The sequence below is a fragment of the Citrus sinensis genome, chromosome 9 (genome assembly GCF_022201045.2).
Source record: "Citrus sinensis cultivar Valencia sweet orange chromosome 9, DVS_A1.0, whole genome shotgun sequence".
Taxonomy (NCBI): domain Eukaryota; kingdom Viridiplantae; phylum Streptophyta; class Magnoliopsida; order Sapindales; family Rutaceae; genus Citrus; species Citrus sinensis.
Window position 1 is genome coordinate 8,581,802 of NC_068564.1, and position 72,089 is coordinate 8,653,890.

General features: G+C 31.8%; 3 protein-coding genes and 3 long non-coding RNA genes across 8 annotated transcripts in view; 4 read left to right on the forward strand and 2 right to left on the reverse strand.

Moving 5' to 3' along the window:
- The first annotated feature begins 6,610 nt into the window (after positions 1 to 6,610).
- On the forward strand, positions 6,611 to 14,334 carry LOC102626278 (thioredoxin reductase NTRC). The gene is made up of 10 exons (XM_006492871.4): positions 6,611 to 6,963; positions 8,127 to 8,334; positions 8,461 to 8,566; positions 9,155 to 9,420; positions 10,896 to 11,175; positions 12,074 to 12,181; positions 12,906 to 12,992; positions 13,153 to 13,257; positions 13,342 to 13,472; positions 13,918 to 14,334. Exons 1-10 carry the CDS (start codon positions 6,693 to 6,695, stop codon positions 13,976 to 13,978), a joined length of 1,623 nt encoding a protein of 540 aa, XP_006492934.2. The 5' UTR covers positions 6,611 to 6,692; the 3' UTR covers positions 13,979 to 14,334.
- A 370-nt stretch (positions 14,335 to 14,704) lies between these two features.
- LOC102626767 (ABC transporter G family member 15-like) lies at positions 14,705 to 23,681 on the reverse strand. Of its 2 annotated transcripts, none has more exons than XM_006492873.4 (9): positions 23,371 to 23,679; positions 23,097 to 23,176; positions 16,956 to 17,417; positions 16,740 to 16,862; positions 16,514 to 16,645; positions 16,159 to 16,440; positions 15,800 to 16,072; positions 15,584 to 15,691; positions 14,705 to 15,104 (listed from the first exon to the last, which is right to left on the reverse strand). In XM_006492873.4, the coding sequence occupies exons 1-9, from the start codon at positions 23,621 to 23,623 to the stop codon at positions 14,811 to 14,813; spliced, it is 2,007 nt and encodes a 668-aa protein (XP_006492936.2). In that variant the 5' UTR covers positions 23,624 to 23,679; the 3' UTR covers positions 14,705 to 14,810. The 2 variants fall into 2 exon arrangements, with proteins under 2 accessions (XP_006492936.2, XP_006492937.2); XM_006492874.4 differs by having other exon boundaries at positions 14,995 to 15,141; positions 23,371 to 23,681.
- Positions 23,682 to 23,947: 266 nt separating this feature from the next.
- On the reverse strand, positions 23,948 to 24,953 carry LOC127899990 (uncharacterized). Of its 2 annotated transcripts, none has more exons than XR_008051866.1 (2): positions 24,640 to 24,953; positions 23,948 to 24,405 (listed from the first exon to the last, which is right to left on the reverse strand). It is a non-coding gene; the product is annotated as an uncharacterized LOC127899990 (long non-coding RNA). The 2 variants fall into 2 exon arrangements; XR_008051867.1 differs by having other exon boundaries at positions 24,571 to 24,953.
- An 11,165-nt stretch (positions 24,954 to 36,118) lies between these two features.
- On the forward strand, positions 36,119 to 37,621 carry LOC102627241 (uncharacterized). The gene is made up of 2 exons (XR_008051553.1): positions 36,119 to 36,430; positions 36,955 to 37,621. It is a non-coding gene; the product is annotated as an uncharacterized LOC102627241 (long non-coding RNA).
- Positions 37,622 to 59,210: 21,589 nt separating this feature from the next.
- Positions 59,211 to 60,638, forward strand: LOC127899839 (uncharacterized). The gene has a single exon (XM_052433973.1). The coding sequence runs from the start codon at positions 59,211 to 59,213 to the stop codon at positions 60,636 to 60,638; it is 1,428 nt and encodes a 475-aa protein (XP_052289933.1).
- Positions 60,639 to 71,550: 10,912 nt separating this feature from the next.
- The window catches only part of LOC127900073 (uncharacterized), an 872-nt gene continuing 333 nt past the window's right edge, over positions 71,551 to 72,089 (forward strand). The window contains exons 1-2 of the long non-coding RNA XR_008052101.1: positions 71,551 to 71,969; positions 72,064 to 72,089. The exon at positions 72,064 to 72,089 is cut by the window's right edge and continues 333 nt beyond it. This is a non-coding gene — a long non-coding RNA (uncharacterized LOC127900073). The remainder of the gene's footprint in view (positions 71,970 to 72,063) is intronic.

The following is a 72,089-nucleotide window of genomic DNA, read 5'->3' on the forward strand; positions in this document are numbered from 1 at the left end:
TATGAAATTGAACTAGTTAGGGTTGTGGATCCAGTCTTAGTAGTAAATAAAATTTAATAAATTCTTTTTGCCTTTTTTTATAGATTTATTGCCCAAAAGATTAATTATATAAATTATTATTATTTTTCCTTTAATTTTATGATTGATTAAGTATTTATTGTGCCAAAATTTAATTTGTCTACAATAAGTCAAAATCCCATTTTACCATACCTTATATTAGATATTAAGAATTTATTGTGTCAAATTCATTTGTTTCTCTACAATAAATCAAAATTTCAAAATATAAAATATTTATAAAATTAAATAGAAAATAATTTAATTTATAAAATTAAAAATAGAATTTGATTAAATCATATTTATTTCCTAAGAGTTTCACCTTCCCCTAACTAATATTATTTAGTTGAGCATAATTGAAGTAAAAAGAAATATTAAAATTGAATTACTTATAATTAAAAGTAATAAAAACAACTAAAATTGAAAATAAAACTAATTTTATTTATAAAAATAATTATACAAAATATTAAAAACACACCTGAAAATCAAGATTACAGGGAGATTAAAAGAATTTGAGAAGAAAAGAGTTGTAGAGAGATGATTAAAAACATAAAATGAGGCTCTATTTATAGAAAAATAAATTCATAATCCAGTGTGTTGCAGTCCATCATAAGCTTCATGCATGTGCTCCTCACAACCTTTAGATCAAGATCCAATGGTTGGTCAAACATCCAAAGTCAACATCACACGTGGCATCGTTTGACTCGTCCGATTTGCCCAAAAAACGGTTGAGATTTGGCAGGTTAATGGGTGGATCGGGTCGACCCAAATACAAAGATTCGGATCCTACAACTTGCTTCATCAACCATTGCCATGTGGCACAATTATGGCCATTGAATCATGAACGGTTGAGATTTAGTCAAAATTGCCAGCTATTCCATGCACTCATATCTATTGTAAGCTTATTTCATCATCCAATCAGTGCTAAGTCAATAAGAAAAGTCAACTCTTTTTACACAAGCCTAATTTTAAGTCGATCTTGACTGATCTTAAGGTTTTCGGACCTCCAGAATCTAAATTTGACCTCCGTTTATCTGTTTGGAGCCTCGAATTACGTGAAATTAATATTTTACCTAATAAACACATAAAAATACACAAAATTAGATATATTTAAAACATAATTAATAGTTCCTAATATATTGCATAAACACAAAATAAGATTATTATCGCTTGATAATTAAGCAATTTTTAATACTAATCAATTTGCACTTAATCTCCTCAAGCATTAACAACAAATGCATGTCCTTATAAGGCAAAATCAACTGTTGAAGCACTCGGATGCATTCCTGTCAGTTCTCTTTACTTTGCAGTTTCTGTGAAATGCATGCATAAACCAAGTGCACCCTTACAATTCTCTTTCCAGCCAATTATAAGATTCTATATTTTCTTCTTTGTTCAATGCCATTGCCTCATCAAAATCTTGCCTCTTACTACTCATAGTTGTCCGCCAAAAAAGATTCTACAACTTGGCACCGGTATGGTCCTTGACAAAGTTAGCATACACATGCTTACATCATGCCCTATAATAGATAGAAGACCATGTGTTTGGGATTGCATTCAATAGCCCCTTTTGCCTATCGTTAATAAATGTGACATGCCTTCCATCATCTAAATAGTTGTGTAAAAGTTCAAGAAACCATGTCCATGTTTCAGTATTCTCAATCTTGCACACACGCAATGCCAATGAGACAATCCCTTTATTAGTATCTGCAGCAACAACAGCCAATAGTAATCCCTCATATTTTCCCTTCAAGTGGCAACCATCAATTCCAATGAAGGATTTGCAACTATGAAGGAAAGCATTTCTTTGTGCAGGAAATGCAACAAAGAATCTCAGAAATAAACATTTCCTAGGATAACTGACTACATCACATAGTACCTTGCAAATGGCTCCTAGATCTGCCTGATGAATGGCTGGCACATATTGAAATAGTTTCTCGCAACCTTTAGAATGATCACTATACACAAAAACCTTTGCTTTTTCTCTAGTTCTATACATTGTTAGCGTCTTAATTTCAATATAAAATTTTCATGCATATAAGTCATGAGGAGAGATATCTTCACATTAGGATCAATAACAATATGTCCTTTTATCATTTTAGCAATCCATGTAGAAGTCACCTTCCCAGATTTCTTAATAAGCCTGCACTCATGCTTTTTGTGGCATCCTCGCAACCAAAAATCATTTCTGTCATTCAGCCTTGCACCATTAACAAACTATGGACAACCAGACTCTTTACAAGTTGAATAATATCTCTTTGGTTCGCTTTATTTTATATTAATATTAAACCATTTTCTAGCCAGCATCTCATGCAATGCTTCGCTAAAATGACCCACATCCTTGAACACATCACCCACTTTGAGTCTATGTACCCCATCAACATTTATTAGGATATTTAATGTAACCTTGATGCTCTTGCAAGGATGGTTGATGACTGACGGCATTAAAGATGCTTACATAAAGATGAGATCCTTTTGTTTTGTGTTTATCTTGTAGGGTAATTTTCAGGGAGCTCCCCTGAGGTTTGATGTATTAACACTTACATAGAATGTATTGATGTAATTACATATACCTCCCCTACCATTAGTTATTAGTTAAGTTGACCGTTAGTGGAATGTCTAAATTACTAAAATACCCTTCCCGCTAAAACAATAAATTATTAAGGAAAACTTTGAGAATCCATGAGCAATAAGATTAGTTGGAATCACAAAATATTTAAAAAACTAAAATACCCCTGATATAAAGTAATTGACATTGCATATTAAAAAAAAATTCCTAAAACACATTTATTTCATATAAGAGAATTTCAAAATAACAAATCAAAATTCATTAAAGAACCAACAAGGCAATTTTGAAATCATATTTCATTTTCATTTTCTAAAATAATGAACATGCCCATCACTTAGATCAAATCCAAATTTCAAGTACATTCAAACAAACCCTAAAAACCCACCCAAAACGAAAATAATAAAAATAAAAATAAAAACATCTTTGTCTAGTAAAATTAAAAGCCTAAACGACTAACTAAGCAAATTCCAAAACATCCAAATCCATCAATCGGTGCAACAAACTTCATTCAAGAAGTAAACTTAGTAACAGCCTTGGTACCCTCAGAAATAGTGTGCTTAGCTAGCTCACCAGGAAGCACAAGTCTCCCAACGGTCTGAATTTCCTAAGATGTAATCGTCGGCTTCTTCTTGTACCTCGCAAACTCCTCAAAAATATCGTGCCTTGCTCGAGATTCCAATATCATGATGGACTTGCTTTAGAACTTTGAAGATGTAGATCTTGTACGTTTTGATGCTTTTTTTGGCACACTTCTTCTCCTTGTCGCTAGAGGCGCTTTCTTCGGAAGTTTCTTCCTGACCTTTGGCTTCTTTTCCATTGTGCTTTTGTGGAAGACTTAAGCCAACACCAAAATGTAAAGCTAAAAAAATTTCTAATCTTGATTTCTTCACAACTTCAGAAAAAAGATGAAAATGGTGCTGCGTTTTTGCTTGTTTGAGCGAGAAAGGTAAGTGGGTGTTTTATTTATTGGATATTTTAGTTTTCTTTTGTCCACTAGTAATTGCCAAGCTTTGGTTTTTGTCCACTAGTCATTGTCAAGCTTTGGTTAATAGGGTGTAGCAGTCAAAATTTCTCACATATCTCGAGCTTCATTTCAAATTATTTTAAAATTTAAATATGTTTTTACATATTTACCCTTTGTACTAACGTTATACGTATTTTTATACTAACGGTAGGGGAGATGTCTGTAATTACATCAATATATTTTATCTAAGTGTTAATACGCCAAATCTCAGGGGAGGTCCCTGAAAATTACCCTTATCTAGGATTTGTTAACCAAAGTTCTTAGGAATCTATGATATTCTTTCGACATGTGTTTCAAATGAAACAATAAGACATCTTGAAATGCTTTGAATTAAGTCTCAAGTACAAGGAGACATGGAAAAGACCAAATACATATTGAAATTTTCAATATTAATTGTGGTCATTGTTAAATAACTTTTAATATTTTATATTTCTATTAAGTATAATATTATTATTTATTTCTAATATATAGATTTTTTTCTATTAATTATTAGATAATTATATTACCCTTAATAGAATTCTATTAAATTGATTTGAATTATCTAATCGTAAGATGTATATGATGGTTTTATTAGCAATCTAGTGTCATTCTGTTAAAAATATGATATTACAATGCTTAATATGAGTGTTTGTATTGCATGAAAGATACTAAGTGTTGATACCAAAATTTAGATCGTACAACCATGAAGCTTTGGTTGATATTCACAATTTATATTATCTTGAGGAAATCCATTAAAATACATAGAAAGATTTATTACAACTAAAATTATGCATTACATTCATAATATAAATGTTTTACTAAGAGAAACACATAATAAAAGAGAGCAAAGAAAGAGATGATTGGAGTGTTCACCAGATGTCAAGTCCGCCTTAGAATAAAGTGATAATGCTTACAAAATAAACACGGTCAGAGTCGCCAGTGGACGTTTTGATGCTCAAGTAAGAAAAATGAGAGAACATATGAGAGAGAAATTTGGCAAGGAAAAAGAGAGAAAATTGTTCATCTATTTACCTTTAACTTCTCCTCTATTCATAATGAGCGGAGAGCACAGAGTCTTACTCGTTTAGTACATACATTATGTAGGTATTAGTCTCATCTTCCTCGTACATGCGTCATCTCAGCATTAAATGTTTGTCTACTTAGATGACTATGTAGACTTGCTCCTGAGTGGCACATTGACTTGTCACTTTATTCTCGTTCCAAGACCTCGACCTCGCACCAACTAACGTTGCACTTTATCGCTAAATATTGACTTTAGATCTAGCAAATTGCATCTAGCTTTGGGATTAATATTGATAAGCAATTAATGTAGGATGTGATTGATGTTATCTTATCAAAATGTTCGCTTAGTCACATGTCGAGATGACATCTCACATTGTAATGATGAAGTGATTTCGAGATGATACCATTTTGGCAACGAGGCAGCATCAATAAGACGAGTTGCCCTTAATATGTGGTGCTGATACGACACTTTCATGGCAATGAGGCAGCGTTGATAAAACATATTGTTCCTAATGAGTGGTGTCAAGGTGACACCTTTGCGGCAGACGAGGCAGGTTGCTCCTCACTTGTGGTGTTGAGAATAATACTTTTGTGGTAATGAAATGACGACAATAACGCAAGTCGCTCTTCACGTGTGGATGGTGCGAAGGCGACAACCTTTGCGATAACAAGGCAGTGCCAATAAAGTATATATGTTCCTAAGGCAGCGGTGCCGAGATAGCATTGTTGGCACCAAAATGACACCTCAATTAATAGCTCGTTTGGGAGTGTGGTGAGGTAGCTGGACTGCCAAAACCCAGCTACTAAGATGTTTGGTATCACTTATAACTAGATTTTGGCAGTTTAGCAATTTTTTTTACCCAATTTCTACTCCACAATTATAGCTTTTACTTTACAGTAGTTGCATCTTAAAAGGTACAACACCTCACTTCCAAACACACCCTAAGTATTGCACAACGTTCCTCTTTCTTGACATTGATATGATCACATTATATTATCTACTTGGTAAATTAACAAGGAATCACATTTATTTATCGCCACTTTGATATGTTTTGTTGAATGCATGGCACGTAAACATTTATTATAGTTGCCACATTTTTTTTTCTTAATCCATTTATTATAGTTGCTATATGTTTGTCGTCAATGGATAATTTGCAGTTTAACATATTTAATGTAATAATAGAGATTTTCAATACGAATTACAAAGTCAAAAATTAAAGACTAACAAAAATTGATTGATCAGTCATGAATCAATTTAAATATATTATATGAATCAATTAGCCCCATTTTACACCGAGGGACTAATTTTAATTTTAAAATTTATATAAATTTTATTTTTAAAAATGTTTGCAATTTTTAATTGATATTTTCAGTTTGTATTCTTTTGAATTTTTTTTTATTTTTCCAAACTCAGTGTAAGAAAAACATAATAGATTTTTTTTCTAGTTTAAATTGATGACTGAATTAAAAAATTAAAGAATTTTAGATTAATTATTAGAACATATATAAATAAAAATGATTGGGAATTAAACCTTAGTAAAACCCTAACAAAAAGTTTTTAGGCAAATTTTAAAAAGAAAAACCGAACTCACCCAAAATGACATTATTTTGAGTGTGTATTTATCATAGTTTTGTTGGGGTTTAGTTCCCATATCGATGCTTAGTGTATAAATAGCACAATACGATATATGGAATACTACAAGGACAGTGAAACCTAATTATTATTAAATCAAAATATTTGATGAATTTAGTTTATTTAAAATCCATCATTTTAACAACCAAAATTTTGTTTATATTTTTTAAAAACTAATTATTTGAGAGAGAGTAGCTTATTATCCCTACTCGAGCGGCTAACGATAACTGTGTCGCGCGTGTGCCACAGTGACATATGAAACAAACAAAGAAAGTAACAAACAAGCAAACTAATAAACAATTGAAAAAAAAAAAAAAAAAAGCAAAGGCCGCATTTAAACTGCTGAAGCCTGAATGAAAGGCAGGCTGGAAGCAGAGAGCTTATAATAATAATAATAAAAAAAAAATTGTATGGTCTCAAACCAAATGGCTGCGTCTACGAAGATAGGCATAGGAACCGGAATCGGGACCGGGACCGCCCCGACTCATCACCACCGAGTCGCCATGTCCACTCTCTCTCCACTTCATCCTCCTCTCTCTCACTCTAACTCTATCTTCCTCTTCAACTCTACCTTATCCACTCGCCACCGCTCTCTCCGAGTCAACTCAACGAGTGGTCCTCATCATCTTCCCGCCCTCCGAGTCAGAGCTGCTTCCTCCGTGGACGCGCTTTCCTCTGCAGGTCACTCTCAGTTCCTTATTCCGCCTTCCTTTGCTTATCTGAGTAATGTAGTTTTGTCGATGTAAAACAACTATAGTGTAATCATCAAGTTAGTTTAATTGTTAAATATTGTTTATTTATTTATTTTGTTGAGTAATGTGTTAGGTTTCGTAGAAGCAGAAATTTCTTTGTAATGCGCAAGATTTGATAACAAATTTTTAGCCAAGTTAAAGTGCTCCTGTTTCAATGGTTCTTATATGGCAGTTCATGAATACTTCATAGAGTAGGATATACTGTTTAAGGTATTACTATGCAAATTGCAAAATCTGCATATAGTAGAGATTGTACTTTGCGTCACTTGAAAGTCATTGCAGGCATGTTATGGCTTTTATGTGGTTAACAAGTGGTTTTTCTGGTTTCTGATTGAAGATTTTGCTTGCCTGGTTGTATACCGGATCACTGGTTATAAGAATTACCTCGTTATGGAAAATCTGTTAATCGTTGAAATTTCTAGTTCAATAAACTGTCTCTGATGATATTTGCACCCCAATCTCAATTGTGTTAACCATATCGGTTGTGATGTATATGCCATTTTCCTTTTTTGGGACTCAAACATTGATCAAACTCCTACGATGGGGGTTACAAGCTTATGTAATTGTACTATCTTCAATATGATGAAGATAATTCCATATTCAAGAAGTATGAGATATGGCAAATATCTTAATTCAATATAAGGACTTAAAAACCACAAGAAATACCAATGCCCACCTTTTTGGGCGTTTGCAGGTTTGATACCTTCGTTCTTTTCATTTTGTCATGATAATTGAACAAATTGAGTTAGTGGCCACTTGATGATGAGTTCTTTTATCTTACAGCATCTGTCCTTTTATTTTGCACATAATGTCAACTTAGTTGCCTAGTTCTAACTATGTGTTGTTACTTAAGTCTGTGTTCCTCTTGCCTTTAGCTAGGTTGGAATTTCAATTGTCTCTTTCTTCAGAAAGGATTGAACAATTGAATTGATTTCTGTTTGATTTTATTTGCTTCTTCATGCTGCAGGTGTGAGGACTAGAATTAGTTTTCCTTATACTTTTAGGATTATTCCATTCTTGCTAATTGTAATAACTTTGAAGCTATATGGATCGTTGAAAATGTGCTTATGTATCTTGTTTTACTTCTTGCAGAAAAAAGTGTTGAAAATGTAGTAATTATAGGCTCAGGTCCTGCTGGATATACTGCAGCAATATATGCAGCTCGTGCCAACTTGAAGCCTGTAGTGTTTGAAGGATATCAAGCAGGTGGTGTTCCCGGTGGGCAATTGATGACTACCACTGAAGTGGAGAACTTTCCAGGTTTTCCAGATGGAATAACTGGTCCAGATTTGATGGACAGGTGTTGCAAAACTGAGCTATTTGCTTACTCTGCCATTTTTTGTGAATGTAAATTATATTTGTATCTGACAATATGCTACCGGTGATTGTTGAATAGCATGATGACATTTTTTTTTTCCACCTGTAGGATGCGGCGTCAAGCTGAACGTTGGGGTGCAGAACTTCATCAAGAAGATGTTGAGTTTATTGATGTCAAGAGCAATCCTTTTACTGTGAAGAGTGGAGAACGTAAGGTGATATACTGTTTTGCAGCACATTTTTATAAAGGCGTTGAAGTGTTTCTATCAAAATGATATAAAGACATTGTATATACATTTGTTCATAAATAACCAAAGCTTCCAAGACTCCAAATTTGAACTGAACACTTAGTGATAGTTCGGACACTCCATCATTGATTGGTCTATAAATGAAATTGGACCCTAGGGATTATACTCTCCATGCAAAAAGCATGGTGGAGTCTGATAGTGGTTGTGGAACCTATGAATGTATGGATGTGCGATGGACAACTGTCATTTGAGTTAAATGCTACATCGCTTTATATTACAGAAAAAATTCTCAATTTCTTTAATTCATTATGTCTTACTGTATGTTTGTTTCACTTAGAAATTAAGATATGACAAGCAAAACTTGCTGCCTTAATCTTCCTCTATATGGTTACACATATTCTGTGGTCATAATCTCTGTGTGTGTGACACAAGTTGCAAGTCACATTACCGTTCTATTCTGGTGGCATAGGATATTCATTGTTCGTAGATCTATTCTTTTAAAACTTTCTTGTTGGTTATAGGCTCTTAAAATTTCTTTCTCATGCTTAACTTCAGGTTAAGTGCCACAGCATTGTTTTTGCTACAGGAGCAACTGCAAAAAGGCTCAATTTACCTCGTGAAGATGAGTTTTGGAGCAGAGGAATCAGTGCTTGTGCAATATGTGATGGAGCATCTCCCCTGTTTAAAGGGCAAGTTCTTGCCGTGGTTGGAGGAGGTGATACAGCTACAGAGGAAGCAATATACTTAACGAAATTTGCTCGCCATGTTCATTTACTTGTTCGTAGGGAACAACTAAGGGCATCCAGAGCAATGCAAGATAGGTGAGAATGGGTGAAACCTCAACCTTGTCTCGTATTTTGTCATGTTCTTTGGAAGTTGTTATGGCTTATTCTTTATGCTATGGTTGTTTGGCCTCACTGTGTATTACTCATATACGTATGTAGAAGTTGAATTTTCTACAGGAGTATTTATGCATTTATGTCTAATCTGATTTCTTTTTCCCCCTTCTTATGGTTTTCTTTCATTCCTAATAGATTTTTTAGTGGATGATTTTTTCTGGTGCTTTCTTTTCGATGTATATTAATATAGATAAAGAGGTATTTTTGCAAGCATGTTGATGATATAGGGGTGGCAGAAATCCCCACGGGGATGGGGCCCTAAGGCAATTTCCTCATTCGGGGAGGGTTCAGGGACAAATATTTACCCAAATTCTTATTCGGGGAAGGGATTGGGACAATTTACTCCCCATCCCCTCCCCGTTTCTATTTTTAATTTTTATTTGATTTTTTATCTCTTCAAAAAATTTTAGAAAATACAATTAAAATTTAAATTATAACAATATGGATGTAAATAGCAAATATCATAATATTTATAAAATAATATAAATAACAATTAATATAAGCACTTGAAGATTGACAAAAATAATTTTGTTGATGATTTATACATGTGACTTTTATGGATGTGTTCAACTTTGAAAAAGCTTTGCTTTTACTTAATTTCGTAGACTATCTTGTAATTTTGATGACTTTAACTTAGTTTGATGGAAATGATTTTCATTGCTTTAGTTTGTTTTGAAGTTTTGTGTTAGTAATATGGTTTTATACTTTTATTTTAATATGATTAAATCAAGTTCGAAAAATAAAAGTATCAGGGATGGGGATGGGTACGGGGATGTCGATCCGCTTCCTTCCCCTCCCCATTGCCATCCCTAGATATATTAGGTTGTTTTAAAATAAATGATATTTTTAAACACTCAAAAAGAATATTTGTTGTGGGATCAGAAGTTCCATTATAATTTTTTTTGCAAGCATTATCCATTTTATTAGGTAAAGATTCTATGGGTTGTCTGATGTATCTGTTGTAATATGGCCTGCATATAACATAATATTTTTATGCATGTTATAGTTGGTTATACGAGTATTAAGGGGAGCAGATTCTTTTTTTTATTAGCATATTTTATATGATCTTTCTGCCAAGTTGTGGTTGAATTTTTACTAATTGTGACTCCAAAGTGCTTCAGTGTTCCTTTTCTGTGATAGCAGCTTATGGTTTCACAGTACTAGGCTACTAGGTGGATTGCTTATCTAACAGTTGAAGCGTCATGTTGTTTTTCATATATTTTTTCATTGATTACTCTTGTTATGGCATTTCTTGTTGCTTTATGGTGTGTAAATTCTCCTTTTTGTTTCTAGTTGGCTGCCTTGACGATGAATTATGTACTAATGAAAAATTTTTATGTTGAGTTTTCAACTCCCTGAATGTTTGTTTAACAGGTTGGTTATCGCGAATGTTTCAGAGTGTTCAACAACCCAAATATCACTGTGCACTTCAATACGGAGACAGTTGACGTTGTCAGCAATACAAAAGGCCAAATGTCTGGCATTTTACTCAGAAAAGTTGACACTGGTGAGGAATCTGTGCTAGAGGCAAAAGGCTTATTTTATGGTATAGGTCATTCACCGAATAGCCAGTTGCTGCAAGGCCAAGTTGAACTTGACAGCTCAGGTTACGTGATTGTTGAGGAGGGTACTGCAAAAACTTCTGTTGAAGGTGTATTTGCAGCTGGAGATGTGCAGGTACTCCGGTCAAAGCCTTTAAATTTGAAATCTCATTCAGTTTTCATCAAGGGCTTGTCAAGATTAATTATCTGTCCCAACTATCCTTCTCAGGACTGCAGTCCTGTCATCGACATGATTGTAGTAGTGGTCATAATTGATAAAGTGGTAGTTAGAATTATAGGTTGTTAGAATCAAGCAACGATAGTCTCTCGAAGAATTACTTGTTTGCTAATCGCTCGAGGAAATTCTTTAAACTGATTTGGGAAAGTGTCTCTTAATGCTTGGTTGGAAGTGTGATGCTTTTAAAAATTGTAGAAGTTGTCATTCTTGTTTTAGAATTTGACAAGCAATGTGGAAAAAATTTACACATTTAGATCATTATGAGCTACTTGCATAAAATTTAAATTGTATGTGAGCCAATAGAGTTGCTATGCTTGACTAGAAGTTTGTTATGTTTTAAGTTCTTACTAATTTTTCTTTTCCAGGATAAAAGTTTTGCATAGTTTTTAATTTGGTTGGATTGGTTAGATTACTTCAACCATTGTAGAGATGAATGTTTCTCCAATCAATATGTTGTATCTTTCTGGGTATAGATTTGATTTTCTGCATATGTCCAATATGAGATGAATTTATGTAGTAAACTTTGAGGTATATGTTTCAATGCATATATAAACCGTTCGAATCCATTGGCCAAAATCAATTAGGGGAGGGGTGTCTTTCTTTTAATGTTCAATTTCATATATGAGACATTATAATGTGTGAATTCTTTTGAGGTTCAGTGAAGAATTGGTTGTTTGCCGCCTGGTTCCTTCTACAGTTCTTATGTTTTCGTTTTTTTTTTTTGTTTTTTTGGTTGCTTGGGTGGCCTGTGACTGTTTTGGACCGTCTAATAATTAGGTTCCTGTTTACTGAATAGGACCACGAGTGGAGACAAGCAGTAACTGCTGCTGGATCAGGATGCATTGCTGCTTTGTCAGTGGAGAGATACCTTGTGAACAATAATCTCCTTATTGAGTTTCATCAGGTAATTATCTTCCTAATACTATTCAGCTTAATTTATTCTACTTGTTTCTTGTTATATATTAACTTCTCAATGCATGATATGATTTTGCTTTTATGAAGTTATTGATGAACTCCTTTGGAAACTTGCTGCTTTTTCACATTGATGATCTGGTTGCACAAAATTTATTTGACAATTTATTGCATGTATGTTGACAAAAACCAATGATAGTGCATATACATAATGAGGACATAATTCTTGATATAATATTATAACTAAAAATTTTCCTGGGAAGCTTTTCTCACTTTTTTTTAACTGCAAATTGCTTACAAAACAATATCATATACTTTCTTGATCGTAATGCTTCTGTAACCTTAGATAAGTCTTTTGCTGCATCATAGATGCAGGAATATCTGGTGAGCTAAGCTTTTTGCATTTTACTTTTGCACTCTTATGGGAAGGTTCCTTACACGAATCAAAAAGAAAAAAAAAATTTCTGTATCAGCTGGACTGAGTAATTTTGGTTAATTTGATTTCTCTGGCTATGAACTTGTTCCTGAAGTTTGAAATGTAAAATCACAAATATTGATAATTAAGAAAGGCTTTCAATTTTGGCTTCCTGTACGGTCATATCTACTTTTGGGGTATCGATTCATGGATTTTATGTTATTTAATAGCTATATTAAATTTTCTGGGTCTGTAACATAGTATAAAACTTAAATCATTTCCATCTTCTTTCATTTGACAGCCTCAAGCTGAAGAGCCTAAGAAGGACCTTACAGATAGAGATGTTCAAGAAGGGTTTGACATCACACGTACAAATCACAAGGGCCAGGTACTTGTTCATTTCTCTCAATATGCTACCTTTAACAGGACGAACAATTCAATGTTTCTTCACCTCTTACGGAGCGTCTTCTTTCTAATTTTAGGATTTAATGAAGCATTTTAGTTCAAAGCTTATGCCTGTACTTATCTTTTGTTTTCCTTTTCCTCAGTATGCTCTACGAAAGTTGTACCATGAAAGTCCAAGGCTTATATGTGTACTATATACTTCACCAACTTGTGGTCCCTGTAGGACTTTAAAGCCAATACTTGGCAAGGTATGCGAGGACAGTCATTACACCTATCTTTGTAAATGACTAATCAGTAATTTGCTAAACTTTTGCTGCTTTCACAAATGGCAGGTGATAGATGAATTTGATGAGAATGTACATTTTGTTGAAATCGATATAGAGGAAGATCCAGAAATAGCAGAAGCTGCTGGAATTATGGGTACACCGTGTGTGCAGTTCTTCAAGAACAAGGAGATGATCAGGTCGGCTAAATTTTGATCTTTCATCCATGTTTCTTTTCCTCTTTGCAAGCATATTATAATAATTTTTTATTTGCTCCCAAGCTTGTGTGCACCCCACCCCAAATTAAATGATTCTCCTTGGATGTATTCCACAGCAAGAGACCAACTAATAGGTAGTCTATCCTTTGGAGATAACATTTTTGACATAAGAAGAGCGTGTGAACCTTTTACTTGAGTATCACTTTGTTGACTTGGACTCAATTCAGGCAATGGTTAGCATAATCATTTCTTTTCAAGTTTCAAGAATCTTTTCTTTATGCTTCGTACTTGATTATAGGGTATTGACGGTATCAGTATCTCAGTAATCTCTTTACTCATGAGGAATATGTAATGAAACAATTTGAGTATTTCACCCCTACTTTTGTGCATGGTAACTAGTCCAACCATTCCATTTTGGTTCATGCAGGACTGTACCAGGGGTCAAAATGAAGAAAGAGTACAGAGAATTCATTGAAGCAAATAAATGAGTATTTTACGTACCTTTTTGGCTAATGCTGTCATTTTATTATTCAATTTTGTTCCTTGCAAACTGATTGCTGAATAATGCTTCAATTTTTACAATGATTTCTTGTATTGATATGTTACATGTAGATTATACCTGCAGAGTTACCAATGAATTGTTATCGATTTTCGATTCTCCAATCTTGTATTTTTGTCAACCTGTAAATTTGGAGATCAGCTTTGGAATTTGGTTCACATTTTGAGTATGTTCTCCTGACTGAAGTAAGAAATTTACTTGCATTTCTAATTAAAATCCCTTGTAGTGTGGAACTTTTCGGCTAACTTGTAAATTTGAAGCAAAGAGAACATATTTCATCTTTGATTCTTTTGTACAGTCTGCGTCACTGCAGAATCTTATTGCCTTATGTTGAATTCAAGGAACAAAAATAATCATCATATCTGATTTTATAAGTTATGATTGGAAAAATAGTTGCCATGAGTTAGCTATCATCTTTGCGGACCTGTCTAGTAGTGTTCTTACATCTTTCGTTTCTAAACTTAAATTTGGACAAATACATCTCCCAGTAACTGTCATACCATTTGAGATCTTAACTTTGTGTCTTATTATTAATAACTTGACTTCACTTAATCTGATTTCTCTGCACAGGTAATTATCTTGTACAAAAAGATGCCTGTTTGTTGGCCTAGATGTTACAAACACACACAACTTTTCAGAGGATCATAACTGAATCTGTTAACAAAATCAAGTAAAAATTCTTCTCATTATGTCATGCATAAGAATACACTATTGATAATTCAAAAACATCATTTATAAATAATCTCTTGATAACATTTTATTTATGGCACAACAGAGATATTGTTGACATCATCTTTTTGAGGTGTTTGTCGGAAAATACTTCTGGCGAAAACTCTGTTTAACAGCTTTGATGCTTTGTCTTTATATTTCAATGTGGCAAATAAGACAATCTTGTAGCATGTCAGTATGCAGAAGAGAGCTGCCAAATCCCACCATTTGCAGTAATTCAGCTGAACCCCATAAAGTTTCAGTAGAATTTCCTCACCCTTAAGCTTTGGGTCACCAGGAACCGCAGGATCAAACTCGAGCCCTATCATGTCATTCTTGAACTGGCCCTATGTTACAAGTTCAGAAGATATCCTCCATTATAGGCTAAATAAGAAGCCAAATAAGAAGTCAAATTAGGTCTGTTTTGATATTAAGATGTTGTGACTTATAAGTTACAACTGTTATGAGAAAAAAATTGCGACTTTTGAAATAAAAGTTATTAATGCATTATAAATATAACTTTTAAATAAAAATTTTGATAAAAATAATATAGATATTATCGGTTTTTTATCATATAAGTGTTAGATTAAAATCAATTTAGTTTTTAAATTATGGGGTGTTAATATTTTATTGCTGTAATTTTTAAGATGTAATTGCCCAACCACACTACTACACGGGGCCTTTGTATGGACCATTTGAAATTAGTCTAGTCAACAATGCTCTGATAGTTAAAATAAATGCCTACAGCATACACATTGATTTATAAGCCTTTAAGCCTACAAGTATGTTCAGATATGTAATTGAAGAAAATGCCCATAGATTATACCTCTATTGCCCATGCAGCAAAAGTGATGTAGGACATTGGATACTGCCAGAAGAACTTGGGAAGATCAGAAACACCTCTAAAAACTGGAGACACCATCATCATAAGTACCTACATCCATGAGTAGTTACAGAATATATATGATGGATGATAGCATCTATCAAGCAAATATATGTGCATAATATGACTAGGGAGATTTGAGTTCAGAGTTTTGCTTACTATTAGAGCAGTTCCAACTCCCATTCCCATCAAAACATTAGGTACCAACAATGCAACAACCATCATGCAAGTCTCCACGATTGAAACGCAGCAGAAAAGACTGAGACAGAAATGGCAGTAGTGGGAAAATCCTGGATGAAATTGCACCATATAGTGCAATATTGTTCCTGAAGATATGGACAATATCACCAGGAAAGGGAACGATGAGAGGAAGTTTGACAGTACAAACACAGCCTCTCCATAATGGCAGCTGATTCTTTCGCGGTATGAAGCCTGCATTTCCCATGAAGAAATTACAGCAGAAAGTTTAGCTAGAGAAATCAAATGATCTTTAGAAACTAAGGATTAATTTCCTTTACCTTGTGTTCTTCAATGAAAGATGGTAAGCCTCCTACTGACAAGCAAATCAAGAAACCATAAATGAACGCTACGCACTTTGGCCTCCCGTAGATTGCAGGGTTGGATAATCCAACATTGAGATACAGAATGCCAACAGTTATTGACACTAGAACGTAGAAGACTATCCTTAACCAGTAGTATCCCATATCTCTTAACATGTTTAGGAACGACCGATGACTCAATATGCAGAGCTGCTTCCACCAGCTTGCCCTGTCCTTGCTCAATACAGTCTCCTCTTGTTCCTGAAACATTCAGTCGTAAATGGTATTATTGATGTTCTTAGATTATAGAAAATAAAAATATCATACATAGTACATTATGTGCAAGCTCTCGAACTCTTTGTCTTATATCCATTGAAATTTCAGAATTCCTGTATTCCTCCACAAGCTTTGCTTTGATCTTTTCTGTAGACAAATACATTTGGGAATTTGATGACATTGGAATCTCCTGTAGCCAAGCAAGAAAGAAACACAAGCCATAAGACATAATACAGATTCTGAAATTGATTTCAATAGGAAGCAAGCTTGTTTTCTGTACATACAGTTGGTGCTTGAGATTTCAGTGAGCTTCCAGCAACCTTGTCAAAATCAGAATTAATACATCGAAGGAAATGGTCCGAAGGGTTTCTTCTTGATGGACAAGGAAACCCGGCTTCCGCAAAGAACTGCATGGCAATTTTTTAAATCAGACTTCATTAAGTTAAGAACATTCAGTCAATTTTATATCGAATATACATATATATTCGATTATGACTTACCTTAACAGCCATTTTTGCATCCCCGAAATAGATTGTTTCTCCATTAGACAGGAGGAGCAAATCATCAAACAAATAAAAAAGGTGGCTGCTGGGCTGGTGAATAGAGCAGACGACAATCCTTCCATCAAGTGCTATACATTTCAGAACTTGAATCACAAAGAAAGCTGAAGCACTATCAAGGCCACTAGTGGGTTCATCAAGTAATAAGACAGTGGGTTGTGTTAAAATCTCAATGCTAATGCTAAGCCTTTTCTTTTCCCCACTGCTGATACCCCTCAAATGCCAATTTCCTATCTTGGTTTCAGCACAAGCTTGGAGACCCATTTTGATGATTGTTTCCTCTACTATGTCATTTATCTCATCATTGGTCATTTTAGTTGGAAACCTCAAGTGAGCTGAGAAAGTAAGCGTTTCTCTTACAGAGAGTGTCCCCAAGAAATACTCGTCTTGAGCGACGTAACACTGAAAAAAAAAAGTGATTATCTGAAATTGAAAAATCAAAGTAGACTACATCTAATACGTATTTTCAAATTGGAAAATAAATAAAAATAAATAGGTCGTCTGATAGATCTTCTTCTTCTTCTTCTTCTTCTTCTGTTTTAAATACTACAAATTATATGGTACACTATAAAGCTACAACTAATTGTATCAGAAGTCTACGAAACCAGTCTATCTGAAAATATTCAATCTTGATGTATGATAGCTAAAGTCAAATTGAAAATATCAAATCCCAAAATGGAGGACATAATTGTCTCATAACACATGGGGAGATTCAAGTGATATCAAATATTGAGAAGCTAAGAAGCTCGGTCTTGACCTCTAGGCTCGGCAATTAGCTAGTTGGTAAAAGCTCTTCCCTCCCTCCTGAGGGAATGAGTTGGAGTACCTCTATTGGGGACTCATCTAGAGGTGATCCCAAGATTTTTATGAGGCGTAAAAATGATTTCATCATTTTGTACTTCAATAATAGAGTAGGTGAAATACTAAAAATACTTTTGAGACTAAAATATATCACAAGTCTGATTGCGAAGGAAATAAACTACAAAAAGGTTATTACTCTATATACAAAGGTGGCGCCATATGGTGTGCAGCCCTTACGGACTTCAAAAATAAATTTAAATTTCTTTTGTTTAAGTAATTCATTTATGAAATATCCTAAAAGCCCCTTCTGATTTCATGTAATTTTAGTATACGAAAGTTATCTCCCCTTAGCTCCTTCCTTCACTCATTTCTTCTCTAAAAAAATCGGGATTTAGGATTTATGTATTAAAATAATTTCCCTTATCTTCCTCTTATTTGTTAATTTCATTATCAAATTTAAGAAAATTAATGAGAGTTTCTTTCTTTTATCTTTCTTTTAATTATAAAAGAATTTATTTCCATGATTGACTCCATCAACAAACTACATCTACAAGCTTGAACGAATTACGAGATTTATTTTTTTTTTTATTTTTTCAAAAATTATACTTCAACTATTCATTTACAAGAAATCTCTACTGCAAAAAAGATACATAAAATGATTCACTATAGTAATTTGTATCCCATACCAAAAGAAAAAAAATGTTGTAAAAGAATATAATATCTATTTTTTTTAAAGACTGACCCAGGGAATAAAATAAGAATGAATAAAAGTCAATTTTTTTTAAAAATTCAATCAATACATATAGAAACTAAGTGGGCTCACAATTCATTAAGCACTCAATTGAGAGAATTATGAAAGAAAAGAATCATAAAGTTTCTCATTGGTAAAAATATTGAATTAAATCATAATATGCAATTGGAATTGAACAAGAGATGATTATTTTGTTGAATCAGATTCTTTAATTTCAGGAAGAAAAAAAAATTCATGCATTTAATATGGTGTTTTTTTTAAATTAAAATTGGAGGATGAAGAGTGAGAGAGGCTTAGATGAGAGAAAGAAATTGAGGTTGAGATGAATAAATAACAATGTATAAAGAAAGATGAGATGTTAGTAAATTTAATGAAAATACCAATAATAACGTTACGAATAAATGTATTTAATTAGAACGACTTGTTTGAAACTTTATTAAAATTTTAGACGGGCGGTGCTACCTTAACGTATGACTAAGTATCGCTATTAATAGTAGCAAGTATTATAAAATTTAAATTATATCATATGTTGAATGAAATTTAAAAATTTCAATACTTGTTTTTTAAAAAAAAAAAATTAAATCTTGGTGTGGTATAACTTAACCCCTCTTATATTGAATTCCTGATAGTGCCACTGTCTATGTACATATATTGTGATCATTCTACAGCTTCCAATGCTAATGACAATGTCGTAATATATTGACATGTTTTCCTTTAAACCATACTCTGCCTCTCTTTATATTCTGCTGTTCGGTCAGAAGCATAAAAACATTCTTCATCAGTCAACTCCCACGGTGCTAACGGTGGTGGTATAGGAGGGGCATTTGATGGTTCATCAGGGGTGGGACTGTCCATGAGTGTCTTGACTGATTTGTGTGGGGGTTGATTGGTGATAAGATGCCAGTTTGTGGTTCAAGTTGACTGTTATTTTGGCAATAATGGTGGTACTTCATCAAAAGTCAAAAAGTCCATCTCTAACCTAATACATCAAATATTTCTCCTAGGAGTAGTGCTAGAGAGAGAGAAGCACGAGAGAAAGACGAGAATTTTGCTCTCTCTCTCTCTACCATTTTCTTCATTATTTCTCTCGTGTTTCTCTCGTGTTTCTCTACACCAAGCATTTTCCTTCTTGTAGTTGTAGGGTTTGGTTTAAAATTTCCAAGTATTCAATCTAAAAAATTATTATATTGAGTAGAGGAGAGCCTCTATGTTACATTGAATGTACCATACACAACCAACAAGAACCACATAAATTGTGGGACCCACATAATTGTGTGGTTCTTGTTAGTTGTGTATGATACATTCAATGTAACATAGCAAAATCCTTGAGTAGATTAAACTCTAATTTTTTGGTCTCATACACATGAGTTATTCCACCATCACATTCTAAAGTGGCTACTAAGGTTGTAGTTATCAGGATTTGACTCTGATACCACTTGTTGGAAGAGGACATGACCTAAAATTTTTAAATATCTAACTTAAAATACTAATCCTACTTATAAATCCAAATAACTCATTTTTACTAATTAATATGAGACATAACTCAAAACTCCCCAAACCATGGCCAAAAAGTTGAGCCAATCCATCATGAAATGGAAAATTTCATGAGTTCTCTATCACGACGTGAATGTGAAGAAACATCCTTTTATTTTCTTTATCATTTTTTTCCCCTTCTAATAGCAATGTTAAAAATGTATCAATCAAATTTGATTTATTTTTTTTAATTTGACAATTTTACCTTTAATTAATTTGGGTAATTCAAATAAGTGAGGGAATAAAAAACTTAACAATTTTACACATTGAAAACTTCAACTTAATATTTATATAAATAATTGTTACTTAATTATTATTTTATTTCAATTTATATGTTTTGTATGCATTTCCAACAGTAAATTCTGATTAAGGAATAAATATTTAAAATATTTTCTTATTTAACTTTGAAAATTGAATAATTAAAGTAATATTTTTAATAAAAAATTAGTTTCTGTTAGTATTTAAATAGTTTCCCTTATAGAAAATACGTTTTACATGATTAATAATTATACAGTAAATTTGAATAATAGTGAAAAATAATTTTATTAATTATTAATAATGTCCTTATTTAAATAATTCATAATGATTTATGTCATTTATTTAAGTTATACAATTTTATCGGGTTAAAACTATTAATTACTTGAGCAAAAAATTGGGAGAGAGGGATGTCATGGAAAAATCCGGATCCGTATTATATTCTAAGATTCGGATCTGCATCTGGATAAAAAAAAAATGCAGATCCAGATATAGATAATATCCGTACAGATTGTTGACGGATTTTTTGGATGTCCAGATCCGCATAATAAATTCAAATAATAATTTAAAATTCAACAAATTTACCTAAAAAAATCAAATAAAATCCAATCATAATTCAGCCATCAATAATTCAACACCTAGAATAATATACAACAACACCATAAATCCACAAACAGAAAATACACCATCAATCCAAAAATAAAAATACTGCAATATAAGTCAAGCATAAAAAATAATATAATCCAAGCCTAACACCACCACAAATCCACAAATAAAAACATCATAAATCCATATAGATTCCATTTAAAACCATCACAAATAAAGACACCACCACAAATTCACATAAGTTTGATTTTTTCATTTATCTTACATATTTTTTAATTTACTTTTGACTTAACAAATGAATTAATTAAAAATAATATGGATTTGGATATCTTTTTTTTTTTTTATGCACTTGCATCTGGATTCGGATCTGAATCCTTATGGGTCTTCAATTTTATGCGAATCCGGATCTTCTAGATCTTTGCAGATCCGGGCTAGACCTGAATTTTTTCGTCATCTCTAGATGTGTTGACACATTTTATAACTTATGTGGATTGTAATAGGGTATTAAAGCTAAGCTATAGGGATGTAAAAGGGCATTTATCATGATTTAAACTTTAACATATCATGCTTCCAATGATTCTTTTGTCCTTATTTTTACTATTATTTATGTTAACTTTTAATTGTTGGGATGAAATGAGTAACAAAAAATTTAGTAGAGATGTAAGTTGTAAAAAAAAAAAAAAAGTTTATTAAGTATAAACTATCATTATTCCTTCATAATAAATTAAAGCAATATTAATACTTTAGCCCCTAAAAATTTTCATTTTCTTTAGGAGAAAGAATACATATACCAGGAATGTTTGGGTAAATGGTCACGCAAATACCCATTTTTTCAATAATGGACATCAAGATCCTTTTTTTTTTTTTTATCATAATGCCCTCTGAATCTATAAATTCTAAAAAATTAAGCCCATTATTTTTTAATAAATAGAAATATAACAATAAAATGATAAATGTAATAATATATACATTTTAAATAATTTTAATATTTAAAAAATATTTTAATATTTTACAATCTATTAGACATATTTTATTATATTAAAGTAATTTTTAATAATAATAAATAAATAGTATTAAAATAAATAAATATGAGTTTAAATTTGAATTATTTTGAATATTATATAAAAAATAATTTTAATATTATTAATAGTGAGATATTTTGTTAATCGTAAAATCCATTTAACCCAACGATTTATCTAAAATCTTTATAATAAATATAAATATATTACTAAAATGAATATAATAATTCGAAATTTAATATTATTTAAAATATTTAAAATAATTTAATATTATTAGTCTACTAGATAAATTGTTTATATTATATTTTTATTAATTAAAAAACTTTTAAATTTAATTTTCTAGTTTACTGCATTCAAACAGTATTATGATAAAATATAAAAAATCTTAACGTCTCCTTTTTAAAAATTTAGGGATCAGTATGATTATTTTCTTAAATTTTGAGGATGTATTTGTTTAGAAAATAAGTCTCTAACTACCTTCAATTTGACATAAATATCCCAATCTAGACACTATGATGGCCTTAATATTATACATAAATTTAGCACATGTTGAAAAGAAAACAATAATTGACGAGTTTGTAAATTTTTTTTATAATGAAATTGTAAAATAAATAATAGTAATGGATAATGATAAAAATGTCATTTTGAAGAAGAATCATAAATTAATAGGTCATTTCATAATGATTCTTCCAGTTATCAGACGAGCTTGAGGATTCTAATGCCTCTCCCGGAGTTCCACCTCGTAGTCTTGATAGCTCCCTATGAATATTATGTATGGATCAATTCAAAAGAATTGTAAGGGACTCTTTGTTTTGTACTTTTTATTGGATTATTGAAGTGGACTACTCAGTCCACGACAAAAAGGAGGGCGAAGAGAAGAAGAAATCAGGATGCTTGATTTAATTTTATCAAGCGCTTTTATATTTTTAAGTACAGCCATCAATATTATTACATCTAAGCTAAATTTTTGACAATAATAATAGAAAAATAATAGCATAAAAGAAAAGGGAGTAGTAATAATGGTGTTAGAACTTACTAGATGATCAGAAATTCAGAGGGCTTTCCCTCTATGGCACTTTTCATTTTCCTTTTTTTTTTTATTAAATTAATACTTACAATATCTCTTCTGTTTGTGCCTCCCTTCTTCCGATTGAGTTGAACACTCCCAGTCATGATAACATTTTTGGAGAGTCTTCCTGTTAGATATATATAAAAAAAAAAGGAGCACAGGAACAGTAACAACATTAATTACTTAAATTAAAGTATTAAATTTTAATCTGCATGTGTATTTAACTTGTTTTAAACAGAGCTGGTATATATGTGTGTGTGTGTGTGTGTGTGTAATAATATATAATATGTAATAATATATAAAATGTGTATATAAAGATACCAGCCAAAGCATCGAGAAAGGTTGATTTTCCAGAACCAGAAGGACCCATAATGGCCATAATTCGATCAGGCTGTGCGTAACCACTCAGGCTATTTATCAACTTCTTTTTTGCACCATTTCTCAAGTTTTTTGCTTCAACTTTTACCTCTTCCCACACCAAATGCGCAAGTACTGCTGGTGTGTTATCATTTTCTCTGTCGCCGGAGTAAGCATGCCGGTGTCGGATACTCTCAGTAGTATGATTAGTCTCCATATTCAGTTTGCAAGAAATCAATCTTCTTATAAGGGCACAGCTTAGCTGAACCACATTTATGTCATGATAATGAGAGTGTGTGATATATATATATGACGGTACCACCTCTCATAATAATTTCTTTTTATTAAAAAAAAAAGGAGTGGATAAAATTTAAATTAATTTTTTATTCGTAACCGAATTCAATGGCTATCCAAAATAAAATTATGCTTAGTATTTTTTTTAAGGGTTATTTTTCGCCACCCCATATGAATCGGCAAATATTATTACGCACCCTAATATTTCAACAATTATCACTGCACACTACCCTCTATCCAAATTGAATTGACTGGGAGTACTAAATAACCCATACATTTATAAAGAAATTACAGGAATATATTATTTGGCAGTTGCCAATTTATTTTCTTGAAAAGATAATTATAAAATGTAAAACAAAAATGATGAAATACAGACCGAAAATAATTACAATAAATTAAGCTTTTTTTAAAGAAATTAAACTAAAACTAAAATTAATTGGAATTATCAGTTCTAGAACCAAAGCCCAGAGTCCAACTCTTCTGCTCCAACATCGTCACATTTCCCACTTCCCTTTCACGAGCCGATGCAGAGAAATCAAGCAAGTCATTCGTTATTACCAAGATTTAAGTGAGACCCAATTGATCACAATTAGAGATCTTCTCAGAGTCATGCTTACTCTCAAATCCCAAGCTCCTGCGCAGAGGAAATCAATCATGGCTACTACTCTTTCTTTCTTCTTCTATTTCTTCAAAACTTTCACCGCTCTGCAAAACAAGCATCTTGTGAGAAAAAGATCTTTGAAGTAAAATAAAAAAAATTCACTATATCCCGAATATTTACTTTGAAAGCACCACAGACAACATAAATTTCCAATTTCTACGCACAATCAAAATAATTTATATATCAAACAAATTATAAAATACCCAAACCTAAAATTAGTAAACAATAACATGGAAACCCCAAAATTTTAGGGTTGTGATTTTGAAGTTGCTAGTCACCATTGACGATGCTGCGTCAGTCAGCAGCAGGCCATGACTCTGCGAATTGCCAAAAGCCTCCCGATCTCGCGTCACGCTTTTGTCGCTTGTTTCCACCCAGAAATGAGCATTCGCTATGGCAGTGCAGTTGGTTATGTGACCCTTGTGACGTCGATGGAAGGGAAAAGCGAACAGCCCTTGCTGGGGAGTGCAAATGGAAAAGGGAAGAAATAAGCGCTTGTTGTGGAGTGTGAATAGAGGAGAGACGAAGATGGAGCGTGAATGGCGTTGTGGTGAAGGAAGGAAAAAAACAAATTTTTTTCTTTCTTTTTCCTTTATTCATCACTACAACTTTACTATTCCATCCTTGTAGCATAGAGATGGCAAAACCCCGGGCCGGGTCCGGGTATTGCCATGACCGGACCCTGACCGGATGCAACCGGTCCGGGTCCGGGTCCGGGCCGGGTTTTCATCCGGGTACCCGGATTTTATATTTTTTAATATTTTATGTGTATATATTTTTTATTTTTTGATAATTTTATAAGTTTTAAATTTATTTCAATAAAATTTGACATGAAAATATAAACTTTAAGTGTTTAAAACTTTATATATGTATAATAAATAAGTCAAATAAATATAAAATATTTAAAATAATATATATTTTATAATTTTTTTTAATAAAATCCGGGTTCCGGGTTTATCAAGTGATGCCCAAGACCGACCCGGCTTCATACCCGGGCCGGGTATTACCCGGCCCGCAACACCCGGGTACGGTCCGGGTCCGGACCGGGCGGGTATTTTTGCCACCTCTATTGTAGCAGTTAAGTTAACATTGATTTCTAACGAAATGGGTGTACAGTAATAGTTGTTGAAACATTAGGGTGCATGGTAATATTTGTCAATTCATATGGAGGTGGCGAAAAATAACCCTTTTTAAAAAAATCTCTTTTCTATTTTGTATATGAGAATATGCTTTGAGTTTACTATTTTTTATTTGTAACTTGAAGTACACAACTCTATTTAAAGCCTGATGATATTCAATATATATATATATATATATATGATTTCTCTCGAAATGCCAATAATATCTTTCGAAAGGTCTAAATTTTCTCAATTTAACTTGTTTATGCCAACATTCTTTGTTTTGTTTAACTTCTAATTATTGACAACTTAAGTTTGTAATAGACTGAAGCTATAGACACCCCTTAGTTATAATGCTTTAATTGTAAAATAAAGATTGGGATCTTGCATGATCTAATATTCTGATTAGGAAAGGATCCTACTCTCTGAAAACACTCCTTTTTTTTCCTTTTTTAAATAAACACTCCTAATCAATGAGTATTTATTCATTTTCTATAGTTTTCTCTCTCTTAAAATCCAACTTCTTTGTCTCCTATTTCTTTTCCTTTAAGGCCTGCTACTTAGTCTTCTCAGAAACAATCTTTTGATTATAAATTTTTGAATGCCAATTACTGATTTAAATTAAACATGTTTTAAATACAATTTTAAATTAGTTTCAAGTATAGAAATAATTAATCCCAAAGAAATATAAAAGGGGGAAAAAAGAAAGATTATTCCAGATTTGTGCAAGACAATTTAATAGACGAGGGGTCATATAACTCAAATAAAGAACAAGACGAAATCAGAGAAAGAGGAATGAATGATATATCTGATTTCTAATTGGATTTGAATTCAATGTTGACTTGAACTTTATGCTCAATTTTTTATAATATTGTGATTCATAATTAAATCTTATTAGTGATGTTAGAATTATAAATTTTTATACAAACTGAAGTGACATAAATACAGGGAGATTGCCAACTTCCACCCTAATAACTAATCCCTCTATTATTTTCATAATATCCAAAAATTCTCCTGAGAACAAAATTTTAATGGAAAGGAGGGGTAAATAGGTCATTTGTCTGATAATGTATATTGGGAATATAAAACATATATTTATTATAAAAATGTACAAGATAACAAAAAAAGTACAATAAAGTATCTTATTATTAATTTTTTATTCACACTGAAATAAATATTTCTTATTTTTAGTACTTAAATTTTTTATTTTAATTTTCACTTATATGATTTATTTAATTTATAACAAATATGGATAAAAGTGTATTTAAAAATAGGGATAATATTGTAAAATTATGTGCTTGTAGGTTATTGGTTATTGTAAAAACAGTAAGGGGGTTAGTGGTATATATCGATTTCAGTAGAAGGAAACTAACAATTTTCCTAAACACATTGGTTGGATGAAAATACAAAATAACAAAAAAGAAATCTTGTGGGGTAAGAGCTACTTCATGAGGGGTGGCAAAATGGATAACCGAATCGAATTCAAATCGAATCGTAAATGAATTTGGTCAAAATTCTATTTATTTGGATTTGATTCGTTTATTAAACGAATTGAAATCTCAGGATTCGGATTCAGATTCGATTCATTTATTAAATATTCGGTTCGATTTGTTTAATTCGTTTAGTAGAATTAATAAACAAATCGAATTCAATCCGGATTCGTTTATTATTTGTTTATCCTATTACGAATCCATAACGAATCAAATCAAATTAGGATTTGTTTACAATTCGGTTAGAAAAATATAATTAACAAACAAAATTAAGCAAAACAAAATATAAAAAAGCCACAAATTTAACAACTTACAACAAAATACAAATAACTAAACCATATTCTAATATTAAATATACAGTCATCCAAATACCAAATTACAAATCCTTAATAATACAAATAACCTTCAAATTTTAAAAAAATTTAAGGACAAAAAAGTAATTTGATTAAATGAATAATAAATGAATTTTAAACAAATCGACATGTATTTGATTAATTTATGACCCGTTTATTAAATGAATCCTAAACGAATAAACGAATTAATATCTTCAAACCCGGATTCAATTTGTTTAATTAGAGAATTGAATCGAATTCACCCATCTATTAAACGAATCAATTTTTTCAAACCCAAACACATTTAATTCGCATCGAATCGAATCGAATAAACAAATACTGACCAATATTGCCACCCCTAACTTCATCCAACCAATATATTTTTGCCATGTCAATTTATACAAAATAAATTTGTTCAATAGTTTATAATTCCATCATTATTAAAAAATTATACACTACTATAAATGAATGCGTGCAAAATATAACAAAATGTTTATATTTGGATCCAAAATGTAAATGCATGCATGGTAAAATATTTCAAAATAAACATCTCCAAAGTAAGGAATTCTCTTACTTTAATAAAGTAATAGACAAGTTAAAAAACGAAAAAAAAAGAACACACATTCTAATGTAAATACATATTATTAAAATCTATATTTGTTAAAGGAACTCTCTCTCTCTCTCTCTCTCTATATATATATATATATATATAATTATTTTCTAGTAAAGTCATCCTCACTTTAAAGGATACTACTAACAGATGAAAAAAATATAAATTTCAATAAAAAAAAACTGGAGTAAATTCTGTGGAGGGGAAAAATTCACAAATATTATAGATTTCCTAACATTAACGATATAAATGAAATAAGCAACCTTTTGAGCTAGCAAAGCAGAAATCGCTAACCTCTAACTACCAACAACTACTTATTGCTAGAATTATTTATTAACTTAATGTACGAAGTTGGTTCCTAATTAATTGTACGAATGCAAGTTTGAAGAGCCTATGGACCCCTTACATTTAATAATCATATTACATATGGAAGGAACAAAATCCACGTTGTTTTCGTTTTCTTCTTGAAATGGTGTGGATTTAAAAAACGCAGCAGTCAGAAAGAGCTAAGAAGTTTAATACAAAAATGTTGTATTTATTATTTTTAGGGAAATTATCACTGAACCATTTTTTTTTACCTTATGTTCATCTAACCATTAAAAAATTCTAATATGTTCTCTGCACCACTTTTTTTTTTTAATTTGTATCAACTAGCCACTTTTTAACTAACACCGTTAAATAATTTAAATGAAATGATAATTTTACTCCTAAATAAATTAAAAGACCATTTTATTTTACAAAAATTTTAAAAATTAAGAAAATTATAATTATAAAAATACCCCTAAGTTTAATAAAAAAATCCCAAAATTAGAATTTTTATTTTTAATAAAAATCTAAATAAAAATTATAATTATAAAAATAATTACAAAATTTTGGGATTTAATAAAAATCCCCTAAATTATTAAAATTTTGGGATTTATTTTTTAATAAAAAATTCAGTAATAAAATTTTGTAAAATTATAATTTTTAATAAATAAATTCAGTCATTTTTATTAAAATTTTGCAAAATTATAATTTTTTAATAAAAATAATTATTAAAATTTTACAAAATCTAAATTAAATAAAAATCAACTGAGCACCTTTGTTTGAGATTTATTTTTTATTAAATTTAAGGGTATTTTTATAATTATAATTTTCTTATTTTCAAATAAAATAGTCTTTTAATTTATAGGAGTAAAATTATAATTTCATACTTTGTTTTTAATCGATGGGAATTCGAACCATTGCCCTCATAGTTATGCTTGATTTTAAGGGCAATGGTTCAGCACTGGACTGCAAGCCCAAGTGGGTACAATGTAGTAGACATTGAAAATAAATCAAGATGCATATTTGTTGAGTGCAAATTCATGATATACCTACTGCATGGCTAATGATTTTACCAATCAAAGCTGTGGAGCTAGCAGAAGTGGTACATACAGTGCATTTAATTTCATTAAACATTAAAATCTATTAGAGCAAAAAACAAGGCCTTCTTGCTTATGGCATTCGTTGATAGAATAGATATCATAATCAGCCAACAAGAAAATTTAAATGCATTAAAAGCTGATGTAATGGTTAACCAGTTTTGACTTTTGAGAATGAATTAGATAATCAAGTCACAAATGAATTGAAAGTACACCAAAAGCTTATGTCCTGGGGATGGCGATTGATAGTGTCCAAAAATCCGAATCTATTAGAGCAAAATTTGGTCTTCTTTACCGTCTGACTGGGGATGGCAATGGGGAGGGGACCAACTCTCCCGTACCCATTTCTGATATTTTGCGTATGTCCTTATCTCCTCTCCGTTCCTGTCAAAATTATTTAAGAAAATCTCCATCCCCTCCCTGAATAATAACAGGGGATCCCCGATGGTCCTCGATCCCCGAATAACTAATACATTTTTTTTTTGTTTTCAATTTTGAGTTAATCATATTAAAATAAAAAATTCAAATAAAAGTAAAGTTCGAAATATATCTTACATTAATATCAATTACAAAAGTCATTTACATTAAATTAGTAAGTAACGCAGCATGCAAGGGATATAAACTATCATGAACAAATTAATAGCTTAATACAAAATTGTTACAAATAAGATCAAATTTAGATTCAAAATTAACTTTTCCATGGTGGCGTGGGTACTTTATAAATGTGGACTATTTCCTTTATAACACAATAGTTAAGTCAAAGCAAATCAAGAGCAAATATAGATTAGATTAGATATTAAAATTGTGATTTACTGTGGGCAATTATAACATCTAAAAATAAATAAAAAATAGATTTAAGATTAATAAAAAATAGATTTAAGTTTAAAATATTTAATGAATATTAAAATTAAAACAAAAGTTTTGGGCTAATAGAATATGTCCGGTCTTTTTAATGTCCTAAATAAAAATTTAGGACTTTAATTAGTTAATTAGGCCTAAAAGTTTAATAATATAAATATTTTAATATTTTTTATTTTTACCAATACTTATAATTTTATAATTCAAATTTTATTATTTATTTACTAGTAATTTTAAAAAATAAAAAATAAATAAAAAATTAAAATTGAAAAATGGGTAGGGGATGGGGATTCCACCTCATCCCCGTCCCCTTCCCGAATAAGAAATTGGGTAAAAAAAATTTCCCGTCTCTTTCCCGAATAAGAAATTGGGTATGAAATTATCCTCATACCTTCCCCGAATGAGAAAAATTCCCGAGGGTACCCATTCCCGTGGAGATTTTTGTCATCCCTACGTCTGACGGTGTGGAAATAAATAACCAGGTTACAAAAGAATTTGATGACATTCAAAACTTGTGTAATCGTCAACATTAGTGTCAAAACATCTTATTCCACAACATAAGCAAAAGTGGGGCCGTCCATCTTTTTAAGGACAAAATTGAAGCCCAAAGGCACTTGTGCTCCGCACAAGGTAAAATGAAAGGAAAGTCTTGATGGAAGCCCAATTAAGCGGTTGAAGTCAGGGGCTTGAATATAAGAATCCAATACTAAAAGCCCAATTAGATGTTATTTGATGATTACTTCGATTTTTTCGGGACGAAGAGATCGCTTTCGTGTTAATGGAATCTTAAGAAAGTAGTAAACATAATTAAAGTTGAGCGATGCTAGCTAAGTAAGGTCTACTAAGTTAGATCAATTAGGTGACGGTAAGAGTAAGAAGGTGTCTAAAATTATATAAGATTTCAATAAATTATAATATTTTTATTACTTAGTAAGTTGCGTAATGTCTAAGCATGGTCCCCTTAATGTAGGCTTATGATCCGAACTACTTAAAAATTCTTTGTGTGCTTTACTTTTTGCAATTTATTGTTTCTAACATGTTGATAGATTTAGGGTGAATGAATAATAACATGAATAATGCTATAAATAGTAATGATGAACAATAAATATAAAAAGTGACTAACAAACAGTATCATGTGAATGGTAAATAATATTGCGTGAATACTAATATGTGCGTATAATTAATTTTTTAAGTTTTAATTTGTCTACACTTAGTAAAACAGATCTTAAATTCTTAACACAGAATTTCGAAGAAGCAACAATTTTCTAGTATTTGAATTTGGTTAATTAAAAGGACCCAATTGGCATTTCAATAATTCAATTTTGATTCTTGATTGTAAATTTTATCTGGATCATTCTGAAGATCATGGTTTATTAGTTAATAATTATAATAATGATTTTATCTTGACCATAGCTGAAGTTTGCCATTTTATCCAGACCACAGTTGAAGTTTGCCTCTGAAGAGAACATTTCATTTTGACCATAGGTGATGGTCATGGTTTAGGATTTCGGTAATTGGCTTATAGCCGATAAATTTGTAAAACTTATGTCCCCTACTTATCCAATAAATAATGTCGTTTATCAGAGTAAATAAATTACGGGTGTGACGGCCTTTCATTATTTTAACAACACCCGGTTTGCATTAAAATTATGTTTAAGAACAAATTTAATTCTAAATAAAATAATTGATTTTTTAAGTGGTACATCATTACAAAATTGGCCTTTCGTGAAGAAGCGACCTAAATGTTTGTGACACAAAATTGACATAAATTTTATCAATCCTGGCAGAGATGAAGCATGCTTAAGGTTAGAAGGTGTTAGGACACTTGCAAAGTTTGAAAAAAATTTCGGAATTTTAAAGAAAATATTAAAAAAATTTAGGTATAAAAAATCTAATTGGCCCCTACACAATCTTGATTTACAACTTATATATTGGATAAAAGTGACTCAAAAAAGAGCTAAATTCTCCTATTATTTGACAACACTATTCGAAATCTTCTCATATTCTTAAATATGTCTAAACTCTCCCGAGTGTTAGTTTTTTTACTAATATTATCAATTTACCTTTGGTGATATTAGAAATATGAATACCTTTACTTATTTAATTAATTGAGTTTTTTTAATCATAATTAATTGAAAAATTAAATGTAAAGTTTAGTATGTGTGTGTAGGTCCGGCTATGGTGGCTTTGCGACACTATACCCCCAGTTGTTGTCTTTTGTGAGATGATTATTCGCAAATTACAGTTAACTCCTTAATTTCATTTACATTTTCACTCTAGTATATTGAAAAATTGCAGTTAGCTTGCTACTCTAACCTGAAAAATTACTCTTTAAAGTTCAAACCCATTTTCATCTAAAACTTTATATTCCTAAACTATCCTTGTATAACAAATATTTTTATGGATTGAAATAGTCTTATCCTTTAATTTTTAGTTTTCACCCACTAAAATTAATTCATCATGTACAAAATATAATTCTCTAAAATTAAAAAAAAAATTCTAAAACAATCTATTTTATAATGGCTGTTTGGGAGGCGAGAAAAATGAAGGAAAGTGGGGGGAAATGATAGAGAGGAGAGACAAAAAGAGAGAGAGAAAAGAGTAACAATTAAAAATTAAAATAATATTAGTGAGTACTGTCTCATGGGATATGCAAATGGGTTCAAATTCTTCATGCCTAGAAGCGGCTAAAAAGTTGATGGTTGAAGTAGACAATAAAAAGATTAATCACCATCAAATTCTTCAACTATCAACTTTGAGCAATTTATTTATAATAATGACAATAAAACTAGCAGTGATTGTAGGCAATTTTTTTTTTTTTTAACTTATAACGGTTAGAACCAAAAGGAGAAATAAATTTGGGAGATTGATTGTGATGGTGATTAATCTTTTTCTACCTTAATTCTAATAAGGGCATAATTAATTTTTTTATGATCAAAGTGGTCAATGGTTAAATAAATAAAAAATCTAGTGGATGAGGATGAACTAATTAATTTTCAAAATATTGAGCATAGAGTAACACATGTCAATTTATTTAGTATACAGTCAAATTTATCCTATGTAAAATAGTGATTATTAAATAATACATAGAGCTATTATATATTAAAATGCAAATTTTAAAATAAGCTAATAAAAAGTCAAACTAAGTAATGGACTTAAGTGTAAAAATTTAAAACAATCCGGAGGTATGTGTCCAAAGCTTGAATTTTGTCATTTTATAATGTGCAAGCAAACAATAGGTATTATAGAGTTAATAACCTATTAAATCCATTTAAGCCATTAAGCTACTTGATGTTAAATCTAATGGTTCATGATAGCTGATATGAAAAGGACAAAAACTGGTGGTATAGTGTCACAAAGGTATCATGGGCGGACCCCCATATAAATGTATGTATGTATATGTGTAGGGATGGCAATTGGATCGCTCCATAATGGATATCCACAATATTCATCTAATTGGATCGGATAATATTCATCCAAAATTTTTTGGATCTTGAAATGGATATTTTAAAATTATATCCAGATGGATATGGATAATTATTTTTATTCAATGGATATCCGTTTAACCCAACACAAATTTAAAAAATTTTAATTTTATAAAATAAAAAATAAAAAATATAATAAACAAACAATTGTAAAAATATTATATTAACTAGTGAAAAATTTAAATTCCTCTTATATTAAAAATTAAAGTTTTCAAAATTACCCTTTAATTATTTAACTTATTTAATACTATTAATAATTATTATTTTATTTTATTAATTTAATATTATAAATAGACCTTCGCCGGAAAGTAGCTGGACCACCACCGAACCTCGCCGGACCACCGTCGGACATCGCCGGAATTACCGCCGGACCTCGCCGGAAAGTCACTGGAATACCATCGGCTTCGCCGGAAGGTCGCCAAACTTTTGCCAGAATTCGTCGGAAAGTTGCCAGACCGCCGCCACCAACCACCGAACCGCCATTTTATTTTATTATATATATATATATATATATATATATATATATATATTATTACTAATATAAATAGTTTAATAGCTAAATTTGATATTGGAATTTTAAATATTTTATATTATTATTTTTATATAATCAAAATAAAATATCCATGGATATCCATGGATCTCCATAGTTATATGGATAAAATTCATATCCATGCCCAATATTAAATATTGGATATGGATATGGATATATCCATTATGGATAATTGTGGATTTGTGTTTGGATGGATATTATCCATCCATAATTAGATATTTGCCATCCCTAATATTATGTGTGTGTAAACATAAACACTTTTTTTGGAGAATAATAAGATGAAAAATTACATATATACTATTTTATTGTTCAAATGTACTATTTTATATTTTCAAATGCCCTCAACTTATTAGCCTAAAAAGATACTACACACACACATAGAGATAGATATAGATATAGATATTAATTTTCCATTTAACTTTTCAATAAATTTTGAAATTTTTTCGGAATTAATTAAAAAAAATTTCAATTGATTATGATTAAAAATATTATTCAAGTAATTAGATAATTAAAGATATTTATATTCCTTACATCAAACAACTACTAAGGGTAAAAATTTAAATGTGTTTTAAATTATTAAGGAGTTTGGATTTATTTTATCAAACATCATTGGTTTTCATTCTTTTTCCCCCAAAAATGACATTTTGTATTTCCCATTGACTGAAAGCAAAGTCACGTGTTATGTTAAGGAATAAATAAATAAATAAAAGCAAAGTCACGTGTTATGTCAGTTTTCCAAATTCTTTGTGTAATTTAATATAGTATCAAAATTGGTTTTCGAAGGATTAGAATTTATATCATCATAGTATCAATATCTTCTGTTTCTTTTCCACGTGCTAGTAATTATAAATTGGAATTTAATTTTTATTTAATAGTTTAGATTCCCCCCCCCTCTCTCTCTCTCTAAATAAAAAATGAAATTCTTGAAAATTAAAGCCTTCTTTAATTTTTCATTTTTGGGAAATGGCCAAAGTAGTTTTTTTTTTTTAAATTACACTGCAAGTTTGATGAAGTCTGTCTTCTCACTATCTATTTGATGTTTAACTCCAAATCATGCTTAAAGAGTTTTTTTTTTTTTTCTAAAATAAAGAAAAAATTTTACATAGTAAATGACTTAGGCTCTGTTTGAGATTGAACTTTGATAGTTATAATTTAAAAGTCACAATATTAAATTATGTAGTAAATATTACTTTGTACCTTAGAAACTAAATTAATTTAATTTTATATTTATTTGATAAAAAATCTATTATATCTTTTATAAGTTTTGTCAAAATTATAATTTAAAAATTATATTTATTATATACTATTAATTTTTATTTTATACTTATAATTTTTTTCTACACCAACTACAACTTAAAGTTATAGTAATACCATGAGCTTAATAAAGTGATAACAAATTTTTTTTTTTTTTAAAGGAGTAATAGATTCTTTAACGTAGCCAATTGATCTTTCTAAGATACCCCATTTCTTGGAGTTGGTTTTTGTTGGGAGCAAAAGAAAGGAAATTACATTTATGGTTGTCGAAAGTTATGGAGTAATAATAATTTAATAAATAAGAATATACGAATTGATTGACGAATCAATTATGATTCTTTATTCCCAAACCGTCGCTTGTGCCTACCACGCATCTGGTATATGCAAGGGGTAATTTGTTGGACCTCCTTAAGGTTTAGTGTATTAATATTTAAATAAAAAGTATTAATGCAATTACGAATATTTTTTTATTATTAATATAAAAATATGTATAACGTCAGTGTTGAAGAATAAATATGTAAAAATATATTTAAAATTAAAAAAAATCATAATAAAAAAGTTAAATTTACATCGAAGTGTGAGAATATATTAATATTTTAACATGACTCAATTACTAGAATCAAAAAATTAAACTTGCATTGAAGTCTGAGAATATATTAATATTTTAACATTACTCAATTACCCAGCTCAATTGTTTAACCATTGGACAAAAGTAAAATAAAAGTTTCATCCAACCGGATTGATATGCTCCTCGTTTCTGGTACTAAACCCACAAGGCCACAACACAACCATTTTTAATTGTTTGCTCTGGAGAAAGCATCGAAGAAGCTGGTGCAAAGATCAACACTTCGCAAGCAATTGTACCTTGAGTGATGAACGAGATGAGCTCTGCAATGGCCCAAGGCTCCCACGAAGCAAATTTCGCCGTCGATCAGGGTTAGCCACGACTGAGATTGGAGCGAATAAGAGGTCAATCTTCAAATCACAGCTTGCATTTGAAGATTTAGTGATTTAAAACATATTGCCGATGCTGCTTTTTTTTTTTTTTGCTGTGACTGTGTTAATTATATATCAAAATGGGTTTGTTGAATTTCATGAATATGCTACTGCAAGTTGTTCTTTGAGTAATACCTTCTGATTTCTTGAGTTTTGAAACAATCATAATTTATAATGTTAGAAAGTTATGGTTTTTATATTACCAAAAAAAAAAGTGGGTTTTGTCACTTGTATGAATCTATTGCTTGTTAAACTAATTGACTTGTATGTCTTTGATTTAATGAGAAAAGGATGATTTTTTGTTTGATTTAATGCAAAAGCTGAAATGGATGTGTGATTTTGCTTATAATAGGGAGCATTTGCTACTGTGTTGGTTATGTTGGGGCAAATGGGGTTTTCGTGCTGTTGAGAGCAGATTATGTAATGTTGCCATTTAGAATAAATTCAAATCTTGTTGTAACATAATTTTTTCCATTATGTAATTATCTACATGTAAGATAGGGGAGAGAGATCAGGCTATAAAAACGATGTGCTGCTGCTAGCTCAGGACAATGTTCATGGAAATGATAAGTATTCCATTGTTTGTTTTAAATTCACTTAATAAATTAATTTACTTAGTTTATAAGTTTGTTTTCCTCATGATGTATTTACAAAGCATGTGTTACATTTTAACTTGTTTATTTTAATCATGAAGGACAACTTACTGAAGAGTGACTAGTAGCAAGTTAATGCATCCAGCAGCATTCAAAACATCAAGTTGTAATTATGGAGTGAAGACAGTAGAAGCCACGCCATTCTTATCTAACAATATATTTTTGAGCGATCAGATGATACATAACCTTTAAGTGTAAGCATGCATAGGAATGATGAAGATGTTGTATCATCTTTTTGTCACTTATAGCCATAGATGTGGGTTTGAATATTTTTGTATACTTTGTTGTTGTGTGATACTTAAGAAACTCACACGCTTGAACAGGCTAAGTATGCCTTCTGTTTGTTCTAATCATAGCAAATTGATACTATAGTTGCTGCTCCTCTTGATATTGGCTACTGCTGATTTGTATAGGTTGATGGAATTCATCCGTTGATGACATTTGATACTCTTATTGCTGCTGGAATGCTTATAAATTTATAAATTGCCTTATAATGAGGTGTTTTATTTTATTATGGTTTTTGCTGCTTTTGTTGTTGGAATGAATATTCTGTGTCAGTTAAGGAGTAGTTTGAGTAGAGGCTTGTGATTTTATTGTGCTTGCTATTGTGTATTATCTGCTTGTCGTGCTTGCTACTGTACATTATTTGCTCATATGCTTGCTTGTTATTCAACATGTTGTCAGTATGATTTTATTTTTGTTTGACATAATAAGTTGTTAAGAGTAAGCACATTTATATGATAGCAGACTTTACGATCATGGGCTAGCACAAATAGTTAGTGCAGAAATTCAGAAATAGATTTATGGTGGGCTTGAGATTGAGGTTGGGTAGCACTAAAATGTTTGGTAAACACTCTGCTGTTGCTTGTAAGCTATGTTGTTATGATTTTTCACTTGTATAATGAAAAAATTATTATATATTTAATAATTTTATCAAAATTATTATTTAAAATTTATATTTAATACATATTATTAACTTTCATTTGATAGTTATAATTTTTTTTTTCCACTGCAGCTGTAGCTTAAAAAGTATAGCACATCAATCTCAAACAGGATCTTAAGAAATAAAGTAGCATAGTATTAGAAACTTAAAAACCTCATTGATATCATAAGCCACAAGCTAAATTTTGCTTCATTTTTTTAGAGATCAGAATCTGTGGCTTTCAGGCAGTGTTTGAGATTGATTTTGTTGAATGATTTTGTTGATGAGTTGAATGGGTGGTGAGTTTTGAAAAGGATGTTAAGATTTTTTAAGAAGAAGAAGAACGAAGTGTGCTATGGTGATTTGTTGAGCTTGCCAAAGGCTCCATTTATAGGTGTTGCTGCTAAAAATATTACCATTTATTTACAAGGACAATATTGTTATTTCATTTTTTATTACTATACAATGTCAATATTTTTACTCCATATTTTGTGATTTTGGCGGGATTTTTATTATCCAACTGTCCATCTTTATTTAATCATTAAATATTTGAAGGCAAGGGTATTATGGAAATTTCGACAATCAACTAACTGTCAAGATAACAGAATATTAATGATAGGGGAGGTTTTTGTAATTACATCAATATATTATATCTTAATGTGGGTTATTTTTACATACCTCCCCTGAGGTTTCATGTAATAACAGTTTAATAGAAAGTATCTCTGTATTTTTACATCCCTCCCCTACAGTTTCACAAAGTTATGTATACCATCAGTATACAAGGCTAAAATCGTAAAATCTCATTTAAAACAAAAAAAAAAACTCGAAATTTTTTTTAAGGTTCTTATTATTTTTTTTGGGGAAAACTATTGCAGTAAATCCCTAACAACACATCCTCTCTCGTGCGGTCACCCCTCCCGGTGATTCCTTCATGCCGCACCATGTCTCGCCGTTGCAGCCCACGATTTCGCTCCCCTAATTCCTAATTTCACAAAACAAAGTGAGCCCTAAGAGCCACATCCTTTCTCATCCAGTCACTCCTCCCGAGCATTCGCCCCGGTCCCTTCTCCCCAGGGAATTTGACTCGACCCGAGTCATGGATCTGAACTGGGGACCCGCTGCCAATTCGTCTGGCGGGTGATTGGTCGGATCTCCTGGTGGGGGATTGGTTGACGACCCGGTCTCTTCTGAAGCCGTTTCTCGGCGGAGGCTTTGCCGGAGATCTAGTAATCACTCTCGGTCGTTGCCTCACTTCTTACTCGCCCTCTTCAATGTCTCTCATGTCAGTGACATTAGTCATCGTTGAGAGGCTCTCGCTGACGCTGACGCTGCAAATCTTGGACACTTGAGACATGATTTCCTCCTCATTGCTGCTGCTCAAGTTCTACTTATCTTGAGCATTCTTGGCAAAGGCTTCAACTTTGCGGGGGCTATCACTAATCTTGGCCTCTTTCTCTTGTTCTCGTTCTTGTTGTTGCTACAACTCTTGTTTCATATGAGCAGCAAAAACTGGGTATAGGTTTGGCTTCGGTTTTGGTTTACGGGTTTCGGAGAGAACTTCTTTGACAGTTCCAATATTTGGTGATGCTGAGTATTTGTTGAGTTGTTTACAGTTCGCCCACTTCCAAGTTTAAATATGAAGTAGTAAGTGGTCAGTTAATTTTGCTTCGTTCAATGCTCACCAGTTTCTTGTGGCTCCTTTTCTTTTCTTTTTCCCTTAAACAAATAATAGTAACAAAATGAATGGCTTCCTTTCTTTGAATGGAAGTCATTTTCTAACTTTCTACATCATATTCTTGTCATTAAAAGTAAACTTTATTTATTTTCAGGTTTTATTAAGGTTTTATAATTTCGAAATACAACTTTGTTCTTAACTCTTTCCCAATCGGCAGACAACAATTTGCCACCCAATCAAGGAATATTTCAAAAAAATTATTTATTTTAATTAATTAATTAAAAAGAAAGTTACAAGACAATGAAACATTTTTCTGTAACCCTCCCGTGGCCCATGTGATTCCGCTGTTGGTGTTCTAGCTCCTATAATTGATGTACTATTTTTGTTGAAGTTATGAAAATGTTATTTTCCCTTTTCAAAAAAAAAAAAAATGCAAGCTAGTCCACGCTCGCTCGCATCATTATACTGCCAAAATTTGCTGGGAAATTGTACCTGTCAGCCTTGAAAGGGTATTTTCATCATCCTATGGTCCATTAATGGTCAATTGACGGAAATACTAACTACAGGGGAGGGATATAAAAATACGAAAATACTTTCTATTAAACTGTTATTACGTGAAACCTCAGGAGAAATACGTAAAAGTAATCCATATGAATGTTAATATGCTAAACCTCAGGAAAGATCTCTTAAAAATTAGCCTTTATGCAATTACCCTCGGACGTGATATGCAACCGACATGTGTGCAATTATGATTGTAAAGTAACCGGTTATTCCGGTTGAAATCACATTATTTTTGTTTTGTCTTCTGGTGTTCCAAGTCATTTACTCTCTTTCACAAGTTTTGCAATTAGTCTCTCATTCTCTCAAGTGCTATTAGTGTTTTAATGTTCCAGGTAATTTATTCTATGTCACAAGTACTGTAATTGGTTTCTTAATGTCTCAACTATTAAATATTAAGTCACAAGTTTATTAAGGAATATTTGTACATTTAACACAGTTAACTCAAAATTAATATGTCATAACATGATTTTCTCAAATGTATTGTTAGTTGGAAATAACTAAGATAATATTGTAAAGACAATTAGGATTAAATTCAATTCTCCAATTATTAAATTATTTAATGATTAAATTTACAACTTTGCTTTCATATTTTCTAAGTATTATATTCACAATTTTTTTTTCTGATATTTGAATAGACCTGAAATAATTAAAATTCTGAATAGAGCTGAATTTCCAAATCTGAATTTTTTTTGGTTTGAATAACTACAAATAAATATTAAGTTATTTGTTTTTTAACTTAAAAAATCTAAAAACTAGCATTTTTACATTTGTGCCCTTATAAATTATAAGTATTAAAACAAAAATAAGATAATATATTATCATAACTTAAAGCATGTTCAATAGAATACAGCCCTTTAATACTCTGAATTAGTATATGTTGACCGATTTTATTGTAGTTTATGATGTTTTATATCAAAATATTCATAAAAAATTATGAAGATAAGTAATGTCAATTTGAAGAAAATAAAAAGATAAAACTAATAATAGTCTAGAACTATATTATCACAAGTTATAGAAATGGGTAATAATGTTAATTATTAAATTTTATTTGGGTAAAGATGAAAATTAATTAATTAGATATGGATACTTTGGGGGAATATTTTTTAGTGATATTAACAAAAAAATTGGCTTGATAACTTAATGATATAATGATGGGAAATTTTCGTTAAGTTGAAAAAACAAATGAACTTAATGACTTAATCAATTGAAAGTCAATTAAGTCATTAAGTCAATAAAAAAAGCAGACCTTTACACTAATATAATACTAATTCCAATTAAAATTTTCTGAGTGATTTTTTTTCAAGGGATGGCAGTTAAATTGAAATCAACAGAGAAAAAAATTTGGATCATGTGAAGCATAAGATTGTAGAGCGAGATCTGGATGCTAGAGGCTTTGAATTGGGATCATGAAACACATTGAAGAAAATTGAAGTGGTGTTAATGAAGATGCCTTAAAGGTGGATGGATTGAACATATATATAAGTACGTATCTGTGTATGTGCACATAATTTATATATATGTATATATGTATGTATGTAACTGGATGGATTCTAAACTTAAGAAATAAAAAAAAAAATCTTTTTGGCTAATTTAACTACTATTTCTATCATTAAATGGCAGACCTATGAATTTAGATTAGGAGAGACTTGTTTCAATTTAGTAATACATGATAATCTTGCATAAATGATCAAATACATTTAGAAAATAAATAAATGTGGGTGTTAAGGTTCGATCAAAGGTTCCCATTGCTCTAAAACTAGATGGGACTCTTGAGTGGGGAACAAACTAAGCACTATCCAAAGATCCAATAATTTATTAATATGTTTTAAATTATAAGACCTCCTCTTTATACACTCAAAATCATTAAGGGAAAGGTAATGAAAAATAAAATGTTGGCTTAATGAGTTTAGATTAGGAGAGACTTGGTTCAATCTAGTAATATAAGGCAATCTTACAAAAGTGATCAAATAAATTTTAAAAATAATAAATGTGGTTGTTGAGATTCGATCCAAGGTCTCCATTATTATTGTATTATAGCCATCATGTGTTTATTTCAAATATGGTCACATTTATTTTAATATCTCTTTTAGAAGAAGCTTGAAGTATGCTTAAAAAGAAAATTGATGGCCTCGAACAGAATTGGGTTAGACCTATTTTAGAAGACCTTAAGAAAAAAAAAAGCACTACCTAAAAAATGTATATCACAAATTCTAAAAGGCAATTTCCCAAATTTTTCATAATTCGTATTGAGATGACAACTATGAATGAGTTGGTGGTCCTATATGAGAGTCGGGAGAGTCGGGACAATGACGATGATGGTAACAACAATCTAACAACATTAGAATTGAAATTTTTGCGCAAAGAACTATGTAGGTAATTTTGGCCTCGAAAAAATGATAACTGAAATCTTTTTTTACAGGCTAAGACAGTACATTACTTACCTAAATGTTAATTTTAGTGTTTGTAAATGAATATTATTAAATAAATAATATAAGTATATAATAAATATTATTTTAAGTACAATGATAATATTAAAATTAAAATAATATTAAAATGACATATACATTAATTTAATTAGTCAATGGTTGTAATTGTGTTTGAACTGAAATTATAACTTTAATTATCATTAGAATTGCCAATGGAATCGGACTTGTAATTATAATTGTAATGGTAATGACAATCAAAATTGTTGATGGATATGAAATTGAACTTATAATTGGAATTAGAATTGCAATTGTAATTGAAATTGACATTGTAATGGTAATTGTAACTAAGATGAAGTTGTCATAGGAATTGTAATTATAATTCTAATATGAATTAAGGATAGTAAATATTTAGAATTATCCATAATATCTACATTCATCCATATCTAATTTTAGCAGCTCTATATGGATATGGATAATTATAGATATTTGTGGATATTTAACTTCTTTTTCAAATTAAAAAAATATACAAGATATTAATAAGTTAGTAACATAATTAATAATGTAATTTTCATTCTAAAATTTTATTTATTTATATTTTTAAACTCATTAATGTTAAAAGCTAATTAAATTTATATTTTAAAAAACAATAACAAATTAACATTGCCGAGGTTATTGTTCTGCTACGATTCTACCACAGTTGTGCCGTCGGCCATCGCAAACAAAAATCAAGGTGGTAAGATAATCTGACACCCTTTAATTTATTGGGTAGGGCCCATGCTTAACTCCTCTCCCATTGCCTGCTTATTCTTTTTCAATCGAGTTCTGCTATCTAGCCATAAGGAAGAAAGAAGGACAACAAAAACGGTAGCATGTGCGGCCGTTTCACGCATCCTTCTCACTCTTCCCCATGGCCCATAAATACATTAAAATAATGATTAAAAATGGCGAAAAAATATGTTTGAGCTCAATGAAATAAACAATGGCCGACTAATGATTAAAAATGGAGGCATTTGCTCGACAACACTCAACTCTGCTCTACTCATGCAGTTGTTCCACAATTGAAAAAAAATAATGTGGCCATTTCCTTTTCCCAGGAGCCAGAACTCCGATTTCGATAGCAAAAAAAAAAAAAAAAAAAAAAATAAAACCAGCAGCTTGCTATTTGAAAGGTGAGAAATCTGCATTCGATGTCGACGGGATTGACATTTGGTTCTGACGACCACCACGCCAACAGAGGCAGCTTTGCAGTTGATACATACAAGTGGCACAAATTGGCCATTGACCATTGAGAAGGCATGGAATGGAAATTGTTCAGGTTTCTTTGCAATTGTGGAATCAAGTATTTGGACTCTATTTGAGAGAACAAAAAGCAGATTGCAACTTTGGGTTAACAGAATTAATTTGTCTACAACACTGACAATAAGACACTCGGATCTTTTTCCATCCTCATCAGTTCTCTCCCTAATTACTACAACTTGCACTACGACTTGATGAATGAATACAAAGCTGCTGATCCAAGACTGTCCTGTAACTATCCATATCATTAGCAGGGCATCTACTAGACATGTCCAGAAAATCTTCTTTAACTACATATTAAAACCTATTTAACTATTAGAACCACATTAACAGCAGCGTTGTTGACTGTAACGTGTGGCTTTTGTTTCATTTTTTTTTTAATAAGAGATCGTTGAAAATGCCCGATTTTGTGGCGACGGTCAGAGGAAAAGATAATGTTTGGGTGAAAGAGAGATAGTGAGGCTGCGAGAGTGAGGGAGCAATAGAGACCTCTGAGACCTCTCACTGTTGTTGTGTGGTGAGGGAAAACAAAGTTGAGACCGACCTTGCGTTGAGACAGGAGAGAGAGATGGAGAATGTTGGGAGAGAGAGATCGAGAATCTTGCTGCCTGGTGAGGGAGACGCGTGAGATTTTTGCTGGATTTTTGCGTGTGTGTGTGGTGTTTGCACGTATGAACATGTGGCTTTTATACGGAAAGTTTTGTGCTCTCCTTTGTGTCAATGCCATTTTCCTTTTTTAAGTATTATTTTATTATTTTAAACGCCAAATGATAGAGTGAGAAGGACGCGTGAAAGGCAACATGAACCGCTGTTTCTGTCGTCCTTCTCACTTCTTTTCGTTCGTTTAACATTTTTCTTTTCAATTACCAAACCACTGATTTACATTAAATTTGCATCGAATGTTGTGAAATTCTTTTATAATTAATTAATTATTTATTCATACTAATCTATTGCTGCATTTGTAGTCGTGGCCTTGTTTGGAACAATAATTAATATAGATATGTTAACTTAAAAAGTTTATTGTTCAATTTGAGATGACAATATTCGTAATACAAAGAGATTGGATGAAAATAATTGTATGAGTCATAACAAATCACTTTAGGAGCTTATTACCTTACATTATTATATAAGTTACATAATTTTTTTACAACCGTTTGATGAAAATTCAACAATCGTAGAAATATAAGGTAATAAAATCATATTATTTCCACAACCGTTGGATTTTCATCAAACGGTTGTGGAAGAATTATGTACCTTACATTTATGTAAGGTAACTAAAGCCATCACTTCATTATCCTACTATGTAATCAAACTGTCAACTTACGTTATTAAAAAAAAATTTATACAAGAATTTATAAATATATTATTATATTATTGTAGAAACAATGGTAAATAATCTCCATACTTTCCTTTTCTTTTATTTATTTCTTGACGTTGATTTATAAAATTTGTTGATATGTGAATCTCAAATTTGGGTTTATGGCTAGAGCTGGAAAGGTTGAGTATGACATGTCATTTGCTAAGTTCTAAGAGTTGTATGACATTTGCCTACTGTCAGTAAATTTAATAAGTAATTGTTACAGATTTCAGCTGTATTTTACAATTGTGAGTTGACTATTGTTGTAGATGTCAGCTGTATCGTACAACTATGTGTTGACTTAAATGCTAGATTTTAGGAGATATAATCTCTAATTTTCAGGGACACTGATTTGCAATATCCTAGCTGCTTTTGCCATTTTGTTTCTAGGGTATAATGTATATAAATAGTTATTCTTCTCTATTGTATAAGATGAGAAAATAGAGATTAAAAAAATTGAAGAAATATGAATTTTTCACATGGTATCAGAGTAGCTCTTTTGAACCGAGCCTCTGAATTTTTCTCCTCTTCCATTCTAAAGTCTCAAGCCTTCCAATGGAGAAGACAACAAACCCTACACAAGAATTTGAGATTTTCTCCAGTTCTGTAATAAGACAGGACATCTCTTCGGTTTGCTTAGGTACCGAAAACCCCTTTTTACAAATAACTTTGCACAAGTTAAATAGCAGAAACATTTTGTAATGGTCTCAATCTGTCACCCTATTTCTTCGTGGCAAAGGCCGATTATGGTATATTACAGGGGAAACCAAAGCCCTTGATGTCTTGGATCCTGGTTATCCACAGTGGGATGCTGAAAATTCAATGGTGCAAGCTTGGTTGATCAACTCGATGGACGTGGATATTGGTAGGAGTTATCTCTTCCTACAATCTGCAAAGGAGCTTTGGGAAGCTGTGATAGAAACCTACTCTGACCTTGGGAATGCGGCTCAGCTGTTTGAATTCAAGTCACAATTACGTCACCAGAAGTAAGGGAGTCTTTCAGTGACTTAATATTTCAATTCTCTAAACAATATATGGTAGGAACTCGACTTTTACTATGAATCGCAATGGCATTGCTCTGACGATGCCATCAAATATAAGAGGATGTTGGATAAAGAGCGTCTCTTTGGTTTCCTTTATGGACTCAACAAAGAACTTGATGAAGTTTGTGGTAGAATTTTGGGAAAGAATCCTCTACCCTCCATCTGAGAAGCTTTTGTTGAGGTGAGCTGAGGTGAGGCGTGAAGAAAGTCGAAAAAGAGTCATGATGGGACTGGCAAAGGAGCCCGAGACAGAGAGATCAGAGCTGGTGATTAAAAAGACAGATCAGTTAGCTGACCAGAAGGGACAAAAACATAGAGAACGTCTCTACTGTGACTATTGCTATAGGAAATGACATACTCGAGACTCATGTTGGAGGCGTCATGGAAAACCAGCAGATTGGAAACCAAAACGTCAGCAAGAAGTAAAGGGAATGGTGACAGAGAAAACTAATCAATTTGCCCTCACAAAAGATCAATTTGAGATGTTACAACAGCTTCTCATACAAAATCAACAACCAAAAAGAAGTGACTTGACCTCCTCTAGTTGTAATGTAGTCCATACAAGTAACCCATCAGCCCTTAGCATCCAATCCTTTGAAAAAGGTCATTGGATTGTTGATTCAGGGGCCTCAGACTATATGACATGGTCTTATCAATTTTTCTCTAGTTACACTCCATGTCCAGGTAATTATAAAAGTGAGGATTGCTGATGGATCATTATCCACTGTAGGCTGGAAAAGGAATAGTAAAACTATCAGATTGTTTGACTCTTTTTTCAGTTTTACATGTCCCAAATCTTAAATGTAATCTTCTTTCAGTTAGTAAACTTACCAAGGACACAAACTGTGTAACTAAATTCTGTGGTTCTAAATGTCTATTTCAGGATCCAATCTTGGGGAGGATGACTGGGAATGCGAAGGAATATGAGGGGCTGTATTATCTAGAGAATAAAGGACCCGTGAAAGGACATGCTCAAGTCTCTCAATGTGAATTTGTTTCTTCTAAAATAATGTTGTGCACGATAGGTTAGGCCACCATAGCTTTCAATATCTAAAAACCTTGTTTCCTTCCTTATTTAAAAATAAAGATTTGAGTTTATTATATTGTGATTTTTGTCAAATGGCTAAACAAACACGTGTTCCATTTCCTGCCCGTACTTATAAACCATCCCAACCTTTCTCTTTGATTCATAGTGATATTTCTGGTCGCTCAAGGGTTAACAACCTATCAAAAGCAAAATGGTTCATTACATTTATAGATGACCACTCTAGGACCACTTAGGTGTACCTTTTGAAGGAAAAATCTAAAGCTGGAGAAACTTTTAAACAGTTCCATGCCATGGTAAAAACTCAGTTTCAAACTGACATTAATGTACTCCGTACAGATAATGCAACTAAGTATTTCAATTCTATTTTAGGGAATTACCTATCACAATAAGGAATTGTCTACTAAAATTCTTGTTCCGGAACACCACAACAAAATGGGATTGCGGAATGTAAACACATACACCTTTTAGAGGTTGTTAGGGCCATTATGTTCACAACTAATGTACCAAAAATATATTGGGGAGAGGCCATTCTTAAAGCATCTTATGTCATAAATCATATGCCCTCTTGAGTTCTTAAATTCAAGACACCTATTTTCGTTTTTCTTGACAGCTACCCACAAAATCACCTTGTTACCTTTAATCTTGTACTCAAAACTTTTGGTTATACAACCTTTGTATATCTTCCGAGTCTTCAAAGAACAAAGCTGTCTCCTAGAGCCATCAAGTACATATTTCTAGGATATTCTCCTGCTAAGAAAAGGTACAAGTGCTATAATCCTCTTACAAAAAAATTATTCGTCACTATGGATGTCAAGTTTTTTGAAAATCAGCATTTTTACCTGAGTAATTCTCTTCAGGGGAAGAATTTGAGAGAAGATAATTCTTGGGATCTTCTTGACATTTTAAAACCTAAAATACTTAATAATTCCAGCCTAGAACCTAATATGTCCAGCAGTTCCAGCCTAAAACCCAGTATACCCAGTAATTCCAACCTACAACTCAATCTGCTAAATACCTCCTCACTCAGTCCAGACATTCATCTTAACTTACCTAACACCATATAACTTAATCAACTAATAGTGTCACCAAGGAATGAAGGGATAGAAGCCAATTCACATTTGGAGGAACCTATAGGCGAGTTTCATGTCTATTCACGAATGAAGAATAAAACTCAAGAGGTACATCCACTTATAAACCAAGCAGAATCAAGATATGAACTAAAGGAAGATCAAAATCTACCTACAGATTTGCCTATTGTGATAAAGAAAGAGGTAAAAAATTGCACCAAACATCTTATCTACAAGTTCTTGTCACATTCAAATCTATCTAAGGAGTATAAGAATTTTGTGGCTAATTTATCTAATATCATTATTCCAAGAAACATCCATTAAACCCTTGAGTTAAATGAGTGGAAGAAAACTGTTCAAGAAGAAATGACAGCCTTAATAAAGAATAACATATGGAAGCTTGTACCAAAACTTAAAGACAAAAGGACTGTGAGGTGCAAGTGATTATTTACAGTCAAATATAAAGCTGATGGAAGTGTGGACAGCTACAAAGCAAGACTTGTGGCGAAGGGTTTCACACAAACCTATGGGGTGGACTACCTAAAGACTTTTGCCCCAGTGGCAAAGCTTAATACTGTAAGGATCCTTCTCTCTCTTGCTGTAAATTTAGATTGGCCTTTCAACCAGCTTGATATCAAGAATGCCTTCTTCAATGGAGAATTAGAAGAGGGAGTTTACATGGATATGCCGCCTGGTTTTGAAGAAAAATGACTTGCTGGAAGAGTTTGTCAGTTAAAAAGGTCTCTCTATGGCCTTAAGCAGTCCCCTAGGACATGGTTCGATCGATTTGGAAAAGTCTTGAAGACCTATGGTTATTCTCAAGGGCAAGCTGATCACACTATGTTCTACAAACAGTCTAAAGAAGGGAAGTTAGCTATTTTGATCGTATATGTTGACAACATTATACTAACAGGAGATGACAAAGAAGAGCTGGAAGGATTAAATGCAAAATTAGCTTGTGAGTTTGAAATCAAGAATCTTGGACCACTACGTTATTTTTTGGGAATGGAGGTAGCTAGAACAGCTAAAGGTATTCTAGTTACACAACGGAAATACACCCTAGATATGCTAAAGGATACTGGTATGATTGACTGTAAACTTGATGTCACACTAGTTGAACCAAATCGTAAGTTGGGTCTTGAAGAAAATAGTGCACCCAAGGAGAGGGGGAGATATCAAAGACTAGTAGGGAGATTAATTTATCTTTCCCACACTAGACTTGATATTGCTTTTGCGGTTAGCTTAGTGAGCCAGTTTATACACTCTCCAAGAGAAGCTCACTTAGTGGCAGTAAACCGGATACTTCAATACCTGAAGTCAACACCGGGAAAGGGACTTTATTTTGATAAGGGAGAAAAAAAGAATATAGAAGCTTTTGTTGATGTAGATTGAGCTAGAAACGTCATGGATAAGAAGTCTACAACATGTTATTGTACTAAGGTGTGGGGAAACCTTGTAACTTGGATAAGCAAGAAGCAAACTGTAGTGGCACGAAGCAGTGCAAAAGTAGAGTTTCGAGCATTAGCACATACGGTATGTGAGCTTATATGGATAGAACGTGTTCTCAAAGAACTCCAGTTAATAAAAAAATAGTCCTATGCAACTTTACTGTGACAATAAGGCAGCAATTAATATTGCTTATAATCTTGTCCATCATGACAGGACAAAACATGTGGAGGTAGACCGACATTTTATTAAAGAGAAATTGGAAACTGGAGTTATCTATTTGGTGTATATATGTTGATAAAAGGGATACCTGGACACAAGTTTGAAGAGTTTGTATGCAAGATGGGCATGAAGAACATCTATGCTCTAGCTTGAGGGGGAGTGTTGCAGATGTCAGCTGTATTTTACAGCTGTGTGTTGACTATTGTTGTATATGTCAGCTGTATTTTACAGCTATGTGTTGACTTAAATATTAGATTTTAGGAGATATAATCCCTAATTTTTAGGGATACTGATTTGCAATATCCTAACTGTTTTTACCATTTTATTCCTAGGGTGTAATGTATAGAAATATGTATTCTTCTCTATTGTATAAGATGAGAAAGTAGAGATTAAAAAAATTGAAGAAATTTAAATTTTTCATAGTAATACAAGTGGTCTAACACATGCATCACTTACTCTAGATGACATGATCATTTGCCATTTTAATTTGAATGGTTGTTCAGCCTATTAGTTCGAGCGAGAGTTTTTGGGTTCTTTGGCTAACAAACTCAGAAACTAGTGGTTGATCTTTGATAGAACTTTCCAGGCTGATATCTCTGTATATAAAGAAGGTCTTGTAATTTGTTAGCAATCTTCTTGTTCAGTTACATTCTTTCATCAGTTCTGTATTCTAAAAACTAAAAAATAGTGAAATCTTGTTTCTCTTTTCACAGTGGATGTAGGCTCAGTTTGTCCAAACCACTTAAATTCTCTTTACATTGTATCTTTGATTCTTATTTTGCTATATGAGACTAATTTTTGTTGTTTTGGTGTTACACAAATCAGAAACACTTTGATAAAGCTTTCAGTTCTTGGGAAGTTTTGAGATCTAAAAGCATTGAGATTTTATCTTAGAGAAGATTAAGTTAGCATCTTGCTGGTTTAATCACAAAAAACTAGTATGAGAGCTATTCTCTTAAGCTTTTGATTTTAAAAAATGTCAATGCCATAGCTTGAAGTAGATACATTTATAGGGGTAAATGGTTTTCATCTTTGGAGGCGCAAGATGAGCCTCCAAAGATACGAGCAATTCTAATTTCAAAAAACCTGATATTGAATTTTTTAATATATTTTATTAATGTAAGTTTTTAAAATTTATTTAATTCTTAATTTAAAATAATATTCTAATTACATTATGTTTATAATTTATTAAATAAATAGATGATATCATGATTTTAATAAATAAATTATAAATATCATAATTTTATAAAATGTATGTATTAATTTTATTATGGACTATGATCTATGACTCTATGCAAGTTCAAGTTGACAATTAAGTTAATCTTTGAGAAAAATTTATAGTTGTTGTTGTTATTAAGTATTAAAAAAAATTAATACAGTAAGGTTTAACTTAGTAATTAGTATTACGTATTCTTACTATTGTTAGTTTATTATTATTGAATACGGACTTGAGTTTTGAACTTTTGATTCTATTAAATTTGACTAAAAGCACATGAACTCATTGAATTTGACTAAGGGCACATGAATTCAAAAAGAGTAATAGGATTGAAAAAAGCATGCCAATGGCTTGCATTCTTGAAAAAATAAAAGAAGAAAGCTTGTCGTGCTTTTTTCATTGGCACGGCACGACACAACATGCACATGTCATGCCGAGTCTAAGAAAAAAAACTAGGTACGACATGACACAAAGTACATGGTGGGCACTAATACGAACCCAGTTAAGAATTGACGCGACCCTAATCAATTTAGTTCCCAAGATCGAATCTAAATCAGGAATGGAATGAAACCTCAACCCAATACTTATTGAAAGCACGAACCTTGGTATGTGAAGACGCCACAATCAACTATGGATGGTTTGATTGATAAATCAATAGTTTGAACGCCACGGAAATCCGATAAGTTCAAAGAGTTCGTAAAGAACCAAAGAGAATTAATTCTCTCACCAATTGCATAAAAAAAAATTCTTCCATGTTTATTGGATACGAGTACTTTATATAGGATTGGTTACAAGAATTTTTGTAAATAAATCCTAACCTAAAAATCAAATCTGAATCCGAATCTTCCCTAATAGGAAAAAATTTAAATCAAATCAGAATCCTAATCTAAGTAAATAGGAAAGAATTTAAACCAAAACAGAATCCTAATCTGAGTAAATATGAAAGAATCTAAATCAAATCAGGATCCTAATTGGCTTAAATGCCTTACATCAATTAAATGAAAACTAGGCAATAAAATTGAAATAACCGATTTGTTTCCCTAATAGCCTCCTCAAGAAACGAGAAAGTATATGAAAAAGTAAAATAATATATTTTCCCGCCATAATGTGCAAATCAACTCCCTATTTCATGGAAGTGATTATTTAGAAACTTCAAGAGCTTGAATCGTAGATTTATCATATGCGATTCCTTCAACGGGCCTCTACAAATTTGATTGAGCCCGAGTTTCTTAAATCAATCCATTAAGTGCTTCTTTAAATTTCTTTGCTCGAGCTCTTGTAATGGGTCCGACGGGAACTTGAATAAGATCTTAATATGCCTCATCCCACGTGCTTGTGATAGTTTTATCCTTAATCTCATCAAGCACGGCACGACACAAGTATGAGCACATATGAATCTTTCTTTGGTGCCCATGAGAGAAAACATCGTAGACTTCTTATCCTAAATCATATCAAAACAACCTACAACAAAGTAGTCTTCGGCAAAAGGAAAAAAAAGAAAAGAAATAGTAGTTGTCATTTCGTATAAATTGTAAATTAAAGGTGGTGCAGAGCTATTATCTTAAATTTTTGGTGGCTAATTATATTTTTGACGTCTAATAGATGGTTTGCAAGATAAATTCCTAAAAAGATTTTAATGGTATAGTCTTTAATTATTATGTTTATGTTTTAGTATTATTGATTTACTGTATTTCTTAATCATTAATTGTTCAGTTGCAGTTGCCATAAGTTGAATTTCGATAATTCCTCTTCTTTTAGCTCATTATGATGCAATTTAAAATTATCACTCAAGTCAATATATTGAGAAGGGTGAGAATATTTACAATACAAAAAATATTCTGCACATTTTTATTTTAATAAATTATTCTATTACAAAAATACACATCATATGAATTACTAATAAGGACTCTTTCTTATAAATTAATATTATATAATTACTCTAAATACTCATATAGTACACTCGTTATTCAATATATAATTCTTTTGGCATAAGCCCTAAAAATTTTTCCAATCTCTTAAACAACATTTAGTTAAACTAGGAACTAGGAGCAAATGAATACCTTTTATATATTTTGAACATATTTATGCTTTTTAGTTTTTTAAAAATATTTTTTGCAGTCTTCTCCTTCTTCTTTGTGTTATTTTTTTCTTTCTTGCTTTCTTTCTTTCTTTCTTTCTTTTTTTCCCTTTTTGGGCCAAATAACCATTTTTTCTAATTGTTGGGTTAAAAATTTGGGGTTTAAAAACCAATGCTGAACATATTCTTTAATAAACAAAAGCTAATAAATAAAACTTATGTTAAAAAATTTCTTTAGAACATACTTTGATTCCATTGCAATGTATTCTAAATTATTACTAATTTATTTTGGATTTGCTTAATAGTTTGATTGGTGTTTTGAGTAAATTAATTTAGCGAGTTTCAGTAAGGTCCTTTTTGGTATTTTAAAGTTTGAAGAAAATAAAACTTAATCTTTTTAAATTTAGCCCATAAGTATTCAAGGTGATTGATTGTTTAGACTAAGGTGGCGTTTGTTTTTTAACTTAATGACTTAAAGTGACTTAATTTAATTAATTAAGTTAATTAGAGGTGTTTGTTTTTATAACTTAATGAGACTTTTTAGATAATTTTGACTTAATAAAATAAACTAATTTTTTTTGGCTTTTTACTTAATGGAGAAATATGAATTAAGTCAATTACTTGCTAATGTCAAAAATATCCTTCCTTTATAATTTATTTTTCATGTCTATCCCAAACTCACCCATAGACATTTACCTCACATAAAAATATCCTTATTTTTTCTTTCTTATATTATATACGATAAAATTTAAAATTTATGGTATTTTATATATTAAAATTTTAAAATAATTATGTATTCATTTGAATATGGTTTTACTTATAAATGTTAAAATATTGTGGTATTTAATATATTATTTATTTGACATTCAAATTTAATAAGGATACAAATGTAAAAGTACATATTTTTAGCTTTTTAAGTTGAAAAAAATAAACAACTTAATACTTATTTTTTGAGATTCAGACAAAAAAACAAACATACTATTCAGATTCAGACATTCAGATCTATTCAGAAGTCAGACTAATTCATGTCTATTCAGATTTCAGACAAAAAAACAAACGCCACCTAAGTTTTAGAGTGCAAATAGCTTGTCTTACTGAGAACAAGCTTCATAATTCAAAAATATTAAACCTGATAATCATTCTAGTGCCGTGCAATGATGAACTTTTAAGACAATGTTACTAATAAATGGAGTTATAAAATTGGGAACGGTTGAAAATTGGAATAGGACTAATATGTTCAAAATTGAAACTATTTACGCGATAAAGGAATTTACTAACACCAAAGGATCTTATTGATATTTTGGACATAAAGGCTGGCTTCAACCCAAACTGGAGCAAATTTTATATGGAATTCGGATGCAAATTAATGAACCCAGACGTATCCAGATCCGGGTCTGGGTTTATGTTAACCCATAGATACAGAATCTAGACCAGCTTTTATTTTAATATTAATTTTTTTAGATTATATAATACAAATAGAAAAGTACAAAAAAGGCCCAAGTGCCCTAGGTGCATTCATAGCTGCGGCTGCCAAAGCCAACATTTCCTGTCTGTCTCTTTTCAGGTCTTTTCTTCGTCAAATTAAATCATCGTTGTCATCGCTTCACTATCTTTGCGGTTGTGTTCATCTCATCATCATCATCAGCCATCATTTCTTCTTCCCTGTCACAGCCAGTAACAAGTTGTGATACGAGTTGAACGCCACCTTCGCTAATCGTGATCGTGGCTGTGTTTAATGTACATCGTCACTAGCTGCTATCGCGACCAGTAACCAGCCCCGATACAGGTTGAACTAGCTAGCCTTCGCCGTTCGTGTTGCTTCGTGGGATGTTGATTCCTTGAAGTTCGCTTTGAAACTTTAAGTTTTAGAATTTAGATTACGTATTTGTATTTGATTTTTTTAGAACCTAGATTTGTATTTATATTTGATTTATTCTTTTTTTAAAAAAAAAAGAAACTTTAAACAGGTCGATTACAAAAACAATCTTTTGATTTCATTCTCTGAACTTTACAAGCAATTTGGGTTTAAAACTTGCAATTTGGGAATCTGAATTTTTCTGGGTTGAACCCGAACCGAACTTGCATTGGAAAAAAACCTGGTTCATAATCGGGTCTAGTACAACAAATTGGCATCTGGGTTTGGAATCGAGAAGGCCGAACCTAGACCCAGACCTAGATTTTGGCATCCCTACACAAGGCATTTATTACTCATGGCTCAATCTTCGTACTCTTCTTGTTCTTCACTCACCACTTGATTCCTAAACCATATCACCTTTAAGGGTATTTATAGTAAGTGAAAGCAAAATAAAAGCCACACAACTGAAAAATTAAAAAGAAAATTACCTCATTCTAAACTTACCATTAATTTCTTAATGATCACCAAATTTTACAACTACCACCACCAATCATTCAAGATATTTGACCAAAGATAATTCTAGATAAACTGAGAAAATATTCTCTTTTGTTGGATTTATTATTAGGCTCATGAAATTGGTGTTGGCCTTTAAGTAAGAACAATTCTCAAAACCCAATAACCTAAATACAATTAGATCCCCTCTAGAATAGTTAAGAAAACGCTCTCTCAAAATTCTAGGTAAAAGCTCACTATTAAAATGCTCTCAATTTCAGAATTTGGGATGCTTTTAGCTCTCTTAAATGAAGCTCTATTTATAGCCCGTTGGTAGCTTAGAGCTTGATCCTGTTTATAGGCAGTTAATAAATGAAAGAAATCGAAGCTAATTAATTACAATAATACAAGACTACAGAGAATAGCATACGTGTTATTCATTTTTCTTCTTCTCTACTTGATTTGATCTAATGGACCCTATTCGCTGTACTTTACAAATGACCGTTCATTCTCGTCGCTTATGCAATCCCTCATTCTCATCTTCAATTCACCCAGAGAGTTCCATATATATAATGTTGTTGAGTCACCATTTTCCTTGGTGAGTCGGTTTCCATATCAAAAAGAAATAAATTTTTGAAATTTACAGCACATGAGACGTCATGCCCTACCTACAACCACTTTCTGTTCATTTCTTGACTGTCAAATTATTGAAATTGGACGAAACACGTCCGACATACAACTCCAATAAATGGTATTTATCTTCTGCCTTTTCAGAAAGATTCAACTATATAATCAAGTAAAAGAACAATAGTAAGAATTAGATTATTAATAAGGTTAAAAAACAATCACAGATTGTTATTTGCTTAACTAAATGAACTTATTATTATTTATTTTTTCCCTCGATTCTCATGAAAGTCTGTACTTAAGTGGAGCATGTTATTGGATTGCATTTGGTGATTTTGATGGGACTAGCTATTTTTTTTTCCTTTTGTTTGACATGTGTGATGTCTTCCGATATATCGATTGCCAAATTTCGCCAGTAGTACAGGGTGAAAGAATATTTGAATCTTAGGGGTTTAAATGAAACTCTTGGCTTTGCTAGTGCGAAGTTATTTATCAAATTATTAACTTATACACACTACAAGAAAAAGTATCTACTATGACAGTTCTCTGTGTGACAGTTTTTGGTCTAGAGGCCTACAACAATAGAATCGTGATAGATTATTTTCTGTCATACACTTATGACATATTTGTGATAGAAATATCGTTTATCAAGAAATTATGATATATTGGTGATATAAATATCATATATCAAGAAATTATGATAGACTAGTGATAAATTATTTGACTATCAAGAATGAAAGACTGATTTTTTATGTTGACTTTAATTGCGCGGGTTTGACTTAATTTTTAAAAATATTATATTACTAAAATAGAAGTGAAACGATGTCGTCTCAGTTGTATGTTTCGCAAGTTTGAGGATAACAGACGTAAATAACAAAAAAAAATTAATAAAACGTTGCGTTTTGTTAAGGGGGGAAACATTTTTGTGAGAAAAGAGGGAAATTTTTTTCTAAGTGTTCAGAAAATTTGCAAGCGTTATTGTGGAATCTCAAAATCGATTAGCACACTTGGAGCAAACCCTCAAAGGCCAGCCATAGCAAACTAAAGACACCCAAACACCCATAGTTTCAAAATCATTCTGGTTGTTTCACTGAATCATCTCTCTTTGCTGGGACGAAGTCAGTGCTAATCGAAACCCAAATTGGAATGAGAACAACATCCAGGGTACTTTTATTGACTGAAAGAAACCCAATCGCTTACCGTGAAAGAAGACCCAAATCGTTGTTGCCGAAGTTGAAACCCTAGGTTTGACGGTGAATTGAAGCTTCACGCCCACTGGTGAGTCATTGCTGCATTTGCATGTATTTAATTTTGACTATTTATTGAACTTTTATGTAAAGTAGTAAATAATTTGTAAAAAATTGAAATGTATTTGCATGTATTGCATATATTGCATATATTTCGGTAATCAATTTACTAAATAATTTCCCAGGAAGATATAATGTTGTTAATTTTGAGTTCTGTTTTGAGTTGTAATCGTGCATTGCATAATGCTGTTAATTTTTTTTTATTCTAGGTAATTCTGAATTATATTCATGTGTTTGTGTGTGAATTTGTTTTCTAGCTATTTCTGATATTGAAGCTTCGTTAAGTTAAATGAGTGTTTGCGTATGAAGATGGTGATATTGGCCTGAAATGTCTATAACAAAGCCTGAGGAGGGACTTTTAGTAACTGATTCTGTTATGTAAAATTGAGGGATTCTCACCTCTCATTGTCATCTACCTATGCATGTGGTGTTGTAGCTATTTTGCATCTGGTGGTATTATTGTTACTGTTGTTGTCTTGAGTCGCAACATTTGCATGTCAAATATAAATAGTTGTGATTGCTGCATAAACGTGACAGTTCAATGTTCTTGATTTGTTGAAGGCATTGTATTAAGGTACTTGAAGCTTTTCTTTGTGTTTGCTTTCATTTTTGTTCTACTGATGTATATTATTTGAAGTTGTAGTTTATTATTTCTTCTTAGGCTTACTCATATGATTAATGTAATTTATTGGTACCTTTTTAGCCCTCTTGAATCCAAGTTTTGGAATTTTATCAACTGATCATTCAAAATATATTTCAGTAATCAATATTGTTGTTGGATTTGTACCTGGAATTGGATATAACAGCAGATTGTTGTGTTTAATTTGGTAAGTTCCATTTCTTATCCTCTATTATTTGACGTAGATTGAAGTTGTTATACACTTGCTTAAAATTTACATATCTTTAAATTTATAATTATGATACTACGTAATGTGTTTGTTGTGGGGTCTGTCTTATTTATTATATTTATAGTATAGTAGGAGAGTGAACTTTTGAAAAGTATGAAATTCAGTTTATCAGCTTTCTTGGTTGCTATATTTGTAATTTTGAAATTTGTTTAGTTCACATGGTGTTATAACATTAGACAAATATTCTAAGTATGTACATTCTTTCTTTGTTTTATGTATATGTCAGGAACATTAATTATTAAGCCCGAAATGGATAAATCTTGGATTCAATGTAATCGACTGTCGACAGAATATGAAGAGGGTGTCCAGAAATTTATAAATTTTGCTATAAAAAATGCTGCAGGGAGTAGCGTCATTAGGTGTCCATGCGTTGATTGTGGGAATTTATCATTTGAAACACCTACAACTGTAAAAGATCATTTATATATGCATGGTTTTGATGTGAAATACGACAATTGGTTTTGGCACGGGGAAGAGATTCGTAAGAGTTCTTCTCCTCAAAGAGAAAACCATTTTCAGCAATAAAATATAGAGTTTGACAATGGTAATGAGTTAGAAATGGTTAATGATGCTTATAAGGGTTGTTGTGGGGACCCTAAGGCATTCAAAGAGTTGCTAGAACAGGCTGAGAAACCCTTGTACCTAGGATGCACAAAATTTACTAAGTTATCCTTTTTAGTGAAATTGTTCAATGTGAAGGGTAGATTTGGGTGGTCTGATAGTAGCGTTTCTGCATTGTTGAGTGTTTTAGCAGATGCTTTCCCTAAAAATAATGAAATTCCAACCTCTATGTATGAGGCCAAAAAGACAATGTCAGCTTTGGGCTTAGAATATGTTAAAATTCATGCTTGCCCAAACGATTGCATACTCTACAGAAAAGAGTATGAAGGTCTTTTGGAATGTCTTACTTGTGGGTTATGTAGATGGAAGAAAAAGGATGGTACTGTAGACCTATATAGGAAAGGGGTTCCTGCAAAAACTTTATGGTATTTTCCTCCTATACCTAGGTTTAAGCGCATGTTTCAGTCATCTGAAACTGCTAGGGACTTGACTTGGCATGCAAATGAGAGGATGGTTGATGGTAAACTCCGACATCCGGCTGACTCACCATCTTGGAAGTTAGTAGATGAGAAATGGCCGATCTTTGCATCCGATCCTAGAAACCTTTGCCTAGCTCTATCAGCTGATGGAATCAATCCACATAGCTCTCTTAGTAGTACATATAGCTGCTGGCCAATAATTCTTATTACTTATAATCTTCCACCATGGTTGTGCATGAAACAAAAATTCATGATGTTGTCCCTCTTGATTTCTGGTCCTCAACAACTGGGTTTAGATATTGATGTGTATTTGCAACCTCTTATTGAGGATTTGCAAACTTTATGGGATGTTGGGGTGGAGGCATATGATGCCTACAAAAATGAGTACTTTAATTTGCGGGATGTATTACTATGGACAATAAATGACTTCCCGGCATACGGAAATTTAGCAGGATGTACTGTTAAAGGATATTATGCCTGCCCATATTGTGGTGTAGAAACACCAAAATGTAGACTTAAACACAGTGGAAAAAATGTATACATTGGGCATCGGCTTTGGCTTCCTCATGGTCATAAATTTCGGTTCCAAGCAAAAGCCTTTGACAATAGTGTGTGTGATGAAACCCCTCCAAAATTGTTAAACGGGGAGGAAATTTTCCAGTTGGTCGACTCTATTGATAATAGATGGGGGAAAAGCAACAGTAAAAAGCGTAAAAATGCGAACAATGATGATCTCGTATGGTGGAAGAAGAAATCTATATTTTATAATTTAGAGTATTGGAAGCACTTGCTTGTGCGGCATCAATTAGATGTTATGCACATTGAAAAGAATGTGTGTGAGAACATCTACGGTACACTGCTACATATTCCTAGAAAGTCCAAAGATGGACTGAAGTCGAGGATGGATCTCTTGGAAATGAAAATTAGGCCCACCTTAGCACCATAAGTTAAAGGAAACAACAATCGTACATGGCTTCCTCCTGCTTGCCACACCTTAACTAAGGAGGAAAAAACAAGATTCTGTGCAGCTTTGAAAAGTATTAAGGTTCCTACTGGATACTCTTCAAATATTAGGAATCTTGTTTCAAAAAAGGACTTTAAACTCCAGGGTCTTAAGTCTCATGACTGTCATGTTCTTATGCAACAACGTTTGCCAATTGCCGTAAGGTGTGTGCTGCCCAAACATGTCAAAGAAGCTATCATTAGGTTTTGTTTCTTCTTTAATTTGTTGTGTGGGACTGTGATTGACGTGACAATGCTAGATGAATTGGAGAAAAACATCGTAGAGACTTTGTGCTTGCTTGAAAAATGTTTTCCCCTTTCTTTTTTTGACATAATGGTTCATCTTACTATTCACTTAGTGAGTGAAGTTAGACAATGTGGTCCCGTATATTTTCGGTGGATGTATCCTTTTGAGCGATACATGAAAACTCTAAAAGGCTATGTTCGAAACCGTAACTGTCCTGAGGGTTGCATAGCGGAGAGTTATATTGCCGAGGAAGCATTAGAATTTTGTGCAGAATACTTGGAAAACATGCCCACAATTGGGGTTCCACCTGTACATGTGCAGAATTTAGAAATTGACAAGCCCATGAGTGGTGGACAAATGGTGGAAGTTGTTCGAACTTCATTAGATCAAGCACACTTGTATGTTTTGCATAACACTGAGGAAGTTCAGCCTTATATAAGGTGATGTTATCTAACTTGTGTTATTTTAGCTTTATATTTGTCAGGTTTTGGTAGTTTAGGAACCTGAAAATTTTGTCCTTTTAACTGATTTTTAGAGAGCATGAGGATTGGTTACAACTTTGCCATCCACGAAAAAATGAGAAGTGGTTGCAAGATGAACACAACCGAACATTTGCAGATTGGCTAACAGATAAGGTTTTGATAACATTAGTTTAATTAATTCCATTTTTCCTTTCTGTTTCGGTTTGTGCTTGTTTAACATTATATTCCTGTTGATTAATAATAGGTAAATATGTTGATAGAGAACGATGACGTTGTTACTCAAACAATCCGTTGGTTATCCCAAGGGTCTCGTTCTTATGTTTTCCAACATCCTGGATATGACATAAATGGTTTTCACTTTGTTACAAGAGATCGAGACTTAAATAGAGTTACTCAAAATAGTGGAGTGTCATTGGTTGCACAAACAATTTCAGTCGCAAGTTCAAAAGATAAAAATCCTGTCACTTCTACTGGATGATGGTGTTTTCCATTTGGAAGGGATTAGAGCTCATATTGGAAGGCGTGACTGCAGTGCAGTTCTGTCAATGGATGCTATAGGAGTAAACGTAATCGAAGTCTATATTGCGTAAGTGATTCATAATCATTCTAGTTTTATGTGTACTTTTTATGGGAGTCCCAATTAATGGACTTTAACATTGTTTGTCTATTGTTTATCAGGATGTTGTATGCTTCCATTCTCCCTGGGAAAAGAGGAGTGAAACCATTTGGATTCATTCGTCCAGGTCTGGTTTCACCAGGCGAAGAACGTAATCTTACTGCATCATTTGACCTTAGGGCACGTGGAGTTTGTGATCGATTGAAAAAAGCAAAGAAGGGACAATTCATCTTTATGCCTTATAATCCCTAGTATGCTCCTTTAATACTTTTCAACTCATATTAATTTCTTTTCTTGCCTTAATTTACTGAAATTGCTACCTTACTGTTCTTTCTTTTATTATAGTTATCATTGGGTGCTGGTCATCTCTGATGTGTTGAAAAAAGAAGTTTATTATCTCGATTCTTATGGGGGAGATCCTGATGATGATTTAAAAGAGCTCATTAAAGTGTATGTTCAATTTTTTTTTATTACCATTGTCAATATAAAATTACTTTTACATAATTTACAGATACTTTGTTACAATTTTTTTTTTTTTTTGTATACAGCTCTATGACAATGTTTATAGCACAAGAGGGTAAGGAGAAATGGAATTATAATAAGATGGTCAGATCCGTAAAGGTTTGAACTATTACCTTAACTATAATTATATATTACCATGCTTAATTGTTATTAAAATGAACTGTACAATTGCTGATTGTGAACAGGTCCCACAGCAACCAGCAAGTTCAGTCGTGTGTGGATTTTACGTCATGAGATTCATGAAAGACTTAATTAATGACTTCTCTTTACTAATGAACAATGTGAGTTCCTTGATCATAATTTGCTTCATAAAAAAGAACATGTCTTGTTTCAAAGTTTCACTAAATATTTATTTTTCATAAATAGTTCAACGGAAAGACAACATATTCTGATGCTGAATTAGATGAAGTCCGTATTGAGTGGGCAAACCATTTTTCTGGAGTACTTGCTGTTATGTGAGGTAACCCTTACCTATTATGTTGTTATTGTGAGTTCATTGATGAAATATATTTTACTTGGGCAGTTATCTAGCTTATTATACTTCTATGTTGGATTATGATGAAGATGGTGGGTACTGCTGGAGTTCGCTAGTTTTTTTCTTTGTTTGGAAAATAGCTCCTGGATATTGATGCAATTTTACACATTTCGGTTGTTCTTAGGTTGGATTTTCACGTTTGGGAATTGCTGGCCTTGTCTGATCAGTATTTTTGGCTCCTCTTATGTTGCTGGAAGTGTTGCTGGAAATGTTGCTGGAAATGAACTATGTTGTTGCCTTTGTTCATGTTGGTAGAAATGACTCTGTTGTTTGGCTTCCTTATGCTACTGGAATTGAACTGATCATTGTTAATTTGTGTTGTACATGCTGCTGGAATTTAGTTCTTAGGTTGTTACAATACTCTTCTTCTATTTATGTTGGACTTGTCACTCTTGAATTTGATTAAATTATGTTTGCTCACAATTATGAAATCTTAGTCAATGTTATCCATTTCATTTTCTTTGTCAGTTAATTTTTAATTGCAATATTAATTTTAATAATCTAATTAATTAGCTAATTTATGAAATATTAACTTCTACTAAATCAATTGCAGGATTGTTATTAAAATGATAATAATTTCATGGTGCAAAAAAAATACCCCTTTTTTATTAATTATAGTTTCAATTTTTGATTTAATTGAAAAAAATCATTTAATTATAATTTGCATTTCGCGCCAAATTTGATTTTCCCGCCAAAAATTCAAAATATGGCGCACAAATTTAAAAAAAAAGGGGCCAAATTCAAATTTATTATATTCCTCTCTAAATAAAGTTATGACAATTATGTGACTAAAAATATTTATCACAGATTATGACTGGTATTATTCTGTCATCAATTCTTGACGGTGGCTACAATGACGGTATGAACAACCGTCATCCACCCCCTACTATGACAAATTTTGCCTGTCATGGTAGACACTTTTTCTTGTAGTGACATAAAGGCCATTAATTAGTGTTTCATCTTAAAGTGCAATCTTGATCAAAATTTTTTAAGTTTATTTTTTGAGTTTTATTGGTATTTTAAAATACAAAGTCTTCAAGGCATAGCTACTATATCCTCTCCTTCTATCTCATATTTTGTTCATTAATTTTTCTTTTCTAAACTATTGTACTTAGAGTGCAACCTTACAACAATATCATTATATCCCGGAGCTCAATCCATTTTATTTATATCGTTTTTGCATCGAGAAATCTTTCTAGAAGAGCAGAAATTTGTTTTAAGGACAATTCAAACACACCTTGACAAATTTACGATTGTTGCTAAGTGAACAGTTGATCAATAGTATTAAGGGTAAAAGCCTATTTAGTCCTCGTATTTTAAGATTAGTACCAGTTTAGTCCTTCTATTTTTAAAAATACCTCAAAACACCCTCAACGTCACCTCCGTTACTATTAATTCTAGATTCATGAGGGTAAAAATGTATTTTTTTGTTAAAATTTAAAATTAAAAAAAATTATTACGATAACCTTGATTCATAATAGTAAAATCGAATTTTCACACTTATATTCTTCAAAATCCTAGCTTTAAGAACTTAAATGACTTGCATTTTTAAAGCTCTTAACAATTTTTCTGGCTATAAATTTTTTCTATTGGAGGTGTAGTCTTGCGATAGATGTCAAAACTGTCAGCGAAAGAAATTGGCTTGCTCTGATACGTGTTATATTGGTCTTATTTATTTATTAATCTTCCATGTGTATTTCAGTGAAAAGAAATCATTATTTGTTTTCATTTGAATGGGTATTTCTTCACAAAACTAAAATTCCATATGCCAAAAGTTTAAAGTTTTTTTTCTTAATTTTTTTTTACCTTTTTTAACCCTTTCATGGTTGTTTCGTAGCTTAATATTAGTAGTGGAATGGATTTGTAATTGAAAAGAAATTATTTTAACTTCACTTGATTGAGTATTTTTTGGAAAAAAAAATCATAATCATACAAAGTTTTATAATGTCGATTTTGTATTTTATGAATTCATATGTAATAGTTTTAAGTTTCTAATTTTTTTTCTTCATCTTTGTGTTGCCAGATTCAAAATGAGTCAAATCAGCATTTCAGTTCGATTTTTAGGCAAAGATGTGGAGGATGCTTATGATCTTGATTGCTTGAGTCTTGTATCCCTTATCAACGATGTCTTGAATAATGTCTTTGGAAGGCACAAGCATTATGATGAGAACTTTAAGCTTATTGGCATCATCCCGTGGTCCAATGAAGGGATTGAATTGAACAATGATAAAGACTTCCAAAATTTGAGGTATTTTTAATAGCTTTTTTTTTTATTTTAAATTTTAACAAGAAAAATACATTTTCACCCTCATGAATTTAGAATTAATAGTAACGGAAGGGACGTCAAGAGTGATTTGAGACATTTTTAAAAATAAAAGGATTAAGTAGGCACTAATATTAAAATATAGGGACTAAATGAGATTTTACCCATACTATTAATAAACAGTGAAGTGAACAGTACCAACAACTATTATTCATGTTTTGAACTTTTAATAAACAATATGAATTCATATTTCCAACATATACATCATCATTACCTTACTTGCATGTTGTTGCTGCCGATCACTTGCACCATCGAACGTGCCTCGTGAATCATTTTATTTGTACCAAGCCCTATCTAAATTAAATTTCTAAATCAGCCGCTACGTCAGATAGTTTAGCAATCAGATGACCTATTGTTTAGATATAGTGAATCAATCTGAGAGTTCTACTGTTTGTAATGCTATTGTTTTTGCTTTGGACTGCAAGATTAATAGGGTGATTATGCATTTAGCCATCCTCATTGTACTATTAATATCGAATTGACGAAAGAATGCCATAATTGTCACCCTGTGTGGCTGTTTCTTATTACTACAAAAAAAGTCCCCAAATCCAATTCCACATTAAAACAAATAAACAATCTTAAAAAATTAAATTAAACAACTGTTAGCTTTACTTTTTACGCTTTAGCCGATCCTTTTCCATTTTCTTGCACAATTACAAACAAAGCCTCAACGGCCAGTATCCTAAAGAAAATCTTTATCTTCAAAAAAAAAAAAAAGTCGCATTGTAAGGTACCTAGAACTAATAGATTCTGTATATTAGCCGAACCTACTGGTGTGTCCATGAAAATTCTTAATTTCTTCACAATTAAATGTCCAATATCTTTGCTTGATATGGTTGATGTGGTAGGTACACACCTCTTCTTACTTCCATAGGAAGTACAACAAATGAAAGTTATATAATTGATCACCCACACGAAATGGTTTCATGCTCATATTGTCTTTAGGCCAAGAGTCCAGGTTTACCGCCTATGATATTGAGAATTATGTTGAAAAGTCAAAGAATGGCTTGCAAATTTCAAAAGACAAAGTTGGTGGGCTTGCCAATTTCAAAAGGCAAGGTTGGTGGCACGATTTTGTTGAAGTTGCATGGAAGAAAAATGTGGTGGTTTTCTAGAAACTAATTGATTTTTTCAAAATTGTTGATTTTGTTGCCCACCAAATTTGGCAAGTTGTAGCCAAATTGAAAGTGGTAGGTGAGCTACGATTCCTATAAATAGAAGGGCAATTGTCCATTTGTAAGGCATCCCAATTTGAGAGAAGTAGAGAGCAATTGCAAGTGAGTTCTTTGAGAGAATTTGAGAGAGGTTCTACTTGAGTGTTCTAGTGAAGTTCTATTTGGGTGTATTGGAGTTGTGGGTTATTGTGAGTTTTTCCCACTTTTGTAAAGTCACATTATTAGTAAAATTATCTTCCAGTCTTTGCCCGAGGATGTAGGCATTACGCCGAACCACGTAAATTATTGTGTTCTATTTTCTTTGCATTTGTTTATCACCACATTTATATTTCTTCAGAAGTCGCAGTATTAGTAATTGCTCAACCCGCGTTTTTGCAACAAATTATATGAAAGCAATATATATCTCTTACTATATTTTATATATATGAGAAAGACAACATATGTCCTGTTTGGAATTGAGGTGTTGTAACTTAAAAACTATAGTTGTTATGGAAAAAAAAACAGTAACTATCAAACAAAAATTAATAATATAAAGTAAATATAAATTTTAAATAATAATTATGACAAATTATTAAAAATATAATAAATTGTTTATTATACAAATAAAAAATCATATTAATATAGCTTAAAAGGTACAACAGCTAGTGTTTTCCAAACACTTTAGTGCTGTACCTTAAAAGTTACAACTACCCAATCTCAATCCCAAAAACACACCCATAGTATATGACGTATGTATCCCTCTGCTCGAATAAAAATTTGAATAAAAAAATTTGTGACCAATGTCAATTGAATTTTCTGACTAATCCAACAAGCATACAAGCCACTGCCAGCCGCAAAGGCAATGGGGCAAGCACCAACCCTATCAGCAGTGGATTTTTGGAAGCAAATTAGGAGAATTCCAGGCGAAATCATCCTGAAGAAATTAAGAAACTCCATAATATGAAATGAACCATGAGTTTAGGTCATTCACTTACTGCCTTTTTCCGCGAAAGTGCATGAGTAATGCTTAACGGAGATGCAGGTTCAATTTGTGGCAAGAAACTCTTCAATATCCATTTTTCATAATTTCGTACAATGGCAAAACAGAAATTAATATAAAAGCTGATGAGATCACATCTCCACTCTATACAACAATGAATGACCCAGGGCAGATTATGCAACAAAATGGTGAGGCGGCCCAAGGGAAATAATATAGTAATTCACCAAAACAAGTAATTTCATACAGCGGCAAAATAGAAATTAATATTAAAACTGATGAGATAATATAACCACTCTATACAAAAATGAATGACTAAAGGCAGATAATATTATGCGAAAATAGTGAGACAGCCCAAGGTAAGTAATATAGTGATAGACCAAAATAAGAAGTCCAAGACAAATAATACATCATAGTAATGAGATTAATTGATGCAAATGATTTTATAAGGGAGACTTAGGTAAATCATATTACGAAAGAAAATAAAATAAGAATTTTGTTAATTAGAGGTTTTCAAACATATTATGTAACCACGTGATTTGTAATTGAGTAAATCTACTAGGCAATGTACACTCAAACATAGAAATAGAATTCTACCTAAATATAAATAGAAAGACTAATAACATACTACTCTAATTCTAGCCAACCACAATTAAAATTACTTGTTCAAATAATCAAACTCTAAAATAGTTGTTTGAGCGATATCACTATTGTAATTTTCTAGTGAGCGCATCCTCACTTAAAAAGAGAATAGAAAGTCATTTAATTCTCTTTGCGCTCTCTCTTCTCTGATGATGAGATATCAATATAGAATAGAAAGATACGCGTGATTTGGGAACCATAGCCACTTATATAGACATCATTTTCTTATTGTCATTGGATATTTCTAATTATGTCCATCATCAAATTAAAATATCATTGAATCTCTACACATTAAAGTTCACACCCTATTAGACACATTAAAGTCCATAACACCGAAAACCTAAATAGTTCACTTTTAATTGTGATTAATCTTATATGATAGTCTACAATATATAAATTTTTCACATATAAACCCAATATGGGATTAAGGATCTAACAATATTAGATTAAAAAATCCAACAACGATATCACTACTGTAATTTTCTAGTGAGGGCATCCTCACTTTAACAAAATGAGGATGCCCTCACTTGAAAAGAACTATATATACACACATACGTGGGAGTCAAGCAACAATCATAGATAATTTCCTACGTATGTCATCAATGGCCGCTGTAACTTAGTATACATCAAACTTAATTAGGTCTTGCACCATTTCAAATTCTACTATATGTATCGCTTGGATTCTCAAGATATTGGCTTAATTTATTTACACTGAAAAATCGGGAAAAGAGAAATAATTCTTAAATATGTGCTGAGTAAAAGGCAAGTGGCAGATATTATGACAAAGGCATTGGGACATGAGCTATTTGAATTCCATACAAATAAATTAAGGTGGTGTTTGGTTGGGATGAGAGAATGGAGGAGAGGGAAGTAATTTAAATTCTCTTTTCATTTTCATTGTTTGGTTTGACAAAATATATAAGAATTTAATTTCCATTAAAATTTAATATCCATCATAATGTAGAATTTGAATTCCACACCAAGTAGTGAAGAATTTAAATTCTTCTTATGTTAGAAACTAAAGTTTCTAAAATTACCTTTCAAGTTTTTAATTTGTTTAATATCATTAATAATTATTATTTATAATTTTATTTTATTGATTTAATATCATAAATGGATCACCGCCGGAAAGTCGCCGGATGTTGCCGGAAAGTCACCGGAATCCCACCGGACTTTGCCGGAATCCTACCGGACTTCGCCGAAAAGTAGCTGGACCTTCACCGCAGGCCATTAGACCGCCATTTTATTTTTTTATATATATATATTTTATTACTAGTATAAATAATTAAATATTTGAGGTAAATTGTAAATTAGTCTAAAGAAAAAAATTATAATTCATTTCCTTATTAAATTTTATATCAAACCAAACAACAAAATGTAATTTCACTGCTTTTCTCCATTCCTTTCTTTTCTCTTCTTTTCTATTCCACTCTTTTCCTCTCCTCCCTTTTTTACAAACCAAATATGACCTAAGAGTTTGCTAAGAAAACTGAGATTGAGCGGGGGTGTTAGAACAAAGTAAATCAAGCACGACAGACAAGCCCAGCAGACATGAGAAGGTGACTTGTGACTCAGCTACCACTCAAGAATACTCAAGTGGAGACAAGTGTAGGGAAGACAAAGTGTAGTGCAGACAATGACTATATGATTGCCAAATAAAATAATACATCAAGGCTGTAAAATAATGTAAACAATAGTATATATCCATGTCCCTACACTTCACATCAGTATCCCTCAGCTTGAACTGTATGCATAATTTGTTGGAAAAATATGCTCTTTAAAAGCATATGTGTTTATTTAATTGTAATAAATAATTTTTCTGATTAATAAAATAAATGAGGTATTTTATTCAAATATCTTAATTGCATTAATATTTGTATTAAAGTCCATTTAATCATATTATATGTATTTATGTGATCACCATGTGGATTCACAGAAGACATAAATACAAGTTATCTTATGATTAAATAAATTTAGTTCGCAGTTGATAAATAAAGTTGGGCACTTTATTTAGGTATAGACTGTAATAAATTCATTGAATGATTTGTCTTAATCATGTATGAATTTATCGATGTAGTACGACTACATTGAATAGGATCACATATGAGATTTAATTAACTTTGTAATAACTGTCAGACTTATTAAATCTCATAGGCGTTGATTTTACTGTAATCTTAATCTTGAGTTAATTATGATTTCATGATTGTAATTGTTATTCCATTTGAGTTACCAATTGGCACGACATATCCTTGTGGTCAAGATTACCCGGTATCTTGGTGGGAGCAATTATGATTATTGGAGTTATGGATTAACAATATAGAATTTGTACAACACATCTCTTGATGGGTTTTCGGCACTTGATCATAGAATTCTCTAGTCAGAGTGTGTCAACATATTTAGTATGTTGAAAATGATCATTAGAGAAAACCAGTAAGGATAAAGGAATAAGATGTTATTAAATTGATTGGACAGTTGAGATATCAATTTAATTAACGATGTGGTACAAATGATTGTGCAGTAAAGAAATCAATGTGGCTTGGGACGAATTATTATTCGAGCATACAATTATGGAAGTCAGTTCCAATCTTTTAGTGGAATAGATTTGGAATTAAATAATTGGACTAGTTTAATTACAGGCTTAATTATTGTAGCCACTATTGTATGTTCCCAAATGATCCCCGGCTTAGTTCATTTAATTAATTGCACTACTACTGGACTAATAAGTAAGATAACTAACTATTTGGGTTAAAAGCCTAAATATATCATTTAGTGGGAGGCTCCATTTAATTAGCTTTTGTGTAAGGGGTTTCATGTTATTTGGAGCCTAGGGTTTTCACTAAAGGGTGATATAAAAGGCTTATTTTTCTTTAAAAAAAAGTTAGAAGCCACTTTATACAGATCAGAGAAAAAGATTTTTCTCTCTATTGTTGAGAGAAAAATTTTCTCGTGCTAGTTGCTTTGGTAGTGATAAAGACGTTCACACGTCAAGTGTAGATCAAACCTGAGTCATAACCTGGAAGATCATTGGAGACAGTTCGTGATCTAACAAGCGTGGTGGTGACGGATCGTGATCTAGCAGGAGTGGTGGTGGCGGATCGTGATCTAGGAGCTTAAATCACTTCAGCGGAAAAAGCCAACTCAGTTTTTCAAGGTACGATTTCTAGAATACAAATTCTTATATATTATATGAGAGCAATCTTCAAAAGGTTTTATAAAAAATTTAAAAACCTAATTTTTCACCAACATAATTAACTACACAAGAAAAAGCTTGAGTCATTTCAATTCATAAATTTAAAATTTCTAGGAAGTGCAAGCAGCAGCTTGTTACTGAATCGATTTCTCTCCTAATTAGATAAAATTATTTATTTTATGGACCCATGCTAACACGTTTCGACGTGCAGTTTAGCCATGGCCGTTAATCTTAAATAACTATTATTTTATGGAACCATGCTAACACGTTTCGACGTGCAGTTTAGCCATGGCCGTTAATCTTAAATAACTATTATTTTATGGACCCATGCTAACACGTTTCGACGTGCAGTTTAGCCATGGCCGTTAATCTTAAATAATTATTACATGTTTTGCTACCTCACAATCACCCACACCTCGGCAACATCGGCTTCTTGAATCTATATAAATCAGATCAAACCAGAAATAAGAACACGCTCAAGCTCTACTTATTTTTGAGTTTTGATTACGCTTCACCCGGAGATCTTTTCTGATTTGAAGAATATGGAAACTCCTTTTCCTTGCGCAGGTTTTTTATCCAATTTCAGCTCAATAGATATCATTTACAATTCATATATTAATATAAGCACTTATGAATCCATTTTCTAATGTTAAACTTTCAGGTAAGAATGAATGGTTGGAGGGTACT

Excerpts from the sequence above, each read along its gene's own strand:
- LOC102626278 (XM_006492871.4), top strand. The coding sequence starts at position 6,693 with ATGGTCTCAAACCAAATGGCTGCGTCTACGAAGATAGGCATAGGAACC. Across the intron at positions 11,176-12,073 it reads TTGCAGCTGGAGATGTGCAG|GACCACGAGTGGAGACAAGC; the intron begins GTACTCCGGTCA and ends TTTACTGAATAG. Across the intron at positions 12,182-12,905 it reads TCCTTATTGAGTTTCATCAG|CCTCAAGCTGAAGAGCCTAA; the intron begins GTAATTATCTTC and ends TTCATTTGACAG.
- LOC102626767 (XM_006492873.4), bottom strand. The coding sequence starts at position 23,623 with ATGGAGACTAATCATACTACTGAGAGTATCCGACACCGGCATGCTTAC. Across the intron at positions 16,646-16,739 it reads TGAAATCTCAAGCACCAACT|GAGATTCCAATGTCATCAAA; the intron begins GTATGTACAGAA and ends GCTTGGCTACAG. Across the intron at positions 16,073-16,158 it reads CTTTCATTGAAGAACACAAG|GCTTCATACCGCGAAAGAAT; the intron begins GTAAAGGAAATT and ends TGGGAAATGCAG.
- LOC127899839 (XM_052433973.1), top strand. The coding sequence starts at position 59,211 with ATGGTTAATGATGCTTATAAGGGTTGTTGTGGGGACCCTAAGGCATTC.